This window comes from Saccostrea cucullata, unplaced genomic scaffold (genome assembly GCF_032062105.1).
Source record: "Saccostrea cucullata isolate Sc308-1 unplaced genomic scaffold, CSIRO_AGI_Scuc_v1 ctg304, whole genome shotgun sequence".
NCBI classification, from domain to species: Eukaryota; Metazoa; Mollusca; class Bivalvia; order Ostreida; family Ostreidae; genus Saccostrea; species Saccostrea cuccullata.
In genome coordinates, this window is record NW_026935438.1 from 605,027 (window position 1) to 666,744 (window position 61,718).

The window sequence follows — 61,718 nt, forward strand, 5'->3', positions numbered from 1 at the left end:
AAAGGACCACCCAAGTTGTTATAATGGCTATCCATATCACTGTACCAATCATAGACCGTATCACATCTAAAAACATTAGTATACATCCAATACATTGACAAACTATTCACAGGAGGACTTTATTTAAGGGTAACAATTTTATCTATTATAAAATGATCATGATTCTATGTTGTTGTTTGTTTGTTGCTTGATGTTCAAGAAGAGGATTTTTTACTACCAAAAGCAAATTTTATTTTCCTAATTTTGATTTGAATAACCTTGAAGTCTGCATGAAAACTTGACTTAGTTCTCTTGTCTGACACACTGGTCCTATCAGGTTTATTATACTCACATGTTTTGATTTGTTTTTGTTCTTGGTATTCAGGTTTTAGGAAGGCCTCCCTGAAGAACCACACTGAGTTGATAAACCACAGAAAGGGCAGAAAGGCAAAGCCACCTGGTCATATTAAATGAAACAAATTATTATATCACATTAATTTACATTGGGAAAAAGAAGGATGAAGTTAACGTAAGAGCAAAAACAATGTTTGGATTTGAATATCCAAATAAGCAAGTTGTAAAAGAATTTTGATACTGATAATGATCATCATCTCAGTTTTCTTTTTCTCTTTTTTTTAACATACCAATGTAGTACTTTTTGCACAAGTCTAATTTGTCTTCATTTTTCACTTTTGCCAAATCCATTGTAAATCACTGTAAATAAATAAAACTGTTCATGAAAAGATGCAAATATTGCAATGTAATAAATGAAATTGTTTCCCTTCTGCCATTTTAGTAATATAAAATCTTTAAGTTTTGAAATGTTCATGAGGGTACACGTATAAACTTAGATCAATCATTATTCTAGTTGTGTATCAGTCCTGATAAATGTTTGCACTAGTTAAGGCAGTTGGTGCAGCATCGCTTATGATTTGGGGATCTTTGGCTCTCTATGATGATATTTCTTTAACTAGCCCTGCACATGTACCCGACAAGCCTGGTCTTCTATTCTTTACAAAATTTGAAAATTTCATGTAAATTACAGCATTTAGTTCGGTAAAATTACCATATATGCATTCTATTTATATATGTGTAAACATTGATTTTTGGGGTCTAAAAATGAACAATAGTGCATGGATATATCTTTTAAATTAAATGTGCTAAATTTACAGAGTTTATTTACTTCGTTATATTTCAAACTCAATATTATTTATTAGCTTTTTACCAACAGAAAGATGGGGCAGAAAAGATTAGAACATTTAAAGATTTTTGCCCCTTTCTACAAGCTCATAAAATTAGTCATATAAGATCTTCACAGAGATGTCAATATTATTTCAAGTAATCTATCAGTCTTTGGAAAGTCAAAGACTTATTACAATAATCTAAAACAGACCGTAGGAGAAATCTTTTACTCACAGGACAGTCCATTTAGTCAAAGACTGTTTTAGGCCTACTTATTCAGGTCCAGTACAAGCTCTTGATTTAGCTATATAGCTTTAAATAGCTATATACTTTTCAGTATAGCTTAATTTGGCTATTTTACTACACTTTTTTCTTAAAGTTGTAATTTTCTCAGTATGTACAAAAAAGCGCACCTTGGTGCAGTGATGATATTGAACTCTTCTTAAAATAATGCATGTAAAAGTCACTCATCAAATTACGGTCTCCTTGAGAGACTTTGTATTTAAAGTTATACTAGTTTTGGGGCTATATAAAGCAATTGATACAGTTACTTCTGCAATGATATTATAATGGAGACCAATTTTGTTCAACAAGATAATTGATTGGTAACAGTTCAGCACAATGAGAAGCAATTATACTTTTCCTTGCCTCAAGGCACCCAAGATAGTGGACAGTTAGTCTAACAATAGAAATTCTGTTTTTGCTTAAAAGTATTCAAAAGCTACAAAGTTAGAACTATCTTTGATTTTGGTTGTTGTTTTAATAGTCCATAGTACAAGTATGAAGAGTCAAATACATGCGACTTTTTGTTTATTTTCAGCAGAAAACATTTTTGTGAAAAACTGTATATAAATAGCTAAATAAAGCTGAATAGCTTTGCTATATAGCTATTTAAAGCTATATAGCTAAATCAAGAGATTGTACTGGACCTGTTATTAAAATCAAAATGTAATGTAACACTAACAGTGTACAAAAATTGAGATGTAAAAACAATCTTACTGACGAATTTGGTAAAAAATATAGACATTATATATCCTTATTTTGATAGTACATTAAACAAAAGATAAAATTAATGTTTTAATCAATACACAAACCAATGAAACACTGTACTTTTCTTTAAAATGAATTTCTCGAATCGTTCCACTTCTTCCTCTTCATACACTGAATGAGTAATACGTCACAGAAACTGTGCACTTGTGTTCACGTCATAGCTTCCGCGTTAGGCGAAAACATGGCGGAGTACCTTGCCTCGATTTTTGGCACAGAAAAGGACAAGTAATTTTAATTTCCAGCTTCTTATTGAGAATTTTAACGCTTGTTTTTAGTCAGTGTATAACTGGTTTTCTTTTTAACAACCAAATTTACAGACGTTTCAGGAAAGTCTGAAATATGAATTAGATTAACAAAAGCCAAATTTTAGCATAAAAAAAATATTCCAGATTCTCCGTATTTTGTTCAATTAAGTACACAAATAGCCTGCTTGAAATTATCTGTTCTATAGTTTGCTAGAAAAACAGAGTTTAGAAATAATGTTGCTATCAACCAATAGTACAAATTTACATAAATTTCTCTTAGAAAATGGCTTGGTATGTTCTGTTTTATGCCATGTCCAGAGAAAGAGATTTAGAAATCATTAATATGTTTTACGGTGTGACCGTTGGGGCGAGCGCAGTTGTATCTTCAAAAATACAAATGAAACTTTGATCCAACACTTCAAACGTCAAGTCGCATGAGACATCTAGACTGTGACGTCAAACGAGAGCTCGTCAGGGTTTACGGAAACGGCTGAGCGTCTAGTTGAAAGTAAAGACACAGTGCAATTTTTGTCAAAAAACATTGCAGAGTTATTTTTTGTTTCTTTTAAAGATTTCTACAAACAGAAAGTATTTTATGCTTTTAATACCATTTTAACTACTTATTTATCCGTGCTGCTCACTGCGCTTGCTATTAATGTTTGCTCAGTTTTCGGATGGTTATGTTCCGATTTTGCGTTCAACCTGTATGGTCAGGACGGGAGAGGTTGTGACCTGCTTTAAATAAGTACCTGAATACTGGGTTACACACTGTGTGTTAAACAAAAATAGATAGTAAGTAGATGATATACCCAATACTGTATGGCTTCAGAGATGTACGTGTCAATAGGTGGTTGTTAACGCATGTTTAAAGGCAAATTTCAGTCAATATTTATAACAATTTTATCTACTATTGTGGAGCCAAGATGTAAATAAATTTGATTCAAGTAATGATTTTATTATTTGAACAGTTTTCCGTAAAAAAGTTATCAAATAATACTTCTTTAAACTAAGTTTCTTCAAATTTAAATTGCAAATGATAAATGAATATAATATTTAACACTATTTAAATGATTGAGATATACATGGTTAGTATACAAAAATTTTATGATATAAAATATCAATTATAATTAATGTAAAACTTTTGATTGCATTAATTAATTTCTTGGGAATGAAACCACTTGCAGTCAAACAAGTAATTGGAAGGTAACTACCTGCAGTCAACAACCAAACTTGCCACAAAGTAGTCTTGAGAAAAGGAATTCAAGTTTTATTTCATTGAAGAGTGTGCATGCTCTCTTCCAAGTACAATAAGGTTATTAAGAATACGTGAAAATCTAATGATATGATCATATCTTTGAAAAATCTCCTTAAGAGCATGGTCCAGAAAATATTAAGCTTTTGAGTTAAATGGAAGCCTACTCAGGTTGTATAGATTCAAATTTGTAAAAATTTTGACCCAAGGGAACGGGGTACTTCATTGGAAATTTTCTTCTTACTGATATATTCATTTCAAGCATGCTATTTTTTTTATGGGGACTGCCAAAGTGTATGATTACATTTTCTTTGAAAGTATATACATTATTTGAAAATATTTTTAGGGTAAACTGTTCATTTTACTTCAAAATTGGAGCTTGTCGTCATGGGGAACGCTGTTCACGTCTTCACAACAAACCCACTTTCAGTCAGGTTGGTACAACTACTCTTAAGATTTTGTGTGTCATATTGATTTCCTTTTTTATTCAAGTGAATTAAGACAGTATATTATATATCAATGTTTTATTTTCTTTATAGACAGTACTTATTGAGAATTTGTACATGAACCCACAGAACACAGCACTAACTGCTGATGGATCTCACAGTAAGTTTTACAAATAGTGCATTTCACTTGTCGATACATTCCATAATCAATCATCTAGTGTCCAACTTTGATTTTAATTTTTCTAAGATGTGATAATGTTTGAATGAAAACTAAAATTTTTAATGTCAGAAATAGTTCAATATTTTTAATGTCCAATTTATCATTTCTTCACTTCATTATTGTTAAATTTACATGCATATGTTTTATTTGAGCAAAAAGCAAAGAAAAATAAGTCTAGGTACTGCTTAAAAGACTTAAAGTCCTCAAAGTGTGCTTTAGGCAGGAATCAAACACAGGAAACAAGGAATGAATCTGACCTTCTAACAAGTGTATTTTATACCCAAAAAATTCAATGAATCAAATTATCATTATTGATACTTGTACTAAAATTTAAGAATATAAGACTTGAGGTAGGAATATGAAAGCATTTATGGGGTATAACGGTATATATAAAAATCCTAACTATCATTAGCATGAGAGAAAATTAAAAGAAATATATACAAAATGAAATATTTTCATTTATACACCTATAATCCTGCCAAAAGCATGCCTAAAGCTCATGAATTCTATGCACACATGCAACTCAAGTATATGTAAATTTAGTGTATTCATGGATGATGTTAACAAGATGGAGTCAGTGTCTGTGCATTGATTTTCAGTTCCTGTGGATGATGTACAAGGCCAGCAAAATTATGATGATTTTTTCGAGGAAGTATTTACTGAGTTAGAGGATAAGGTAACGTAACAGTGTTGCATCCTCTTCATTCAGCACAATCAGCTGGGTCTCGCCTCGATGTCAACCTTATTTTTTTTTAATTGATGGTTAGCTCCCCTTCCTGAGTGGAGGCTTGTGACTGCAAACTTTGTGCAATGATTTTTATTTTGTCTGATTCAGACAATTTTCCTCAAGATTATGAGTGTTTGTTAATTTAATTAGAAAAAAATAAATCCATAAAAGAAGTAATATTTTCTCATTACTTTTTGGCAGATTATATTTTTATAAGACAAACATTGTACAAAGTTTGATGGGATGTTGACCGATGGCCCTGTCCTTAAAAAGTGAAAGGTCGGTCACGTGTGTTGTCCCTTTTGTTTTGTAGAAATCAGTGGTGCTGCCAGAGAAGATCATTCATGACATTTTTATTTGTGGCAAACACACTGCATTACTTAGAGCTTCTTTCTCTGGGGGGGATTTATTTCCTGTAGAATAATTGCATTTCTTTTAACATGACCTCTGTGCTTCTGCTTGTCTCAAAGACTAAGAAAGGTAAGTTGAAACAAATAAAAATGTCATGTTTCACAAACCAAGGCCTGGTTTAATGCAGAGAATACTGATGTTTTTTCTTGTAGATCGTAACATAGAGATAAGACCTAATCTGTCCATACCTCTGGCAGCTCTAGCTCTTTTCTGTTTTCTATTCATTGTAGTCCAGATGGACGATACAGAATTACAACAATTTTATGATGATTTCTTCGAAGAAGTTTATGTAGAATTGGAAAAGGTAGGACCTGAAGCCCCCTTATAATGGGTTACGTACAGAAGAAAACATTTTAAGTCCGTTGAAATTACACAAATATACAAAGTTAGATTCCTAATTGAGTACATTCAGTCATATATATGGTGTTTGGCACAGGTAAATTTTGTCACTAGATGGTTCACATTGATTTTTATCCACCTGTGAAGGGGACACACATAGAAGCAATACAGTTAGTACACGTGTAATTACTATGTTTTCTGATGTGTTGAAAGGCACAAAGAAGTAAAGAATTTGACAACAGTTTTGTTTAAAATATTTATTCTGCTATGAAGTAATATTCAGTAACTAAATGGAATTGTTAAAGCTTTACTGGTATATAGAATTGGGAATTTCTAATTTTTGTAAATTATTTAACTGAAACAGAAGCAGTAGACAGGAATGAGATTGGTGGATTTTGTTTTTCAGTATGGAGAGATAGAAGAGATGAATGTTTGTGACAACCTGGGTGACCATTTAGTGGGAAATGTTTATGTTAAGGTGAGAAGGACAACACTTTGAAAATTTATAGTGATATATAGAGGGGGAGCAAATTCAGAGGTTTATTAACATGGATTTCATTCCCCAGTTTCTTTTCCAAATACAAAATGCCTGTCCTGTTGTATAAATATCTTGCATAAAAACTCAAAAGATTCGTTAAATGGCATTGATTTGTGCAGAATTATGGTATTGCATCAATATTTTTACAGCTAATCCAAAAAAAAAATTCCACTTATACATTTGTCTTAGTAATGTGGGAATGGTTCTTCAATATAATTGCTTTGGTTTCAGTTTCGATATGAGGAAGACGCAGAAAAAGCTGTGAATGAATTAAACAACCGCTGGTTCAATGGGCGACCAGTTCATGCAGAATTGTCCCCAGTCACAGACTTCCGAGAAGCCTGTTGTCGACAGTATGAAATGGGGTAAGGCAACCGTCTCAAAAGGGATTAATTCTCCTGCCTCCTTTAAGTTAATTACTATGAATTTATTATGAAAATATTGTCCATGGATCATACAATGTCATGATTATACTAACACTGTTTATTTCTGTTCAAAGAGAGTGTACCCGTGGTGGTTTCTGCAACTTCATGCACTTAAAGCCAATTTCCAGAGAACTGAGACGCGAACTCTATGGTAGAAGTCGTCGGAAGGTTAGAAGGTAAGAAAACTTTGGGAGATTGTTGTTTGTATTTGTTAAACCAAAATTTCCTAATTATTAGCTCAACTAAGCTAAAGGCTCAAGTGAGCTTTTCTGATCAAAATTTGTGCGTTGTCTGTCGTCGTCGTCGTTGTAAACTTTTCACATTTTCATCTTCTTCTCAAGAACCACTAGGCCAATTTCAACTAAACTTGCCATAAAGTATCCTTGAGTGAAGGGGATTCAAGTTTGTTCAAATGAAGGGCCACGGTATCTTCCAAGGGGAGATAATGATTAATTAGTGAAAAATTCATGGCATCTTTTAAAAATCTTCTTCTTCCTTATGTTAGGAATACATAGGAAAATATTTCAAAATCTTCATCTCCAGAACCACTGGGCTAGGAAAGATGAAACTCGTGCTGAAGCATCCTTTAGTAGGGAAGATTCATGTTTGTTCAAATCATGACCCCCTGGGTTTAGGGTGGGGCCACAATGGGGTATCAAAGTTTAACATAGGAATACATAAGACAATCTTTAAAAAATCTTCATCTCCAGAACCACTGGGCTAGGAAAGATGAAACTCGTGTAGAAGCATCCTTTGGTAGCGAAGATTCAAGTTTGTTCAAATCTGTGGGTAGGGTGGGATCAATCTCTCACCAGAGGGCGCGCTCCGCTTACACCTCTGTTGTCGTCTAAAAAGTAGCGCAGATTGTCAAATAATTATTTGTCGACAAAAATTGTATAAACATTGATTGTTTTGTATGATTTCTCAATGATGTTACGTGTTTTAAGCTCTCTGGTAATAAAATATTTCCTGACTTGTCTCCTTGGTTTCAAAATGAAAATATGTGTTAAAATTCAGAACAAAATAGTGCCGTATATATTGAAGCTATTTTAATATATATCCAAATTTTGAAAGAAAAAAAGAAGTGCTAAAGATTGATATTTCTAATTTCATTTAAAACAAGATGTGTTTGTGAAACACTATGCGCCCGGCGGCAACAAAGTTAAAAAAATCTATTTTTAGCATATTGGTCACAGTCAAGGTCATAAGGTCATTGACCGTGGTGTCATTTGAAAGAACTTAATCAGTGGAATATGCATCCAAACATGAAGTCCCTATCTCCTATGGTTCAAAAGTTATGGCCAAAAGTGTAAAAAGCTATTTTTAGCATATAGGTCACAGTCAAGGTCACAAGGTCATTGACCATGGTGTCATTTGAAAGAACTTAATCAGTGGAGTATGCATCCCAAATATGAAGTTCCTATCTCCTATGGTTCAAAAGTTATGGCAAAAAGTGTAAAAAGCTATTTTTAGCATATAGGTCACAGTCAAGGTCACAAGATCATTGACCTTGTGGTCAACTGAAAGGACTTTATTAGTGGAGTATGCATACCAAATATGAAGTCCCTATCTCCTATGGTTAAAAAGTTATGACAAACAGTGGAAAAAGCTATTTTTAGCATATAGGTCACAGTCAAGGTCACAAGGTCATTGACCTTGATGTCATTTGAAAGGACTTTATTAGTGGAGTATGCATACCAAATATGAAGTCTCTATCTCTTATTGTTCAAAAGTTATGGCCAAGGTTAAAGTTGACAACAGACAAACAGACAGGACAAAAACAATATACGCCCTGGATCTATCGATCCGGGCGCATAAAAATTACCAAGTCGGTGGAAATCTATAATTTATTTTCGTTTTACAAGATTCTTGTAATTTAGACGATAACAGAGGTGTTGGAGCGGAGCGTAAAACGCCCTCTGGTGAGAGATTGAGGGTGGGATATCAAAGTTTAACATAGGAATACATAGGAAAAATCTTTTAAAAAATTTCTTCTCAAGAACCACTGGGCCAGGAAAAATGAAACTCTTGTAATATATTCAATCTTTTCAATACTGAACTGATTTTTGCTTTTGCCTAGCCAGTTGCTCAGGTGAGCGATGGGGCCCCTGGACCTCTTGTATTTTATAAATATTCTTATTTTTTACCGCTAATATATTAAAATTTATGTACAGATCACGTTCACGGTCACCACCTACCAGACGTAGCAGGAGCCGCAGTAGAGAGCGTCGGCGGTCAAGGTCACGAGAACGAAGGTCAAGGTCACGTAGTAGAGAGAGGAGGAGGTCCAGAGAAAGGGATGGAAGACATGGCAGATACTGAGTGTCTATTGTGTCTTCATCTTCTGATGTATTTTTTGATGAACTTTTTATAAACATCTTATAAACCGAACAGTTTATCATTTAATTCATTTTGTGTATAGCATTATTGAACTGATTCATTCAAACGCAAGAGTTTTTTGTGTAATTTTAGCTTACCTATAAGTTCTTGGCAAAAGCTTCTGCAAAATGCTGTATTTGTAGAATCATTGCAACAGGTTGAATATGTATGTGTTCAATTTGTAAGAAATAATAAATCCTTCCAGATCTTATGATTTGTAATTTGTTTGAAGCATGAATACTACTTAGCATGTCTAAGTACTATGTGGAATCACTCAACATATTCTAAATACGAGGGGCATTTCAAAAGTTCTGGCGACTGTTTAATAAAAAATTAACCTTTTTTCGGAAAATATTGAGTTTGATATCATTGGAAAGATCAGAAAAATATACACATATTACGACGTCACTTTATAATTTTTATGACGTAATAACTCGCAAAATGACGTCAAAATATAGACTGTTTAGCATACTGATCATAAAAATGACGTTATAAAAGACACAATTTGATCAAATTAAAATTTTCAAGACAAATTTTGCTCATTACTCGGACGCAAGCTAACGGAAGCAAATGTAAGTTGGTGGAATGTTTATATAGACTACAATCTATCATATGTTTTTCTATTTCAGAGATCTTTTTGTTCTGAATGGTTTTAGTGAGTGTCAAACTTAGCATGTTTTTGTCGAATCTCGCTCAAACTATTGCGTACAAAAGACCTAACTGTGAGAAAAAGACAAAGTTGACAATCAAAGAAAAATAGACGATCGTGTTACAAAATTTGATGGCATAAATTCGTCAGGTGTTTTAACCAGATTTGTGGGATCGATGAAGGCTCAAGAGAAGTTAAGTTTCGTGTGCTTTATATTTTCTCGTAAAATCCAAAATGGCGGCAGCGCAGTTGTAGCCCCACTGTACCTCCACACATTCTCAAATTTTAATGCATGGAAAATAAATAAGATTTAACATGTCTGTGTAACTTATATTCATTTTTTGGATTCAAAAATCAAAAGCAGCAGTGAGTTTTGGGGCACCAAAGTTGAATTGATATGAAAAAATACGCACAGAATCAAGTCGGGGGCAAGATTTAGTACATTTTATATGTAAACGGAAAGAGTCCTATTACTCAAAATATATTGGATGAAAACTGCATTAATATTCTTCAGTTTAATACTGTACATGTTTTATTTCAAACAATGGAGAGCTACATAAAAGATAGAAAATCTAGCCGTATCATGTAAATAAAAATCTTAAATGAATGTCGATGACAGCATAACTGGACATATACCGTGCTCGTAAATAAACCATACAATGAATAATGGAATTGCTAAAAAACAGTATCATAGACATACTCTACTTCTTTTCATATTTAAATTTTCTTTGAAATATTTTTTCAAATAAGCCCTTGGCAGCACTTTTACGATCGTCTCATACAGATAGAAAACGCAACTTTTCAGTATCCTAAACATTCTATATTCTGACGTCACTTTCAGAGTTATTCATCATTAAAAATTATAAAGTGACATCAAAATATGTGTATATTTTTCTGATCTTTCCAATGATATCAAACTCATTAATTTCCATACAACGGTTAATTTTTTATCAAACAGTTGCCAGAACTTTTGAAATGTCCCTCGTATGTTCACATCGCTAAAAATTGCTATTGGCATACCTTGTTAAAGATGTAGGTATCAATCTCATCAACTCTGTAAAAAAATTCCAATGGTGAACACAGCGAAAACATGGACCCCTGGAAACCAGGGTCATATTTTACAAGAGAACTTAATGACTAAGACTGAATTTCAATTTCGGGGATAACTTTTATTTGCGTAATTTGAAAATTTGTTAGAATTTTTTAAAAATAGAAATATATTTTTGTGCAAACAATATTTACCTGAAACATCAATTTTGCAAAATTTTACAATCGGCTTGAATTTGTGGTTTTCATAAGTTCTTTTGTAAAATGTGCCCAGTTGGTTGAGGTCCCTATAGGAATAGTAAGCACACCCTGTCCATGTGTCACTCTGAGCCTTATGAACAGAGAGATGGAGTAATCCGTAGTCAAGTGTAGAAACAATGACCTATCTGTTGGCATGAAAGGGGCAAATTGCAACCCAAACAATAGGATATACACCAGTATATGCTAACAAGCTCATTAAAATGACATAGAATTGAAAGTGATTATAACACAACTTATGATAAGTAAAAGTCGTGATCACCTGTGGGTATCAAACAATGAGTTGGATTTTGGAACCACTTCATTTTGCACAATCTAACATTGAAGAAATAACAAAAAGATCATGTGACATGTCATTTATTATCTTTTACTCGTAGTATGTACATGCTATAGTCCAGTCAATTTACCATTCAGCTTCAAAGTAATTACAACGGAATATTTTTGTCAAGCAAAAACTCTTTTGAATGCAGAAGTACATATGTTGAAAATCTAACAAATGGGAAAGCTTTATTTTCTGACTACATAAATTAGATTTCTTTAGGAAAATCATAAGTGTTAAAGCAAACATATATGTGGGAACAGAGGGATGATAAACCTTAGTAACTCAAAAGGCAAAATGTTGATGTTACTGTTCCTGATATGCAAGCAAACTTCTAACTCTGCAGAGCAAACCAAGATTAAACATTGTATCCAAAATTTCTTCTCGATCTTTTCTAACCAAAAAGTTGTAAGGCTTTGAGTAATGAATGTTACTTCTCTTCTCTTCCGCCTTTGTACCCTTTAACAAGCATTTATAATGCCCTTTGGCCCATTCCAAACGTGTGAAAATGATCTGCAATATAGATATAACCATATTATATTTCTTTTATAGTGGTAATGTAAAAAAATATTTTAAATGGACTGAATTCTATATGTTTCATACACTGGCAGCATAAGCACTGTTTATTTGCTGGTTAAAAATTATTTTTAGATACAATTTCAATTACAATAGTGAAAAACTGTAAAAATTTTTTACATTTCCAACAGTGAAATATGGTAATTTATATAAATAAAAGTGATGTTTTCACAGTTATTTTCACAGTGTGAAAATAACAAATGTGATCTACAAAGTGTGAGGATAAAAATTCACAGGAAAAACATCTCTCTATTTTCCTTCCTTTCACAAAAAGTGCTAAAGTACTAACCATGGTCTTAATACAAATTATTCCTAAATTTGTAGACCTTAAAACAGACTTCATAGATTCCACTAAAAGCTCTCCCCCATGCTGTCCTAATAACCTCTCTACAGATTGCCCTGAAAACTTCAAGTTTCTGATATTAAAATCAGTGGTAGTTTTTTCATCATCTGCAAGCGACCATGTCTTCAACTGAAATTATATTTTTAGTGTGCTTACTTTCAAAATATTGATGACAACATAGCTCTACTGATTTGTACTAAAAAGTAAGGAAAATTAAGAGGCCCATGGGTTTTATAGCTCACCTGAGTATCACATAACTTTCAACTGAATAAAAAACTTAATTATTTTAAGGAAGAAAATACATTTACTTCTCAGAAACCTTGAATTACTCTATGGTCATGAAATACAAGGGTCACTTGAAATTTTCATTTAATAATTCTGTACAATTATCATGTCATCAATGATATCATGAATAGAATTTCAGATTTCTTCACATAATCAGCCCATGTGTCTTTATGTACTTGGTGCAATTTAATTATGCATACTTTTAAATATAATCTCTGATATGAGCAGTTATAAACTGCAAATTGATTCTTGAAGAAGATTTTTTAAAAGAATTTTTCCTTTATATTTCTATGTAAAACTCTGATCGCCCATTGTGGCCCCAACTTACCCCCAAGGGTCCATCTTCCCAAGTCAAGAGTTTCTGATCCGCTCCGCGGATGCCAGGGATCATGATTTGAACAAATTTGAATCTACATTACATAATTAAGCTTTCACATAAGTTTCAACACTTCTGGTCCAGTGGTTTCTTAGAAGAAAATTTTTTTCCCTATATATTCCTATGTACAAATCTGATCGCCCATTGTGGCCCCATCCTACCCCTGGGGGTCATGATTTGAACAAAACATGAATCTACATTAGGTAATTATGAAGCTTTCACTTAAGATTCCATTCTTCTGGTCCAGTTATTCTTGAGAAGAAAATTTTATAGATTTTTTCCAATATATTCCTATGTAAAATTTGACTGCCCATTGTGGCCCAACCCTACCCCCGGGGGTCATGATTTGAACAAATATGAATCTACATTAGGTGATGATATAAATAATTCAAATAAGTTTCAACTCTTCTGGTCCAATGGTTCTGGAGAAGATTTTTAAAGATTTTATCCTATATAATCCTATGTAAAACTTTGAGCACCCACTGTGGCCTCACCCTACCCCCAGGGGTCAAGATTTGAACAAAATTGAATCTACATTTGGTAATAAAGCATTCAAATAAGTTTCAACTCTACTGGTGCAGTGGTTCTTGAGAAGAAGATTTTTAAAGATTTTTTTCCTCTCTACCTTTAGGAGCTTTAGCTTTAACGAAGCTTACTGAAAAACCTTAGGGGCAATAACTGTCATAAGGGCTCGATAAAATCCTTTCGCAGTGAATAGATTGGAAAATCACTTTAGTGAATAGAAGACATTAGTTAAAGTTATGTGTCGCTGCGACTCACCGTTTTGGAGGAGTATAGTGATAACAAGGTTTATCGTGCAAGGGGCAATAACTTACATATCTAAAATGCTGTCAAATTTAAAGTCTCTAAATTTGTGGTTCAAAAGTTATTGAAAAGGTTGAATTTTATAACAGAATGAGAGAAGGTCAAACAGGACAAAAACAATATGCCCCTGATGTTCCATCTCCAGGCATAAAAACAGACTTGAAAAGTTCTTGAAATTGTTGCATTTTTAATACAAATTGAACATTTCTGAATGTGCTACAGTATATAGATTTATACATTAAAGTTGCTTAGCTATGAGCTTGATTTAGTATATGTGTTCTTCTGTAGAATGCGCTAAATAGAATACACAGCTAAAAGTAATACATGTACGCTTACAGTATACATATTCAAAATTTTAATCATTAACAGATACCACTTTGAACTTTCATACCAACCTCTCTAGTATCTACTGTCACAAGAGATACTGTTTTTTCTGATTCATCAAAAAAATCTCCCTGCAAGATGTATCTTAGATCTGGAACACTAGTAGTTTCTTTTCCACAAAGCCTCATTTGCACTTTTTGCAAAGCATCTCCTGTCCTGCAAAAATTGACTAAACTCACTTACTTCATTACAAAAAAGAGGCAGTAAATCTTTAATATGAATTTTTGAAAAAACAAGAGGCCCATCAGGCCATGGGCCACATCGCTCAACTGAGCACTGTGGCTAGGAAAAAGAAGAAATTGATTTATTATTGAAAAGTTTAAATGCAGAGGTAGTCCCATGACCAATCATGGCTTTGCTATTCTTGAAAAGAAGATTTTTAAAGAATTTTCCTATATATATTTCTATGTAAAACTTTGATCAGCCATTTTTGCCCAGCCCTTCCCCCGGGGGTCATGATTTGAACAAACATGAATCTACACAACCTGAGGATGCTTCCATATAAATATGACCAATTATGGCTTTGCAATTTTTGGGAAAAAGATTTTTTAAAAAAATTCCTATGTAAAACTTTGGTTGGCCATTTTGGCCCAGCCCTACCCACAGGGGTCATGATTTGTACAAATTTGAATCTACACTACCTGAGGATGCTTCCAAATAAATATGACCAGTTATGGCTTTGCTATTCTTGAGAAGAAGATTTTTAAAGAATTTTCCTCTATATTTCTATGTAAAACTTTGGTCGGCCATTATTTGTGGCCCCGCCCTATCCCTGGGGGTCATGATTTGAACAAACTTTAATCTACACTACCTGAGGATACTTCCATATAAATATAATCAATCATGGCTTTGCTATTCTTGAGAAGAAGATTTTTAAAGAATTGTCCTATATATTCTACGTAAAATATATATATGATTTGAACAAACTTTCATCTACACTACCTGAGGATGCTTCCATATATATATGATCAATTATTGCTTTGCTATTCTTGAGAAGAAGATTTTTAAAGAATTTTCCTATATATTTCCATGTAAAACTTTTGGTCGGCCATTGTGGCCCCGCCCTACCCATGGGGGGTCATGACTTGAACAAACTTTATTCTACACTACCTGAGGATGCTTCCATATAAATATGATCAATTATGGCTTTGCTATTCTTGAGAAGAAGATTTTTAAAAGAATTTTCCTATATATTTCTATGTAAAACTTTGGCCGGTCATTGTGGCCCTGCCCTACCCCCAGGGGTCATGATTTGTACAAACTTGAATCTACACTACCTGGGGATACTTCCATATAAATATGATCAATTATGGATTTGCTATTCTTGAGAAGAAGATTTTTAAAGAATTTTCCTACATATTTCTATGTAAAACTTTGGTTAACAATTGTGGCCTCGCCCTACCCCTGGGGTTTATGATTTGCACAAACTTGAATCTACACTACCTGAGGATGCTTCCATACAAATATGAACAATTAGGGCTTTGCTATTCTTGAGAAGAAGATTTTTAAAGAATTTTCCTATATATTTCTATGTAAAACTTTGGTCGGCCATTGTGGCCCCGCCCTACCCCCGGGGGTCATGATTTGAACAAACTTGAATCTACAATACCTGAGGATGTTTCCCCATAAGTTTCATCTTTCCTGGCGCAGTGGTTCTTGAGAAGAAGATTTTTAAAACATACCACCAAATTTTCATTAATTCCCAATTATCTCCCCTTGAATGAGAGCATGGCCCTTCATTTGAACAAAAATGAATCCCCTTCACCCAAGGATGCTTTGTGGCAAGTTTGATTGAAATTGGCCCAGCGGTTCTTGAGAAGAAGTCGAAAATGTGAAGAGTTTACAGACGGACGACGGACAAAATGTGATCAGAAAAGCTCACTTGAGCTTTCAGCTCAGGTGAGCTAAAAAACTTGATATTAATGGGCTTGAAAATAATGGTATAACATTTCATAACTAGAGGCCCATGGGCCACATCGCTCACCTGAGTAACTTTTGTGATGCAGTTCTTTACCAGATTTCCCCTCTTCTTATATCTATTGTGGCCCCGTAACCCCCTCCCCACTACCCCCGTCTTGATTTTAATAATTTAGAATCTACACTACCCAAGGATGCCTCCACCTAAGTTTCAGCTTTCCTGGCCCAATGGTTCTTGAGAAGAAAATTTTTCCTGTATATTTCTATATAAAAATTGGATTTCCTATTGTGGCCCTGCCCTACCCCCAGGGGTCATGATTTTAACAATTTAGAATCTACACTACCCCAGGATGATTTCACGTATGTTTCAGTTATCTTCGCCCACTGGTTCTTGATTTTTAAAGATTATTCCTATGTATTTCTATGTAAAATTTGGATTTCCTTTTGTGGCCCTGCCTTACCCCCGAGGGTCATGATTTTTACAATTTAGATTCTTCACTTCCCCAGGATGCTTCCACATTAATTTCAGCTTTTCTGGCCCAGTGGTTCTTGAGAAGAAGATTTTTAAAGATTTTTCCTATATATTTCTATGTAAAACTTGAATTTCTTATTGTGGCCCCGCCCTACCCCCGGGGGTCATGATTTTTATAATTTAGATTCTTCACTACCCCAGAATGCTTCCACATTAATATCAGCTTTTCTCACCCACTGGTAATTGAGAAGAAGATTTTTAAACATTTTTTTCTATACATTTCTATGTAAAACTTGGATTTCCTACTGTGGCCCCTCCCTACCCCCGGGGGTCATGATTTTAACAATTTAGAATGTACACTATCCCTGGATGCTTCTTCATAAGTTTCAGCTTTTCTGGCCCAGTGGTTCTTGAGAAGAAGATTTTTAAACATTTTTCCTATATATTTCTATGTAAAACTTGGATTTCCTATTGTGGCCCCGCCCTACCCCCGGGGGTCACGATTTTTATTATTTAGAATCTACACTACCTCAGGATGCTTTCACATAAGTTTCAGCTTTTCTGGCCCAGTGGTTCTTGAGAAGAAGATTTTTTAATGATCCCACCCTATTTTTGTCTTTTCTTGATTATCTCCCCTTGGAAGGGGACCTGGCACTTTATTTTAACAATTTAAACTCCCCATCCCCCAAGGATGCTTTGTACCAAGTTTGGTTAAAATTGGCCCTGTGGTTCTTGAGAAGAAGTTGAAAATGTGAAAAGTTTACAGACGGACGGACGGACAGACGGACAGACTACGGACAAAATGTGATCAGAAAAGCTCACTTGAGCCTTCGGCTCAGGTGAGCTAAAAACCATAAATAGTGAATATATTTATCAAGATGTAGAAAGAATTATACTCACCGTCAATAGAAACGCAATTTGAGGAAATATAGGCATCACATCCGGTAAAGAAAGAAGGATTTTTTCCCGGCCCTTTTGTACAATAATTATGATTAACAGTTTCAAAACCTTGGAAACCCCAAATATTGTTAAAATTTCATTAAAAATGGAAAATTTTGAATTCTGTGAAGAGGGCTAAAAAGCAACTTCCGGTTATGGAAAGAAATCCATTCAACTGTTAAATAACTGATTTGGCAAAGTAAAAGATATCCTAACTGTTTTGGTACATAGTTATGACCTGTATATAATTTTCATCCTAAAATTAGGGTGTTGCGTTTCTATTGACGGTGAGTATAGTTGTGGTAATTGATTTATTTGTGAAATGTTTGATGGAAATTTCCAGATTATCACAGCACTGAACTTGAAGTACAATAAAAAATGTATTGAAAATAAAGTTGCTTACATGTATAGAAAAAAAATTGAATAACGAATATGTTATTGTTCAAGTAAAGCAGCAGAACACATGCATACATTCCAAGTTAATTTTCACATTTACTAAAGCTGTTCAAATTGGTGCTCTGATCGATAAAATTTTGGGTTTTTTTTACCAATACACTGTAGTACTAGTATGTATAACACAAAAGTGAAATAAAATGGAAGGTGTGAAAAACAAATTTATACAAAACAAACAAACAAAGCAAAACACCCCCCCCAAAAAAAGAAAACAAAAACCAAATGGGGAATATATCTACTTCTGTTCCTACAGTCACTGAAGGATATGAACGAGGACAGTTTATTTTATTTCTTCTTGCTATATGTATACATTGTAAGACTTTCATGAACTCTCATGCAGTACAAATTACTACGATATATTGGAATTGCTCTGTCACCAATGGCAAAAACTCAATTATCTGCACTTGTTTGGGATTTCAACTATTTGAATAAATAACTATTGTGCAAACCTGTACTCAGATAACAGGTAATTACAGATAAATTATTTGCACTGGTTGAGGCCAAGCTTAAAAAATTCTTTGTTTTGCAGTTGCCGACCTATAATTTTTTGAGTGGGTAGGTAGGTAGGCAGGCATTCTTTTTTTTTTGATTAAGTTTTTTTGGATATTTGTTAGATAACACATAATAGAGCTTTCATAGACCTACTTAACAAGAAAAATCTTCACTCTTGTATAAACCACAGATTGATAAAAACTAAAATTAGTTTTAATATAATGAAAATTTTAAAAAAATGTATTAAAAATTGGCCAAAAAAAGTTTCGTTCGGATGCATTTTCAATGGGTCGGTAGGCAACTGCAAACAAATAAATTTATATTTTAGACCTGAGAAAGATTTTTTGTTCAGGGCAAAACTACAGGTAAAAATTCAGGTAAAAATATAGGTCATAAGTAAATTCACTCATCACCACTTTCAGAGGACTCTGACTGATCTAAAGCTGCTTTATAATGTTTTTTGGTATGAAAATATTCAAAACAATCTAACACACACAGTGCTACATCACATCGTTAACAAAAGAAAGATGTCTGGATAAAATGTGATCAGAAAAGCTCACTTGAACTTTGAGCTCAGGTGAGCTGAAAAGTAACAAGAGACCCATGGGTCATATCGCTCACCTGAGAAGCTTTGACCATTCCGTTCTTTACCAGATTTCCCCCTTGTAATACATATTAAGACCCCACCCTACTCAACTGATCATAATTTAGACAACTTGAAATCTACACTACCATAGGATGCTTTGATTCCCCATTGTGGCCCCGCCCTATCCCCGGGGGTCATGATTTTAACAATTTAGAATCTACACTACCCCAGGATGCTTCCACATAAGTTTCAGCTTTTCTGGCCCAGTGGTTCTTGAGAAGAAGATTTTTTACTGACCCCACCCTATTTTTGTCTTTTCTTGATTATCTCCCCTTGCTAGGAGACTTGGCTCTTTATCTTAACAACTTAAATTCCCCTTTACCCAAGGATGCTTTGTACCAAGTTTGGTCAAAATTGGCCCAGTGGTTCTTGAGAAGTCGAAAATGTGAAAAGTTTACAGACGGACAGACAGACAGCTAGACAGGCGGATGGACGGACAACAGACAAAATGTGATCAGAAAAGCTCACTTGAGCCTTTGGCTCAGGGGTGAGCTAATAAAAACTGACTACTGCGTCTGCTTTTACTTTGGGAATACATAATTATGATTGTTAGTCAGTGAATCTTATTCAAACAATGTAGTGATCCGATCAATAACATTTTTTGAAGAAATCAAGACTATGTATCGTATGAAGAAATCAAGATTAATATGTATCATATGAACTTGCTGAAAGCAGAAGGGCAGGCATAAAATAAACTCACCTAGGGCTCATCAGGAATATCTTGCTGAAGAATGTTAGAAGCTGACGGAATTCCCCTTCCACTCCATTTCTTCTTGAAGAATTTAATTCTTTTATTAGGTCAGAATAATACTGAATATATTCTGAAATCCCAGTAAACCAAATGCTATAAAGGTCCCTATAAAATTAAAAATTATTTAACATGGTTACATAAATACAGTTTAAAATGCAAGATTCAATTTCCTTGTGTTAAAAAGAAATTGAAGATATATATTAGTTTTCTACTTGTCTATATTTCTCAGGCCTGTCCTCATCTATTCAAATAGTGCCGCATGTCTAATTTTATTGCCTTTTTAATAAAATTTTTTTTTTAATGCAGCATTATTTTATTAAGGAAAAAAAATTAGTTGGGCTTCTCATTTTAGAATTTTTAATGTTTAGTCTTTGAAACATTTGTAAGGAAGATCAATACAATGTCAATCATTTGTAGTACCTAGATATAAATTACAAGTGGTCAAGATGGCGGGAAATGTTTCTGAGCTGGTTGTCTGTATAAGTATACAGACGTGTTCTGAAGTTGTTCTTTCCTGAAATTTCAGAGGAAGGTTTTCAGATGGGTATATCATATCGGAACTTGACTCGCGTATATGTTTGCCATATTTTACTGAGTATTTAAAGTAATTTGTTAAAAAATAAAGCCTCCCACATCATTTTTATTTACAGTAAAAAAGGAAAATAAAGTGCACCACCATGTTGTATAAGCCCAATCAAATATTGTTCAATTTAAAAAAAAAACAAACAAACAAATTAGAGTGCAAGGAAGAAAATCGTGTCATCCTTTGTACTAGGGATGGGTATCGCAAAAATTTCGTATCGCGATATATCACAATTTTTTCCCACAATATCACAATAATATCATGATATTTTTAAAAGCAGTTTTTACAATGATTTTATATTTTTCTAAAAAATATGCTAGAAAAACAAAATTTTACTTTCTCGAAATATTTATGTACATAGAATCAATTATGTTTGGACGGTAAGATGCCGTTCTTTTCACTTTTCACAACATTTTTTTATACTTTCTGTAATTGTAATTTGAAAGATTGAACAAATAAATGAATGATTTCTGGACTTTATAACATGTACCTAAAGACCGGTATTTAGGTCTCTGTATCACGATACGTATCACACAACACGATAAAATCGCACATCCCTACTTTGTACAGTGATTTTTACATTCCTAATGTTTGATATGTATTTCATATCATGTAGTAATTAATTAGAACAAATAATACTTTATATATATCTCATTGGTAAAAATTTTCATGTTTATTCATAACTGAAATGTTGCTCTGATGCAACCCCATACGGGTTGTTGTTAAATGTTTGAGAAGCCGATTCGGAATATCTAATTTTAATTAGATTGACCATTGGTCTATTTGAAACTTCATTCCCCATGACTTATTTACTTAAAAACATGCTGACAATAAACAAATAAGGGAGTTATAATTCACATGCCATTGACAAATCCTGCAGCACTTCATATGAATGATAGGGAAGGTAAATTTTTCTTTATAAATCTAAGGCCAACATTTTTTTATATGCTGTTTTACGGGACCGCCGACCCTAATTTGGGCTAAAATGAAATACAAGAGGCCCATGGGCCACATCGCTCACCTGAGAATCCTTGACCATTCTGTTTTTTACCAGACTTCCCCCTTGTAATACATAATGCATCCCCACTCTACCCAACTGATCATAATTAAGATATTTTGAAATCTACACTACCAAAGGATCCTTTCATGTGCACATAAGTTTCAGCTTTTCGGAGGAGTCACGTGACAATTGACCATGGCGGTCATGCTTTGCTAGTGGGAAGAAAAAATAGATCAAAATCGGAGTTAAAAGTGTCAAAGTGCCGAAAAAAGGGTTATAACAGGCCGGTTAGTTAGATTTGAGAACAAAGACCGTTTACTAAAACAGCAGAGAAAAAAGAAAGATGAAGGGGTTATTCTACCTTTCTATATCACACCCCAGTCACCAGTTCAAGTTAAGGTTTCGTCAAAGGTCAACATGTCTAAAAAATCATTTTGACAATAGCTCCAAAACTATGCGTGGTATATAGTCAAAACGTTTACAGTTTTTAAATATATAACTGATTAATAGATAGAAAGTATTACTGGATAACAAATACTTTTTAAAAGATTTTTTGAGAAAAATTGTATCAGAAAAAATGTGCATATTTAAAAAAAAATGCACCTGCTTAATTCTGTCCTTTTTGTGAAAACCAACATTGTAGAAATAATATATGTTCATCACTGAAGGGCAAGTTGAGCGTGAATGGTCTCTGAAAGCCTGTTATTGAAAGCATGACGTGTATAAAGACAAGACCCCTATAGAATCCGCCATTTGCAGTGTACTTTCACTTTCAAGTCTTAACATTTGGACAAAATAAACAGGGAAAACAACTTTCCACAGGCTATCCAAGTCCAACTTGCTTTTCATTGATAAACATATTTTGTTTCTGCAATGATGGTTTTCACTAAAAGCACGGAATTAATCAGGTGTATTTTTTTGAAAATATATGCATTTTTGAGAAGACTTTTTCTCAATTAATATTATTCCAAGTATTTTTTTTATCAATTGACACTTTCTATCTGTTAATCAATAAAAAATTTATAAACTGTAAAAGTTTTAACTTTATACCTTACATAGTTTTGGGGCTATTGTAAAATCAAATTTTTGGACATGTTGACCTTTGACGAAACCTTAATGAAACTCGCAGAAAACTGGTTGAACTCAACAGCAAATATTGGAGCGAAAATATCAAAACGAGAGTTGTGGGGGACAAATTGGTTTTCCCGAATGGGTCTGTTTACAGAGATAAAGTGAAGACACCAAACGCCGAGGAAATTCTACAACTTGACCAGAAAGAACAACAGAAACTAGAGGAAATTGAAGTTAAACGCTCTAACACTCACACAGAATCAGGAAACCAAATTAGCGCTGCTGCAGTTGAGGTAGAGACTTATGCAAAAGTTCGGAACTTTTATAAGAAAATTTCCATGGATCCAGTTTATGGGCGTGCAAATCACAATATACTGGTTTACCGTTTTAAAGACAATTCTGGGACTATACATGACGGATACTGTGACGACGGCGAATTTGGAGCTGGAAGGAAAATGCTAAAAATTCTGCAAAATGAAAACTTTACAAATGTATCCGTTGTGATATCGCGCATGATGGGAAAACATCTTGGTCCGAAACGCTTCGACATAATGGAGAAAGCGTTGTTTGACGCCCTCAAAGAACTTCGATAGGCTAAAAGTGTCGTGCAACATTTTTCTTTTCTTGAACATTTTGTGGTATAACTAGTTTTTTTTTGCTTTTTTCTTTTTCCCGGATTGAATAGCTCTGTTCTGAACAGGTTTCTTTTTTTATAGTGTATATTCCGGAAAAAAGAAAATTATGTTTGTTTTTGATTTTTCAATTACCGACCAAAGAAGTATGTCCGGTATTACATCGGCACAGAATTTGAGGTAAACAAAATAAAAATGAACACTCCGACTATTGATCTATTAAACTCTTTCAACTATGCATTTGTAATTTATGCAAAGAGTTTGTTTCGTACATGTATATACCTTTTTCTTTTGTTTATATATTCTTTTTTCAGTTTTGTTTACATTTTTGAGTGAGTGTGAAAGTGTGTCTGTGAGAGAATACAACAGTCATGTAGTCAAAAATCTCGTAAATGGATGTATGGATGGGTGTGTGAGTGCTAAATATCCATTGTAATTTTGCTGTTATTTTAATTTGATTCTGTTTGTAATACAATGGATAATAAAAAAAAAATTAAAAAAAAAAGTTTCAGCTTTTCTGGCCAAGTGGCTCTTGAGAAGAAGATTTTCAAAGATTTTCCCTATATATTTCGATGTAAAACTTTGATTCCCAATTGTGGCCCCACCCTTCCCCCGGGGGTCATGCATGATTTGATTAATTTAGAATCTACACTACCCCAGCATGCTTCCACATAAGTTTCAGCTTTTCTGGCCCAGTGGCTCTTGAGAAGAAGATTTTTCCTATATATTTCTATGTAAAACTTTGATTCCCCATTGTGGCCCCGCCCTTCCCCCGGGGGTCATGATTTTAACAATTTAGAATCTACACTATACCAGGATGCTTCCACATAAGTTTCAGCTTTTCTGGCCCAGTAGTTCTTGAGAAGAAGATTTTTTAATGACCCCACCCTATTTTTGTCTTTTCTTGATTATCTCCCCTTGTGAGAGGACTTGGCCCTTTATTTTAACAATTTATATTCCCCTTTACCCAAGGATGCTTTGTACCAAGTTTGGTCAAAATTGGTCCAGTGGTTCTTGAGAAGAAGTCGAAAATGTGAAAAGTTTAAAGACGGACAGACAGACAGACGGACAGACAGACAGCTAGACGGACAGACGGACGGCGGACAAAATGTGATCAGAAAAGCTCACTTGAGCCTTCGGCTCAGGTGAGCTAAAAAATAAAAGTCTCTTCTTCAAGTTTTACTTTTGTTTCTCCCACCGATAGCTTATTTATAGTCACTGAAAAAATAAAAGAAACGTCAACAAAATTTTTACAAGCCTTTCAAAACGTGAACTGTCATTGGCTAAGGTAAATATATCCATCCAATCACAGTTGACAAAACTAATGAGCATGAATGTGAAGCGTAACAGTTAGCGGCAAAATGTCAGAATCGTATTGTTTAATATATTTTTAAAAAGTGTTTTGTCATTTATCAGAAAAAAGTATTAATTTCAGATTTACTTTTAATGAAAGATAGAATAAATTAGACGAAAAATTAATCTTGATCAAATGTTATGCGGAGGGCCACGTGGAAATTGAGGTTCTGTCAACCCCTTGTTTTGAGAGGTTTTAAGCAGTCTTCACAACAATTTTTTTTCAGCACATGCCCTTTGGGCATGTATACCTATCATTTTAACCCAGCCCATTCAAATTTGTACATGCCCAACTCTAAATTCTTTGAAATACCAGTTATAATTGTGCAACAAACAAAAATTAAGGTTTTTATGTTATAAACTTTAAAGACATGTTTCTGATTTTTAAATTCTCTCATTCTCAAGCTCTCTCTCAATCTCTCAATCTTAAGTTCAAATTGTTTTCAGAGTCGTAAATCAACCATGGCCTGCCTTTCTGCCATTTTCTACGCGATTTTGTTCACAACTTTTGACTCGCATGCTGGTCGTTTTTGGACTGGTTTATTTCAGAAATGGGATATCTTGACTGCAGCCCACTGCACGTGATATCAATAAACATATCATAATTTAGCAAGAAACATCGAGAAAACAAATCGGTTATATCAAACACTTTAATGATTACGACTGACAATCATTTGACAGGTTGTACCGATAATGTAAATTAAGACGAATGTAGACTGGCAATTCATATTAAGACATTACATAGCAAGTTTACGCGAGTAACTGGGGTATGACAGAAGAAATAGCAAGTAAACATCGCGAATCGAAAGAAAATTAACACCTGCCCTTCGGGCATGTAATTTGAGAATTTTCACATGCCCGCTGGTAAATTTACCAGGTCCGGGGCATCGGGCACCCAGGTTATTTCGAAGACTGTTTAAGTATGTATTATCTTTGACAATTGTTCCAAAGCATTAAAATACAGCTTGAAGATTGTTCTGAAACTTATTTTTATGACAATAATGTTTTCATTTACATGTAACGACTGAACAGAACAGTGTAGAAAGTGGCGTGACTGAGGAAATTCGAGTCACAACTTTCACTCGTTAATATCATTTAATCACACATATTACGATTCAAAATGGAATTTTGCTTGTTATGTAACAAATTAATATACATCAGCGTGGTGATAACAGCTTTCTTTGTTAAAAAAAAAAATACCAATAGGGAAAAACAAAGCTGCAGATGATACGTCCATATAAATATTGAACCTGTTTTTTTTTATTCAAAAGTTGTGGATTAGAACATGTAGAACAAGTTTTAACAAATATTCGAATTCTGCAGTAAACAGAGTAATTGTCATTGCCTATTTTACATGTATATACTTATGGTAAATCAGGGGTTCAAAATTTTTTTTGTCATGGTCAAGTCCAGGACTTAAAGAGTAAATTTTAGGCAAGTCCGAGGAAGAAATTTGAAAGTCCATATTAACCTATACATCATTAAATTTATGTTACTTATAATTTATTTTCATTTGTTGCATTGAATGAATAAAGACTATATGTATTAATATATGTTTTATTTTTCCTCCATAAACTGTCATATAGTCATACATGAGTATTTCAAAAGTACCAGACTGATAGATTATTGGTACATTAAAATAACTTTTACAAATACTCACTACTGAAAAACTAATAGACTAATTGCCGTTTGTCATATAGGAGGAAACATGAGGAATTGCGTAAAAGCAAGAATCTAACCGCAACGGAAAATAAAAAGACGGATTGTATTTTCGAAACGTTCGTAATGTTTTATGGGTATTTTAACGACCACAAACCCACATTTTTACGTAATACATTTGAGAATTTGCTTTATTTTTAGCTTTACGATCATTTTTTTAACTTAAAAAAAAAGATAAACAAAAAACATAGCCAAGTCCCAGGACTTTGGCGAATTCTAAATGCCGAGTCCGGATCCGGAATTTGTTAGTCCGGGACGTCGGGCTTAAGGAATTTTGAACCCCTGGTAAATACATGTATTTTCTACAATCATGTACGTTGAAAGTTGTAGCATTGAGGCAATTTGAATATGTTTTCAAGAGAAAGATATGTTTTATCCACCTATATATTAATCTGAATTGCATTGAAAAAGATACACAGATTTTATTTTGATTAGTCTCACTTGTGAAATAATTTAACTGATCAATTAAAAGCCTCACTGTATTCTTGCCATATGATCATGATGATAGCTACTCATAAATCCTCAAATCTTATTATTTATTGAATACCAAAAAATATATATATATGATAAAATTGTTTTGCATGCATTAATTTTTCCAAATAACACCCTTTTCTGACAAATTAAGATAATAAAACAATTCCATTCTTAATTTAAAAAATAAAAAAATTGTTACATTTTTTTGTTTTATTTTTATCTCTCTGACCGACTGCTTGAATTTGAAGGTTTTATTTTTAATTTTATTTCGACCCCCCGACTCAATTTTTTTAAGAAAATTCCCGTAAAACAGTAAATAAAAAAATGTTGGCCTAATTAATCTTAACATGCTATTTAAGGTAAAGATCCATACCATCCTATAGATATAACGGAGCTACAGATTTTGTTGAAACTTTTCAGAATCTTAACTGAGTATTTGTCCTTTCCAGATCAGTGTAAATTTTGGGGTCAACAGGGCCTCCTTTTGAAATGATTGTTACTAAAAATAGACATTGTCTCGTGAAATGACGGAAATGCAGTTATTAAAATATTTATTCTAGCTTTCTAAAATTAAAAGCAAAAGAATTTTTTTAAACATATGAATTATAGAGAAAATATGCTTGTTCAAATGTTTAATTATTTTTTTAATCTGCTGATCCACCTAATATTACTTTCTAGGGCGAATTAAACATATTTAGCTCAAAATTATAAAGTTCATTACTAGTAAAAATAAATTGCTGCTTGATATTCTGACTACAGATTTCTTTTTAAAATTAACACGTTATTTTCCAATGTTCTCTCCCTTATATGGCATAAAAATTAAGTGGGGCAGCGGGCATCAAACAAGAAAATTTCACATTTTAAAACCAAATTTGCTGAAAAATGATAATTTGAAAATTTTTTTTAACATCTATACTTTTAGGATTTGGGTGTAAAAATCGCTTTAAATATTTGAAACTATCGATAATAGAACAGTAATAAGTATGGTTTAAATCATAAGTTGAATATTTAATGCATAGACGGCCAAAAATTCGTTTTCACGATTCACAAGCATAATAGTAATCGGGTTCAATCTTCGGAATATTCTATAAACCGTTAATGCGCATGTGTGACGTTGTGACGGAAGTGAAAGAAGAAAATACTTTCAGTTTCAACATGGGTAGTTTGGATGCGATTTAGTTGATTAAAAATTTAGAGAAGTGGCACGTTTTACTACTTTTTGTGTCTATGTAATACATTCTCGCTATTCATAGATACAAATAAGTGGTTTGTTTGCCACATCTTTTTAACGTCTGGTTTCTGATCTCAGGAAATGCTCGGACCTGTCCAAGTAAGGTTCAACGTTGTTTATCATGTTTTTATTCATATACCATATAAAATAGATCAAATTAATGTACGCGGAGATGAATATGTTCAGTGTTTCCACTTTGTAATATTTGTTTGTTTAAAACACCGTGCTTACAGGCGATCATATCCTTGGAAGGCAGAGATCCCCTTCTTAAGCAGGTCCAGTCCAAAGACTATTTCTACCTACGTAGGTATTAATAGCTACCTAGGTATTTAAAGCTACCAAAAGTAGCTATTTTTACCTACTTTATATAATTTCTGCATTTTGCGACCAAAAGACCAAACGGCGCAACATGGTGAATACCATATTTTTTTGATACGGTCACACTAATGATGAATACGACAAAATTTTGGCCAAAAATGATTACTTCCTAATCGGCAATTTTACATTAGTTTCTATGCAAAATTGATAATATACGAAGTTTTCATTTTTTGGCCAAATTTTTGTCATATTCATCATCAGTGTGACTGTATGAAATTTTGTGCTCACCATGTAAAACATTTGACCACAAAATGCAAGTAAAGCAGAAAGTAGGTAAAAATAGCTACTTTGGGTAGCTTTAAATACCTAGGTAGCTATTAGTACCTACGTAGGTAGAAATAGTCTTTGGACTGGACCTGTTAAGCTAGGGACACTCTAGCACTGAATGATCGAGGTTTTCCGTACATTACTCAAATTAATTCGTTTAATAAATTCAAGCTCCATAGTTGATGACTAGAATTGCATTGAGAGCATCATTACTAAACCTATGTCATTTAATTGGTAAAATGTGAAGTAATTTATGTATTTTTAAAATCAATTAGGTTTTATAAATATATGAAAGAGTTCATAATTAAAAGGGTTAAGTAAGTCAAACAATAAAAAAATAGTTGTTTTATGTACTCTGACCGAGCTGTCAAAATCACCCTAACACAATAATTTTTGTCAGCACTTATATTTTTTTTCTCGTTTCCATAGTATAATTTCTATAGGATGCTTTTTGATTGAAATTTTCATGGCGGATCTAGTGGTGAGTGTGTGTGTTCCCATGGACATTGCAGAATTATTAAATGTACATACTTAACCTAGCAGTACAATTATTCTCTGCCATCCTTGGACTTTTAGTAAGACGTAGTATTCTCGGCACTAGTGTCTTTCAAATGGCAAATAAATTTTCATTGGTTAAAAAATTAATAACATCAGGTACTTTTAATCATTGTTGACAATCATTAGACAACTTACCAGTAATCTTACTTTCTTATATGTCCTGAATTTCTATCCCGGCCACATATATTTCAACGATGAATGAAAGCTGTGTAAATTTTAGAGGCTAAATACATAACATCAAGAATATCCTGCCTTACTGAAAGTCCTAAGATAACAGTGAATTTTACTAAAAGTGACCTTGGATGGCAGGACCCCTCCTTGGCAAAACTGATCTATGCAAAATTGGTATGAAAAGTCATTGGTATGATGCTTTAAAAGTCAACAACTCCCTGAGTAAATAGAATGTTCTATGTTAAAGTGATATTTTGATATGGATCCAGTGAGCATTTGTTCCATGAGTTTTGACACAGATTCTCGAACCTGAAATTGTCTGAGCTGATGAACATCATTACAGGTACTGAATATTTAATTTGTATGTATACTTGTATATTAAAAGTACCTGAGGAATAATACATGCATTATGAACTTGGTCTAGTTTAAAAAAAAAACTCTTTTCTGTTGCTCTGTGCCTAAAATAAAAACATTTAATCAAGACATCCAAGATGGTTCAATTTGACTTGTATTGGAGTTTAGGCAGTTCAATTATACTTCTTTAAAATTGTATTCTAATAATGAAATAAAAAAAAAAGATTTTTTTCTTCTCCAGCTTTTTATCATGCTACATGACACAGCACAAAGTCCTAACTCATAAGTTTGGGAAGTACTCTTCATTCATTTGGGGGAAAATGGTTTGATACAAGTTTTGCATGCTGGTCCAATACATTATCTGGCTTTTTGGAACTGTGTTGCTTAGTGCATATTGATGTTAAAATAGATAAATGTGTAGGTGTATAATATTATTAAGCTCAATATGATATCAAAAACTATTTATGTAGGAAAAGAAAGAACTGAATAATCACTGGGAAAGTTATGCTATTTTTTTTTAAACAAGTATCTTGATAAACCAAGTTTAACATCAACAAAAAAAAAAACTTATATAATTGTCTCCCCTTTCACTGAAAGTGGGGATACTAAATTTAGGTCTGTGCATCTGTCCGTGTGTCTTTCTGTCTGTCTGTAACACTTTCAAGAAGCCTTTGCATTGAAATTTTACACAGCAACTCTCTGTGGTTCGAGGGAGACCCTTATTGATTTTGTGATCAAAGGGTCAAGGTAATTATGCAATAAATTCTGTATGTTGGAAAATTGATTTGTTTTTGAAAAAAAAAACACTGTCATAACTTTTATGAGACAGTATTAATAATTTTTCATTCAAATAAAAAGCTAAAATCTTGACATAAATCCATAAAATCTAAACTGAAACTGGTTATCTTTGTTTTTAATGATTAATGCATGATTAAACCACGCACGAACAACCTAATTGTATATTTATAACATTGTAAGCACTCGGCTTAACTAACAGAGTTGATTTTGTGAATTGTCTGATTGAAATTTTATCCTTTTCCTTATTCCTTTTTATATCACCCTCTATGATCTCATAGGCATTCCTATTTATCATCTTATACATGTATTCCCTTCTTTGTTACTGTCATATTGTTATTTGTGGGTTTAAATCTAACTATCATTACAGTAATCATGGTAATGCATAAAATTGCACATTATCTTATTAGCGACTGATATCTATTGCTATACTATTCACAGGTGCTTGAAGACAGAAATATCCCCTCCCCATGGGATATAGACCCCTTGGTCTGGTCGACGTATGTTTTTCTCATTTATTATACATATTGTATATACCGTAGATGAGAAATATGTAATTTTATCATCAATTTGGAAATTGGCTCTAGCAAACATATAACAAGAGGCCCAAAAGGTTATGTACTATGTACAAGTTTATAAGCAAACGATAATGACTTTCGACAAAAGAGAACCATTTATTTGTTACTCTGTATTTTTTCAACTTCCAGAGAATCGAACCCAGGACACCTGTCAGTATAATGACATGTGCAGCAATACACTACATTGTATACCCAAAGCACTACAAATGATAGCTAAAGATTATTGTCACTAGCTTTAAAACATTTTTCCAAATTTTCAGCATATATCACATATTATGTGTATTAAGGAATTTTTTTGTCAATGTATCCCCCCCTTTCCTACTTAAGGTGGAATATTTTTCTGAAGAGAGAAATGATAAGAGAGATAACTTTCTTCAGACATTTTGTCATGAATTCAGTAAATTTTCATGTCAGAGTTTACAAGTTTCATTCATGGGAACCATTATTATAGTCAACTCAATCAAACTTATTTTGGTACAAATGTTGATTTATAGTTTCTATTGCTAGTATGTACATTAATTATTTATAATAATTTACTTAAAACATTTATACTCAGTTCCTTTAAACAGTGTAAATTGTGAAATCTCTATCTCTTAAAGTATAATTCTTTTAATTGTACAGAAATTTCAGATGCAGTATTGTTTATAAACATTTAATTAATATTTTGTTTTATTAAAAAATATTTTCAAGGGCGATAATGGAACGATAACTCTTGTTTGTGGATGGGTGTTATTTTACATGCACAGAAAACAATTTGTAATTGTGATTTAAAAAGCAGCGCTTCAGTATGTTTTCTAATGGGAATTAGATAGGTATGAGAGTAAATATTATTTTTATATATACCTCATATTTTTAATTTAATTGTGAGATAGAAAAAAATAAATCTTTCTATTTACCATATCAAATTTTCTTCGCATCATGATTTGACATATTATTCATTTCTGAAAAAGTAAGCAACGCTTCATACTTCAAACTATTTTCCATTTGAATTTAATGCTACAGTTGTTGCTGAAAATCAATGTCTGGATTTTTAAAAAATAAGTCGGGAAATTTGGAGCAGAGGGATATTGCCCCTTAAATGAAATATTCTGGGTTTTTTTTTTATCAATAATTATTTTATGTTTCAGTGCAAGGATATACCAAATAACAGAGCATTAATATTTGTGCAGTAACTGTTTTATGTATGATATATACATTGAAAAAAAAAAGTTTTCCATAATTTTTTTTCAAAATCCTGAGTCAATCCCCAGGGGACGATATTTTAATTCAAACAATCGAGAAGAGAAAAACGACATATAAAAATCGGAATATTGAAGCAAAGTAGTTAGGTACCTGAATACTTTCAGAGCCGTACGTGGTTCGAAAATGGTTATGTACTAAGCCTCTGTACAAACATGTAAGCAAACGATAATGACTTTCGACAAGAGAACCATTTATTTGTTACTCTGTATTTCTTCAACTTACAGAGACAAAAAACGACCTGATTGTCGAAGTCTTTTAGTTATCTTGTACTCGAGACAATGAATCTTCCATGCCATCTTAATCTTTGTTGTACTTTCGGTTTGACGAATCATCTAAATTTAAACTCTCCTTCGATCATGCATCCCGGAAAATAACTGAACATCGTATATTTATGCCTTTTATTTGGAAATTAATTTACCTTTTTTTACGGTAAGTGAAATCGACGTCAGGCATTTTTGATAGAATAAGCGTCGGGCGCGTTTGACGTAATAACGTCACAAACGAGAATAACGTCACATAACGTTATTTTACGTGGTATGGATCTTTACCTTAAACGTAACAAAATCAAATTCAAAAGTACAAAATTATTTACTGATTATACTTATGGGTGAATTTTTTGTTCTTGTTCAATCTTATTTTACATTTACATTTTATGGTAATAGCTAGGGTAGAAAATTTGGTCTTTTTTTCTCTCTTTTTTTTTTTGGATCAGGATAGTCCGATTCAACAAGAGATATATCTATTCAAATCTTAATTTGGCACACTGGTTATTCTCCAGAAAAAATTTTTTTAAAGATTTTTTTTCTCATTAATCCCATAACAAATTTTGACCCCATATGGTCAGGTCCAGTCCAAAGACTATTCCTACCTACGTAGCTATTAATAGCTACGTAGGTATTTAAACCTACCCAAAGTAGCTATTTTTACCTACTTTTTGTATTATCTGCATTTTGTGGCCAAAAGACCAAACGGTGCAACGTGCTGAATACCACATATTTTGATACAGTCACACTGATGATGAATACAACAAAATTTTGGTCAAAAAATGATTACTTCCTGAATCGGCAATTTTACATTAGTTTCTATGCAAAATTGATAATATATGAAGTAATCATTTTTTGGCCAAATTTCTGTCATATCCATCACCAGTGTGAAGGTATCAAGAAATTTGGAGCTCACCGTGTTGCACCGTTCCTGTGTTTGGCCACAAAATGCATGCAAGTATAAAGCAGAAAGTAGGTAAAAATAGCTACTTTGGATAGGTTTAAATACCTACGTAGCTATTAATAGCTACATAGGCAGAAATAGTCTTTGGATTGGACCTGATTGTGGCCAAACCTTAGCTCCAAGAACAGGCATTCTAAATTTTACAAATTAAATCAAATGGGTTATTTCTTTGTTTATGTCAAGTCATAAATCAGTGAAGTCATCTCAACAAGTTATAAGAAGTCATGACTAAAATCAATCTTATCAACTCAAGGGACCAATATGTTCCAAACTGGTAAATGAAAACATACCGGGATAGATTATCCAATGATCCAATTTTCAATGACATTTCCTCTCTAACTTTTGCTATTGCTTGCCCACATTTTTGGGATTCTTCTTTAACATCCGCCCAATCCAAGTCTTCCATGTCAAATTCTTCATCAACATCTAAGATATGCAAGCATTTCTTCGTTGATTCAATCAGAATTTCCTTTATCTTAACAAGTTTAGTCCAAAACGTGGCATTGTTTACTGCTGACGAACACATCTTTTCCTGGGCTGATTTATATAACTCAGACAATTCTGTTGCTTTTACATCATAAAAGATTCCAAACGATTCTAACTGAAGAGTATTCCAGTTTGAAACTTGATCTCCATCATAACTCCCAAGTTTCAGTAGGGAAGTGGACATGGTGGAGCTGGAGCTAGTCGAGCTAGAACTGGAACTTTCGTCGCTTTCATTACTTAGAGGGCTTTTGCTTGATGCTTTTCTTTTTCGCGTTTGTGGTACAGATGAGAGTGAGAATGGTGGTGGTAAACTGGAGCCAGAAGCTTTAGATGACGCTTCCATTGTTCATGTTGTTATCTCAGTTACAATTCAAGATTTCTACTTTCGACTTCTATACATCACCGGTGAGGGCGCTGCGAATTTTCCCGCCAAAGCATGCAACTAACAGGGTGTCACTTTGCTTGATCAACCGTAGTAAAAATTATCATATCATTCATCGATTGGATTTTTGATTTGAATGAAATCAATACTACTTTGCATATAAAAAAACAGAATCCAACAATACCCCGATAACACTGTCTAATCGTATTGAATGATTGTATTCCAGCGCGGCATTTGTAGTCACCGGTAACACGTGGTCAGTCAAAGCCCGTTTACTGTCCCCCAAAAATCACGTGTCATATTTGGTGTGATTTGACCGAATTGAGTTAAAGCTGACATGAACTCTTAAAAAGGCATCAGTTTTCATCTTTGTACGACTTACTACATTCCTGCACACCCTTGTCCGCCATATTTCTTCAATTCCGCCATATTTATCGAAGATTTTTGGCCACCTGTACCTGCTATATATAGCCTTGTAGAATTGTTTCACTTGAGTGATTATCTAGCCTGGCTGTCGACATCCCATGTACACATCTCCGATAGCATAGTTTTTAGAAGTCCATAAACTGACCAAATACATGTTTGAAAAGTAAGACTTCAACCAAACAATAGAACTCTACCGAGAATTAAATTATTTTTGAATGCATTTGCTGCAATATAGAAAACACACTAACACGGAATACATTCATGTACAGCAAAAATCCATGCAGTGCAGGTCGAGAAAACGCGTCAAACGCAGTGATAAAACATTTACCTGAATATACTGTTATCGTTACAGGGATGTGCACATGTCGAAAGAATTATCCTATTTTACTTTTATTGAAAAATGCATCTCAGTAATCCATTGCTAACTCAACAGTAAAAGATGCTTGGACACACGTGGCCCATGCCGATCATTTTATTTGCTCAGGGAAAATATCAAAGGTTGAAAGCCCAGTGGGGTTGATTGAAAAAAGATGCAAGTGATTTTTTCAAAACTAAACATTACTCTTGTCTGTAAATGTTGCAAATAGAATTTATGATTACCTGGTTTAACTTCATTAAATTAAATCTATAATAAAGCATGCATTATTACGAATCATTCACCTTTTGAAGATATTTTCCTGTGATAGGAGGGGGGGGGGGTGTAATAAAACATGCATATTAACACTTTCATAAAAATAATTTAAGGAAACGTCTGAAACAGATTGATTTCTTTATGATTAATTATTATCAAATAAATACTGTGTATTGGCTTTATTAGACCTAATATAATTTGATTTAAAGTTATTTATGATTTTATGCACAATGAATGAAAACATACCCCACCCTCCCCCAAAAGTCGAAGTGCTGAAATTCCCAGAAAAAAAAAGGAATCGTAATTTTCTTGTTATATGCACATCTATGCACATTGTGTCCTAAATATCTGCAAAGTTGACGAAATTGTGTGCAGCGGTTTATGAGGAATTGCGCTGACAAACTGCTCATCTTTATTTTCAAGATATGGCCAAAATCTAAATGTAAAAGTGCGGAAATTCCCGAAAAAATAAAGAATTCGGAATTTCCTGGTGATGTGCAAATCTAGACATACATTGACTCCTATAAATATCTCGAAAGTTCGACAAAACTCTGTTCAGTGGTTTATAAGAAGTTGCGCTGACCAGAATTTAATGTGAATTAAATTTCTAGACATGAATAAATAATGATTACTAGAAAAAGCAGATAGAAAGAGAGAGCAACCCCCCCCCCCCCCCCCCGTGAGAATTCCACATTCTACCTACAATTAGCTTTTTAAAAATTCTCTTGTCTGTTGTCCAGGTTCAGGTTCTGAACAAATATCTCACTTGTATCTCTTTTGTATATATATCTCAATGTACTACATGTATTTTAATTGCATGACATATAGTTATATTTAAGGAGAGGAACTCGTAAGTTGAAAGAACTTGTTTCCAATCCTTTTGTTTATACAATAAAATATGTTCAAAACAAAACCAGGTTCAGGTTCGACTCGTACGTTTGAGCATAGGTGTCGGAACAGGGGGATGGTTTTTTTTTTTTTTTTTTTTTTACAAATATATACTTAGTATAGACATTGAACATTGCTGCGTAGATTTAGCCTCCCCCCCCAACTTTCCACAGACAAGTCGCAGTATAGGTTAAAAAAGAGCAAATTGTTGTTGTTTAGAGAAAATTTTTTTACTGAAGTTCGAACCTACCTCCCCCCCCCCCCCTTTCCCCCACACGAAATATGATATTCGTGTTTTGGAAAAGGACATTTCCCCTTTTTTTAAGCTTCTCAGATTTTTTGAATGTATAAAAAAATTCTTTGCACTTAGCCCCCCCCCTTCCAATTTGCTTCCGACGCCAACGCGTTTGAGAGGGTATTTGAGAAAGTTCCCAATGTACCCATTCCTGTAATGTATATTTCACGTTTATTATATCCCCCGCTTGAAAAGTGGGAGGGTATATAGTAATAGTTATGTCCGTCCGTCGGTCTGTTACGCTTTGGGGTACCCATCTCTTATCCGCAAATCCTCTTATACCACTTAGTGAAATTTACTAAAACTTTCACAGAATCTTAGGTTTATTACATATTACCATTGTGCATCTCCTTTTTTACTTTTTGATCCGACACGTATTTTGGGTTTAGCGACAACAGCAAAATATGGACTTTGCCATTATAACCATATAGGAGGCGGGGGTATCATTTAGTGAGCTCATTGCTCACAATACCTCTAGTTTCTCTTTCAATTTGGCCGTTTGGGTTAACTTCTTGTCCAAATTTAAATTATTATTCAATTTATGAAGTTTCGACATCCCGCCTGGAAAAAAATCCTTGATCTGTCTTAAGGCTTAATAAATGGTACAGCAGAAAGTGCGTAAGATCTTTATACCTATTATTGCCCTAAGGGATGGTTACAGAGTGAGAGAGGGAGGGAGAGAGAGAGAGAGTTAGTTCAATATACAAAAGAGTAAATAAAAATTATCCGTATTCAACCAGTGTCAAGAATCCCTACCCTAGCTTTTATAATTATCTCCCAAATACTCCTACAGAAATTATTTATATATAAAAAAAAAATAGCGAGACTATCAGGCAGGGATACTGAAATTTCGATAGACTCTCTATAACAACATAATTATAAAACATTTATACATTCCTCAAAATGCACATACTTTGTGGTCGGAGTGACACATTTAAAAAAAAATTCAAAATTGAATTCGGCAGAGATGTCTGTCTTCCAAGAATATTTAGATAACGGTCATGTCAACTATTTTTGCACGCTCCCCCCCCCCCGCCTAAAAATCAAATGCCTAGATGTCAATCTGAACAGGGGATGGCATTTCTTCGTATGTTTGTGTGTTAAAGAACGTATAGATCTATGTACACATAAAAAAAATTGTATTCTGATTAATTGCTTTGAAGATTTGAAGTAAATAATTACCGTACATCAAATTACTTGGTTTAGATTTGAGATTAGTACTAAAATAATCAGTTATAATTGACAAATGAATTTTGCGACGCAAACCAACTGCAGACTATATACATGACTTTGTATAGAATGTATATTAGAACTACATGTAGATAGACAATTCACAATTATAGCTTATGAACAGCAGTTATAATACCCCCCCCCCCCCTTCAGCCGCGCAAATACCAAATGACTTCTCTTTCCACTTGTGATATTTTCCCTGACCAAAATCTGATCAGCACGGACTAAGTGTATCGGCCTGCTAGTCTTACCGGAGTAATGACAGTGTGTTTACTTTTGAGCTTTTACGGAGTTTATTTCTTTTTTGTGATGCATATTTCAATAAATGGAATTCAGGGTGTATATCACTTGACTTGTGCACATCTTCGAACCGATGCAGTAACCTTATTACCAGGTATGGATGGGTACGTTTACAGCGTTCGAGGCGTTTTCTCGATATGCACCAATTGCATAGGGGCTGCAAATCAAAGACGTTGGTTGTTTTGTTCCATTCAAATGATATAATTTCAAAATGTGTTTGCAGATTTTACTGCTTTTTATTTCAAGTTTATTCTGCATAACTTGGCGCACTGTAATAATACGTACGCGTGACGTGCATCTAAATTTCTCACCAAATTTACATTTTTTTCTTTTGATTCAAATCAATAATTAGTCAGAAACATGATTATTATGTTGTTTATTGTGGTTTTGAAATGTCTTGATCTCCTCATGTGTTCTCATATGCTTTACCATCGGAGATGTGCACAAGTCGATACCCAAACCAAAAAATCATTCAACTGTAACGAGCGCTTTGGGGTATATATCGTTACAATGAGACAAGGTATCTGAAAGAAATATGGCGGAATACGGCTATAGTTGGTATGAAACAAGTCGTACATAGATGAAAATGTTGCGTTTTTAAGAATTCATGTCAGCTTTAATTTGATACGTATAAGAATATTTAAAAAGCATGAAATAAGTAAGGCTATACGTTGAAACTGTTATAATATATATTATATTGTATATAGCAATCAATTCCATCATTATAAGGATAAAAACTTGCTTTGCCTGTCCACATGTGATTATCGTTTACTGCATTTTCGTGAACAATCATTCAATACGATTGGTCAGTATTGTAAGTGGTATTGCTGGGTTTTGTATTTCATATCAAAGCAGTACAGTGGCGGATTCAGGGGGGGGGGGGAAACCCCTGCTCATTGAATTTTTTTTTACAAGTGTCATTTCATCATTTTCTTGCATTGATAAGACTCTAATAAACATGAACCCTTTGTTTTTACAACTGTGAAATATACAACTACTTAACAGGAAATCACTTTCCGCTTGAACGCACACAATACACAGGTAATCAACAAAGAGAGTGCCTCAGAGATCGGGTAGTCCGTGCATCTAGTGAAGTCGCAAGGTCACAGTACAATGTAGTCAGGTACCAACACCAGAAAACTGCATAGTTACGGTGCTGCTCAGTAATATTCTTTTGCTGATAAAATGCATGTTTTTTAAACTATGAATAAACTATAATTTAGTTTTTTTTACCGTTTTAAAAATTAAAATTAATATATATTTTTTCTAACAAAACCAGGTTGGCTTAGCAAACCCCTCTAGTTCTGACAGATTCTCCAGTTTATGTAATTTTTTCTTCAGTTTGAAATTTCATTAATTGAACACGTGTGTTTATATTCCAAATCATATTAACAGTATATACTCAAGTAAGTTGAAAAGCACTAGTTAGGGATTCTGAAAATAATTCAATTTTTATTTTTTTTAATGTTTAAAAATTTTGCACATAGTTGTATCTTGGAAGTCAGCTTGACATAGGACTAAATTGATTGTAGGTGCATTTAAAGTAAAGACAACTTGAAGTCAACTGCTTGCATTCCTAAAATTGGCAGATTTAACAATTTTTTTAAGCAAAGTCTAAAGTCTTGTGCTAAAGTTAAATTAAATTGAAAACATTTTATTAAAAAATTGTGATGATCAGTATTTAAAAAAGCTACAAAAACTACTCCCAAAATGCTGGAAAATGCACCATTTAGAACCATTTAAAACAAAATTTTCTCGGGGGAGGTCCCCCGAACCCCCACCTATGGGAGGGGGACACCCCCTCCCATGCCCCCCTTCAGTCCTTTGGGCCTCAACCCACCCCCCACATGAACTTCTGGATCAGCCACTGTAGTATTGCTTTCATTGAAATCATACATCCAATCGATGAGTAATATTTAAGGAATAACTGTCTTATTTTTCGAATTCATGAAGTGATCAATGGATTGGCTCGTGTGATAATTTGCATAAACGCCGAAGGCGTTTATGCATAAAATTATCACACAAGCCAATCCATTGATCATCTTCATGAATTCGAAAAATCTGACAGTTATTCCTTATATTTACATGCTTTGATTCCGCCAATCCACGGGCTCCAAGCCTGCTTCTCTCTAGGTGTTGTCCCGCCCTGCACGTGGTTTTTTTTGGAACCGCGCCAAAACATTCATGAGGAAATCAATTACATTTACAATTGGTAATTTTATCTCGGACAAAGACATTGGAAATGTAAATATATGGTAATCAACATGTAAAACTTTTCCACGCTCGATCAAGCAAAGTTATACGCTGTTATTGGAATGATAGTAGTGTGATTTTGTAATCATGGTATCATTCATCGTCGCAAACCACGGTCAAAATGTACGATCCTCTCCCATTCTGGAGAGAGCTAAATGCGGACTCCAGACCGTGGCTTGAGACGATGTGAGCTATATGCGAACTCCGGACCGTGGCTTGAGACGATGGGAGTCATTTTGAATGCGTTTTCAAATAAAAATATCAGTGTCCAATTAATCGCACCTTGAATTTTAATTTGAAATCTACGAGACGAGAATGTTTTATTAACTACAATTTCACCAAATTATGTGAATCAGTTCTCTTAATTCTTAAAAAAAAACTACAGTCATGCATGCGCGGATCTAGAGGGGGGGGGGGGGGGGTCCGGACCCCCCAGGAATTTGCAAGGTTATTAAATTCAAATACTAAATCAAGTAAAAAGGGTCCTTGGACCCCCACTGGAAAACGCAGACGTCGACCCCTTGGAAACACAAGCACTTGTTTCGGAAATAATTTTTAAACCCATAGTATAATCATGACACAGGTACTTATTATTATATTATGGGTTAAAAAATTAGTTCCGAAACAAGTGCCGGTGCCTGAAAAACGCGGATTTGTGTTAAATTGGTATGAAAAATCGAAGGTTTGAAGCATTAGAAGTCAACGACTTTGAAAGAACAAGGACGCCTTGCTGTGTTTTTGACTGTAGCATAAAGGTGTGTAAACTGTTTTTTTAGTGAAAGGAAAAATGTATGAAGTTTGATAAAAAGAATCTGGAAAAGTTATATTCATAATGAGGTCAAGGTCATGGGAAGGCTGAGACAAAAATATGTAAAATTCCACACTCTTCAAATATACAAAAACTTAATTGTCATGAGTTTTTGTCATTTAATCATTGAATCATATAATATAAAACAATCATTGTTGGGGTGTTTTCGGTCAATACGATGATTAAGCCACCCTCGAAGCATAATATTCACCTCGTCCTTCAAGCACGGTGAATTTTGTATTTCTCAGGTGTGAAATTTCAAAAACCAGCAATATAATTGCATAATATTTTGTTGTAACGCATATACATACATGTACTAGTTAGTGAACTCCTTGCGCAACGTCATGCTTGAAACATCTCTGCGAGCAACTTAAGTCAAAACAGAAAATCTGTTTTGTGTGGCCTTTAAAAAAAGAACCAAAAACTTTTTTTTTTGATGGATAGTATTTCTGGTACGTTTTTGACCAAAGAGTATCTATGCATTAATTATGGCTTATATATACATGTATGCAAACCGCGGTAATGTTTGAATTTTACGTCTTTTGTATTGATTTTTCTCACGGGAAGTGGCCATCCTGTCAAACAAGAGGAAAGGAATAAGACAGGAAAAAACATACCAAAAACAATCGAGAACGCTCTTTGAAAACTTTAAACGGAATGAAAGCGACAGTTAGATAGATTACGAAAGTGTCAATACATTTTTCGTTTACTATGCCACCACTCTGCCAAATTCAATTTAAGTCCGATAAAAAGAGAGATTAAACACGATATTCATTGATAAACGTTTCTATTTGATGAATCGAACTATTCAGAAGGGAATCTGTTATTTCTTAAAGATAAAGATTGAACAATATCGTCACTCTCCCGAGTAACTCGACCATTCTTCTTATAAATGACCAATAAATCTGTTCCATGGTTTGTATAATGCCTAACCTCTCCACAGAATACCCCAATGTTTACTTATCAAAACGAGAAAGTCCTTATCTTCTATCCGTAATTACGCCTCAAATCAAAGAAATATATGTATCAGAAAGCTTGTTTTTCTGTGGAGTTCTAGTCTGTTTATGCTAGAAGCAAAAATTTCTTCATATTATGGATAACTCGATAGAAGAGGATCGTCTGCTGACGTCCACTCCGATTCAGAGTCTGGATGTACCACATCTTCTGGATCCGGGTGAGAATCTTTCGGATAGCAAAAGCGATGATCGGGACACCCCGGATTTTGTCGTCAGACTTGGTACTTCCTTGGCCAGGTCAGAAGCAGAGTCACAGTACAAACTTCTGCTAAAAGAATTCTCACTTAGACCTTTGGAATCACAAAAGATTCCCAAACAACAATCATCCATTAACTCAGGTACAACCAGTATCCGGAGCTCCGGCCGTGTTTCACCGGTTCGACGTCGGAGCTCCGTAATTTCCATCGGTAACGACCTTCGCCGGAGTTCTGTGACGTCAGTGACTGGGGAGCAGCATCTCCGGATGTTGAGTCGAGGACTTGGTCGTCTGCAGAGGAGGAGGAGAATGTCTACCAAAGGTCTACTGTTCCCTCCCCTGCCCTCACCCCAGGAGGACCTCTCTCCGCGGGAACCGGTTAGTTCTCATGCTCTTATGTCTTATCTTTGTTGTAAGATAAAGATAAAAAGCAAAATTTTATTTTTCCTGAAAACTAAATATTCTAAAAGATTTTATATCAGATTTCTTTATTTGCAGAACTACGTACCGGAGAAGGTTAAAATTTTATACATACACCTCTAGTGCAACTGCCTCGATTGCACAATACATGTATTTTCATTTGCACTTTTTAATTTTTTTTTCTTTCTACGTATATTTTATATTCTATTTACCCTGCACTTTGTTGTATCATTTCAATATTTCTCACAACATATGGGTAACTGGTGTTCATAATTTTATGATGATACACATTGTAGGCCATTGTCAAGTTCAGAAGAATCGCCAGGAGTGTTCTAATTGTATCCGGGATTTGGATTTGGTTAAAGAGGTGAGTACTAACTCCACCCCATCCACCTTTTATTCATAATGTAAATTTTGAACAACTGCTATTCTCGATATGTCATTGTCAAATCTGTCACGACTTTTACTTTGTATGACTGAGAAAACATCAATTTAATGGTCGCAGAGGTATATTTCTGTATGCTGTATAGAATAATGAAACTTGTTTAAAGGGGCTGGGGTTGTGGCCATTTTTCAGACTATTTTGACCTCCTTTAAAAGAAGAGCTCCATGTAAAGATTATACAAAAATGATCAAATTTAAAAAATAGAATGTATGAAATTTTTCTTTGCCAAATGATAGTTGACAGCTTAAGATATCATATCTAAAAAATTAAGTTAAATCTGGTGGTTAATTTGTTGACCCCCAGCCTCCTTAACAGCAATAAAAAAAATCTTGTAAAAATACTTTTGCAGATACACTCTAAAACCCAACACCAGTGAATGGTCATTCATGGAGATGTACATACATTTACGGGATGATATGAACCAAGTCCTAGCCTTCAATCCCAACACGTACGGCAAATTTGAACCAGTGGGTGACATAATATACTGTAATTTATAACAGTTTTACATAAAAGTTAAACGACTAATTGAATTAAACACTTTAAAAGTCATCTACAGGTTTAAATAGATTAGATATTAAGAGCCATTCTCTGTAATGATTTGAAATTTTATATAGGAGCTGTGGCACGCATAGTCTCAGAATTTCTCCAAACTTTCTATGATAGCAGTCATTGATACCCTAAACTGAAATCAGGCAAAAATTGGTTGCTATGTTTTATAGTTACCATGGCAACATGTCTTAATAGTTCGAAAAATGGCATTTTCTAACATGTTTAGAGCCCCATAGTTAACATTTGCTGCAAAGCAAACAATTGGCAATGACTGTTTCCAAAAGTTGAAGGTCAGATGTCTCAAATGCATGATAAAAATGTTTGGTAAATCAACTATTACATACGTTACTATGGTAACAAAGTATTCAAAAGTAAAAAAATATTCATTGAATTTTATAAAGTCATGCATGTAAAATAAAAAAAACCAATTATAGGATGAAATGTGACCAAATAATAGAAAAAAGAGCCTTGAAACATATACCAAGAACAAAATATGATTTTTCATTTTGGTTGGCAATGGTTGCCAAGGTTTTTATACCACAGAGAGCCTTCAAAGTAACACTCTGTATGTTTAAACCTGATCCTATCTTTTAAAAAAAGCACATTTCCTCATAACTAATGATAAATTTTATAAGATGTTGGTGTGGTCCAAGTTATCCCATTTGAAAAAATTCAGATTAGATTCTTTAAATAGAGCGTTGCTATGGAAATAAGCAGAAAATATATGCTTAAAAACCTGAAAAATATTTTCTTTCCTTGGATACATACCCTTAAATGTAGATTCCCAAAACTTTTATGATTGATATTTATTAACAGGTAACTTGACTTTTAATTTTGACTATCATCCAATCTTTAAGTGGATGCAAGAAGTTGGCACACAGGGTTTAATATTGATAAAAAGTTCACAACATCGAACATTGTCCCTTCTTGGTAACCATAGCAACAGTGTTGTTTTATTCATCAAATTTTATCAATATATGATTTTCAACTCAGTTCTTACAGATAAGTACTATTCAAGCTGAGTCCTTTCATTTGTTTCTTGATTAAATGGCAATTTAATTCTTAATGCAGCGAAAAATAATTCACTCTTAAGCACTGGTACTTTGTTTCCATGGTAACACTGCAAAGTAGCAATTATACCCAATTTTTCTAATGGTTTTGGTGTTGCAAGGTCCTAAGGATGCATATTTGCCAGTCTTGAATTTTCGTGTTTTTTCTCAAGACAGTAGCATTAACCCAATCTTAGTTACTGATTTTGCATGGTTACACTGTGTTACCATGGCAACCATAAAAGTTATTTATAGAATAATATTGCATATACGTATATACTTAAGGTCAAACATTTTCACTGTTTTTCTTAAGTCGTTGATTGAGTTTGAGCATGCAACACCTACCATTAGTGAATACGGAGTGTTTTTCAGCATATTTCAGCATTTTAAATGTATTCTAAATGTACCCTTGGTTACCACTTACTTAGAGATATATTCTAAACAGTTTCTTTACAGTATAAGTGACATCAAGGTGTCATGTTTTTGTGAGAATGATTTGTTTGCTTTTTCTAGTTTTTATTAAGCCACAGTCAAGATTTAAAGTGGCTTAAAAGATTTTTCAAACTTTTCCGGCTGTTGCCATAGCAACCCAGACACATAGCAACGAAATTTTGTTTGATATTTGTTTCTGGTGTCAAGTACTAAGCATGGGTGAAGTTTCATCAAAATCGTTGACCATGCGTGGCAACGAAGTTTAAGTGGTAACAGAGAATGGCTATTAAACAACTAAATGTAATTAAACACCAGTGCAAAGAGCTATCGAAACTGTCACTACCTTCTCTAGAAACGCTACTGCGTGAAAATAGAAGACATCTAGTTAAAACAAATTGTGAACATTACCTTTAATAACCTTCTAAAGTACAATGTAACTAATCACTAAATATAGATACTTCAGGTCTGTAAGTACAAGTACTAGTATAAAAAGCTACAAGCCCAACACCTGCTATAAGGACAATTTATTTAAAAATCATTGCAAAGACTGACTCGAAAATAAAAGCCTAACATTTTTTCATCCTATAAATTGTAGCTAAGAGACAAGTTGAAAGAACTACTCTCCATACCCAAAGAACGAAGAACTCTGCAGAACATTCAAGTGGTGAGCCCAGACTTTAAAGAAATGACTCATTATAATCGGCCCATTACCTAAGACGGCGCCTTTAATCAGTGGTAATGTTTTTTTTTTCTATTTGACAGATAATGGCTCTGATGAGGGACAACGCCTCCTTTCAGGACTACCCCGTACACACACAGATACAACTAGCCCGCTGTATGCAGTACCAAAGGTGGGAAAATTTTTACATAAGAATAAAGAAATCTGCTAATAAAGAACAAAAGGGCCATTAGTTACTCAGGTGAGAGTTTTGGCCCATGGGCCTCGTGGATTGCTGTAAATTGACGTCAAGACGTGCTCTGGTTGCTGAACTTGCATACATTTTTATGACGAGTGACCAGGATGAGGTTTTTGGAACAGGATCAATCTACATTAACTTAAAGTCTTATGTTGACCAAAATTGCAAGGGCAGAACATCTAGAAGATTGCTTCGAATGCTGGATCTGACATTCATCCATATTTTGTTTAACCTTCCTTCGAAAATTTTCACTCAAAATTGAAAAGCCACTTCTTGGCGGAAGAGGTGAAACACATGGAGATAACGAACAGTATTCAAAAGTCCATAAACCAATACAAAACAGGAGCAGAGCAAACACAGACCTCCAAAACATCGGAGGTGGGATCAGGTCTATCAAGATGCTGTATTAGACTTACATGTACGTTTTCTGGATGATTGGCCAGGATTAAGTTTGGAGCAAACAGAAACTATTAGATGTACCTGAACCATAAATCGCCGTAAGGACAGTGCCAATTTAACTGAGAAAGGTCATTGTGATAGATTAAATATTGCAACTAAAACTCACTGTGAAAAACTTCATAACTGTTTTCTTTATTAGACAACAATACAGTATGTCTTTTTTATTTTACATGGAATCAGAAATAAACACATAACTGTAATTCATATGATTTCCTTAAATAATAAATTTGCAGTTACGAGGCACGCCGAGTGATTTTGAAGCAGGGCCACCCTCCGTCCATGTTTTACATCATGTTGACAGGCACAGCCATAGTGAACATCCTTGACGAAGACCCGCGAACGGGAAACAAATTCGTCCGAACAGTTCACGAACTTAACGGTGGGGACACGTTTGGGGTAAATATTCTCAATAAAAATATATTTGTTTGTTTGTTTCTTTGTCTGTTGTTCAACGTTTCTCTCGAGAATTTTTCACTTATATGGAGACGCCTCCATTTTTCGATGGAGAGCTGCAAATTTTGTGTTATACTCGGTACTCGTGGCCATTGAGCAAGAAGGGATCTTTTTCGTGCCAACACCCACTGCGAAACAAGATCTTGGTTTAAACGGTCTCATCCGGGGAACCAGCTAGTCTCCACGTCCCACAGTGGGATTCGAACCCGCGACGTAAGGATCAAATCCTTACTTCGCCTTTTTGAGAGTTGACGCTTCAACCACTTCGCTATGCGGGTAATGACCAGTAAAAATATGTAAAAGTCGTTGACTAAAAATCGTTTATCTGCGAATTCTGAAGGAAGTATAGGATGTGATTTTATTTAATCACTGGTACATGTATAACTTTTTATGCTCTGTTCATTTGTATATTTCAGGAGATTTCTTTGATACACGGGGGACTCCGCACAGCCTCCATCATTTGTAAAACAACGTGTGAGTTTCTAGTCGTTTTGAAAGAGGTATAAAAGACACCAATTCTTTAACTGAATATTATGTTGTATTCATTTTATATACATCTGAAACCAAACTGTTGTTTACTCGAATCAAATGTGTATTTTAAAGGATTTCGATGTCATAATCAAGGAGCCACTGCGAAAACAAAAAGAACAAAACGTAGAATTCTGCAAGTACGAATTTTGAAAATTTTATCAAAAGTTTGAGAATATTTGTTGCCTTTGAATACATGTTAAAATTCAAAATCCATTTAGATCACTGATGTTGTTCAAAGATTTCCCTTGCGAAAAAGCTTTCCAGCACAACACAACCCAGTTTTTCTACCAATATTTCAAGTTAGTCAGGGTTTTGTTATTAAACAATCTATTTATGAGAAGTAATAATACCAAATTTAAAAATGTTTAAAAAATAATATTGAATTGCCAGGTAATAAAAAAAAGTATGGATATTTTCAGACCTGATGATGTCATTGTCAGAGACAGTCTGGAAAGTAAATACATCATTGTCATTAAAGCGGTAAGAGACAACATACCGTCAATGACTGCTTTTTATTGTAGAAAAAAAAAACCAAAAAAAAAACCACAAATAAAGGATGAAACTTATTATTTTTGAAAATCCTTTCTTTTTGGAATCAAGGGTAAATGTAAAATTGTGAGCGAATTCCAAAGTCGAAAATCAGAGACACGGCCAGACAGGATCAGAAAGATGTTTGATCCCGAGGTGGAAGAGGCCTTTCCCTTGTATACAACTATGAAGAAGATACAAGCAATGGACTCTTGTTCAAGTAAGAGTATAAGAGGCATATTGTATAAAGGGAAATAAAAACATTGTAAGGTAAGGACAACTGGAAAACTAGAATACTACATTAGTTACTTTTGTAGGAACAGATAACAAACCCAGTTCCAGAGACAAATTTCGGATTGGGTTATTGACGGGTACGATAGATAGAGACAAGCTGGTGAGCAGCGTATCAACCCGCGTGTCGGTACGTATAGGACTGAAAAAGATTGGTCTAATACGATAGATATAGACAAGTTGGTAAGCAGCGTATCACCCAGGGTGTCAGTACGTGTAGGAGTGAATATAACGGTCTGTTACGATAGGTACTAGAAAAAGAGAAGATGGTGAGTAGCGTATCAGCCCGGGTGTCGGTAGGTACAGGAGGGAATAAGATTGGTCTAGTAATATAGATAGAGACTAGCTGGTAAGCAGCGTATCACCCAGGGTGTCGTTACGTACGTATAGGACTGAATAAGATTGGTCTAGTACGATAGATATAGACAAGTTGGTAAGCAGCGTATCACCCAGGGTGTCAGTACGTGTCGGACTGAATATAACGGTCTGTTACAATAGGTACTAGAAAAAGAGAAGATGGTGAGCAGCGTATCAGCCCGGGTGTCGGTAGGTACAGGAGGGAATAAGATTGGTCTAGTAATATTGATAGAGACTAGCTGGTAAGCAGCGTATCACCCAGGGTGTCGTTACGTACGTATAGGACTGAATAAGATTGGTCTAGTACGATAGATAGAGACAAGCTGGTGAGCAGAGGATTATCCAGGGTGTCAGTTACGTATAGGACTTAATAGAACAGTATGATACGATAGATACAGTTGTAGAGACAAACTTGTGAACAGTGTATCTACCCGATCGTCGCTGCATATTGAACTGATACGATAGGTAGAGACAAACTGGTAATCTGCGCATCATCCATCATCCAAGTTTTCGGTACCCATAGGACTGAAAAGAAAGGTCCAATAAGAAATACTGATTTGATCGATACGGTACGATGAATAGAGAAGCTGGTGAGCAGAGTAACAACCTGCGTGTCGGTAAGTATAGCACTGAATAGATCGGTCTGAAATGATAAATAAAGACAAGCTGGAAGTTGGTGAGCAGTGTATCAGCCCGGGTGTCGGTACGTATTGGACTGAATATAATGGCCTGGTAAGGTAGATAGAGACAAGATAATGAGCAGCGTATCAACACGGGTGTCGATATGCGCACTGCTGGTAAAGTGCGAATCGAGAAAATCTTGGTTTCGGTCACTCGCTACTATTGGTTTACATCAATGAGGCAACACAGATCAATTTGACGTTCCGGCATGGCAGTTTATTTGATTAAGAGGTAATTATTAATGTTTGAAATGTTTTTTTACTGTATTATTGCTTGTTCCATGAATATATACGCGAAAAACACCAGTAACTGCTTTAATTACACCTTATAAATGTTTGTTACTTGACTTTTCCATATAAGCAGTTTTCTTGTTTTACACAAATTATATTGCATTAATTATGTTAAAACTGATTTTTGTAAATGATATTCTAATCGTAAGTGATTTTTTTCTTTCTTTCATGTTTCACAAGACTCACATTTTGATACAATATTAAATTTTCTGATAACGATGCGAATATTATTGCTGTATATGCGACTTTCGGCACCTGTAAATGCTACTTCTGGCTTGTGTTTTTTTTCATCTGGTGCGACGTTTTACTGCTGTATATATACAGTACAAGAGCTATAGTACATACGATACAATTGTTTTACAGATGACAGAATTTGGTTGTTTTCGCTGTCAATTCACAGGATCATCGTTTGAAAACACAGTTCATCACTCCATCCATCATCACACAAAAGATCAATTAATCATCAAGAAAAGAACTCTTCCAAACAGAACATTCCAAAATATAAATTTTAAAGTAACACCCGAAATAGAATTTAAAGCTGGTAGAAGTATTATTCCAAATGAAAAGAAAAGAAACATTAAATTAGTCAACATAGAAGATTCTTTGGACCTCCCTCCAATAAAAAAACAAAAGGTTTTAGAAACTGAGAATGAAGAAAAGAATGAAGCAAATGGAAATCCTAAGATCCAAGATAAATCAGACAACGGAAAAGAAGATGAAGCAAATGTTATCATCGATTGTGGACAATTAACCGACAAAGCAAAGCATTTTATCAAAGATGTGTCTAGTTATCTACCCAAAGTGGCTGAATACATAGTTGAAAATGAAGAAGTAGAGGAATGGACAAATCTTATCAGAATTATGGCAAACAGAACCCTTCCTCTAAACAACATTTCCTATAAACTGTTCATGAACGTCGTTACATGGTTTGCAACACACAATTCCTGTGGAATGCGATACGATTCCAATGTGAAACGCTTCTGGAGAACAGGAAAGCAATTGTTCAAAGATAAATTTTTGAGATTTATGTCAGGACTAAAGCACAAAGGTCAAACGTTTGAAGAAGGTGTTCAGCTAGGCCAGTTTGAAACAAAGGATTCAAAGATTAACTTTATTGTTCCAAGCAAACAAATGCTAGAAACAGAGAACGACACAATTAAAGAAAGTTGTCAATCACCTGGCATTATGATTCCAGTTATAGAACATATTGCATCGAAGAGTGAATCCAAATTAACTGCTTTTAAACTGAGTATGGACTTAAAAAAACTAAATCCAGGGGGCAAATTTGGGGATGTGAACTGCTTAGGATTTGAGAAAAAGCCCACATTTATTGAGAGAAATGAAAGATTACATGAAGAACTAGATGTACTTACCAATGCAAGAACTCTACACGAACAGTTAGAAATTGATAAAGAAGACAACCAAATTAAAAAAACAACAATTCACCGCAATGCTTGCTCAATTTGTGAAAATACTAAGTAGAAGACAAAGAGATCTCCAAGAGCTGAAGACTAAAAAAGAATACACAGTCGAAAAGCTAAAATCTGAAGCTGGTCCAAACTGGAAGGAGTCAAAAGTGGCGTATGTTCTAAGTAAAATTCAGATTTCACTTTGTGACATAAGAATTGCTATGTCAGATATTAACAAGACAACAAGCGATATATTGCGTATTGGCTCAGTTTTGAATGGAATTCCATATCCAATATCAAACAAGGTAGATTTGGATTATCAGCCTAATTACAAGTGCTTAGTTGCCATGGATAAAGACTTCGTACAGCGCTGCAACATTCCACTACATATTTCATGCAAATATGTCAAACAGCGATCCCCTGAATGGTTTGATATCCGCAGCAATGCTTCCATAACTGGAAGTACAGCATATGCAGCAATAGGTCTTGAATCATTAAAACGGGAACAGGAACATTTTGATCAGAAATTCCGCAACAAAGAAAAGGATCCTGTAAATGAGGAAACAAGGAAAAGAATGGCGCACGGAGAACAGAATGAAGTCAATGGAATGGCAACTTTGATAGCTTCAGTTCTTCCAACCTTTTACCCAGATTTGCATTTCCAAGAAGAAGGCGCTCACATTATTGAAAGAAATGGTAAACCATTTTGTGTTGTCAGTCCTGATGGCAGTCTTCGACGAAATGACAAGGCAGAGAAAGCTATCGAAATAAAATGTCCTTATTCATCTGCAGCTGGGCCTTACTACAGAATTCCTACCAGATATGTATTGCAATTGATGCTGGAAATGCAGGCTATGAAAGTGAAATCAGCATTGCTGGTTTGCTGGCTACCAAACGTAACAACTGTTATTGAGGCAACTTTCTCAGAACACCTTTGGCAGAAGATGTGGGATATTATAGTGGATATTTATGGAGATGCTTGTCCTAAAAGACCAACTAAGCTTCATCCAAAGTTAAAAGAGCTGAAGTCGGATATTGCTGAATACATTGAAACGAAAAGCAATTTCATTTGTGAAGTAGGATCATTAACAGCAAATTCTTGTTCACACACTTCTGTTCATATCAATAACGTGCAAGATCTTTACTTATCTCACGGAAGAAACGAAGATAACGATGTTTTTTGTGGCAACATGGAGATGGTATGGACAGAGGAAATAGAAACAAGCTTTCGGAAGTACCAAAATTGTATATTGGCTGCAAATTCACTGACAAGAGATATTGCAAAACAAGTGCTAGTAATCATGCTGTCTGACTTTGACCGTTATTATAAACCAGAGATTCCACACTCATGTCCAGTAGCATATTGTCTCACTGGCTACAGTTTTACTTGTCAGCAAGCTTCAGATATACTCACGGAAGTAAGAAAATCTTGTAAAGAAAGGGGACTCAACATTGTTGCACAATGTTTTGATGGTGCGTTTGCTCGATTAGCATTGCGTGGAGAGAGAAATGAACCTCTTACCTTATTACAGCTTTCAAAAGATGTCTGGACAGAAGCGTGTACTATGCCAAAACACCAAATTGTGAAAAACATCATTGATTCATTTAAGATTGATAGTATCCAAAGTTATGAAGATTTGAAGAGTAGATTCGATGTTCAGTGTAAAGACGTCCGTATAAAAAATGGCATAGTTCATCAATTCTGTATTGGCTATCTTGGGGAGGAGAAAAATACACCCAGAACTCCATTAAACTGGAGGGATCTTCTCAATTCAGAAAGAGAGACAATATCAATAAATCCTAAAGAAAACGGAGAAATTGCTGAAGACAAAGAAAGAGCACAAAATGTCAAAGAAACCGTAAATCTTCTGGATGATTATGACAAGCATGCAATGTGGATGGGTTTCTGCGAAGATGGAAAACGGAGACATTGTTCAAAAGAAGAATTTCTCGACATTATATCCACAGCTGCTTCATTGAACAAACTGACTAAGCAAGAAATAATTTCATTTTGTAGACCAATAAACGAGAAGCTAAAGAAGAATGGCATGCAATCGTTGTCAAGTATGAGGAAATGTGAAATTGTAAACAGATTTTTGGAAAAGTTTGGTGATGGATCCACTGTTGACATTAAAAGGAGGATATTTCAACCGCAATCGTTACGCTCTATGGTGAAAACTTTTGTGCAGAAAAAATTGCCCAAACGCTTTTTGAATGCAGTACAAGCCGCTTGTATTTACCCTCGTGAATTACAGAAGTGGCGGAATGAAGCAACATTTCAGGATGGTTGCACGATCAGTGGTTCACAGAAACCACATTTTTGGTATTGCCAGCCAAAATATATACCTTCTGAATCACAACACTTGCTTGAGTTCCTAGATCCTGAACATCTTTTGACAAACATGAGAACAAAGATATGCAGTACAGGCATGCCAAAAGCAAATATTTCAAGAAAAGCATGGATAGAAACTGCAAAAAATGGAAAATTGAATGGGTCAAACTTAAATCTTGCACTAGTAGAGGACTTGGTTGATAAGCAAAATGTTGGATTTGCCATCAAAACGTTTAGCTTAGAAGTTGAAAATGCCATGCCGGAAATCGGATTTGAAAACGAGGCAAACTTTTGTTCTTTAATGAGGAATTGGTACAAGGCACAAGATGAACGGGGCCTTTCAAGTCTTGTCCGACATGAATACGAACAAAATTTACGAAAATGGTTACTAAACAATGTGAGATTTGATGTTTTTCCACCACCTGGAAAACACGTTAAAGACATACCAGTAGTACTATTTGAAGGCCTTTTAGTGCATATTGACCGTCGTTCACAGCTTTACGCTTTTACTGGAGGATCCTACAATGCTAGAAGCCTTGGAACTCTTGACAACGAAAACTTGTTTGGTGCTTTCCAAGACTGGGATGCAAAAGGAAGTGGTGTCTTAAGGGCTGATGAAGTGAAGCATGCGCTATATACCGCTTGCGATTTATACGCCACAAGACTAAATACTGATAGGTGATTATGTGAAATTATGAGGATAGACGTCTAATATGTACTCTGTAAGGACACGACTTGAACGCCGTCCTTCTTCAGATAATTAGGTACAATAAGAATTAATTTGATTTTTTTTCAGGGGATTTTATATGCACACTTCTTCATCAAGAGTGTATCCAGTCCGTTCCTTGGGAAAATGTGAAAACCTCATCAATACGACTGTTAAAATCCCAAAAATAGACCACCTTCGAAGCCTGAAGATAATTGAGATGAAGTAATTATGAAATTTAATTTTTTTACACTTCATTTTGTATTTCATATTTAACATGTTTAAAGTAAATATGCTATGCCACGATTACATACACAATTACTGAGTAATTTCTGTTTTAGTGACCATATCTTTGATTTACAAGGGGAGAAAAAAATGAAACCTAAAAGAAAGAAAGGGACAATTAGCTCTATGGATGAACCTGCGAGAGGAACAAGGGGGATCAGAGCTGAAAGATACAGAATTGACGAGACAAAAATATTTCCACATACGAGGGCAGGAATTGAACTTCCTGATATAATATAAATTGTTCAAATAAAATAATAATAATGACCATGTTTAATTTTACTTTTTATTAATGTAGAAGAATGTAATTTCGTGAATAACAACAATAGAAATGTGCTTGATCACGAGTGTTTCTTTATATGCCTGTAGTAACTTGCTGCCCATTTGTAGCATTTCCCACAAACCTCGCATACATGTGTGTTTTCGCTATGTTTTCCCTGCATGTGGTTTCTAAGCGTTGGCTGGCTCCCAAAAGACATGTTGCAAATGTGGCATTGGTAGGCATCATTCGTCCCACAGGTTTTAATGTGGTCATTGTACGATGATCTATATATGAAGGCCTTTTTGCATTTTGGACACTTGTGGGGCTTATAATTTCTATGAGTGTTCATATGGCAGTCAAAGTGGGTTTTATTATAAAACGTTTTTTCACATATGTCACATTTAAATTTATAATTTCCCAATACTCTCATATTGTGCTGATTTAAACCTTGTCTAGAATAAAACCTTTTTGAACAATGACTACATACGAGCCCTTCTTCATGTTTTAGCCTTTTGTGTTCTCGCAAATCACTATTAGTTTGATACTTGCTGCTGCAAATATTGCAAGCAAATATATTACCATTGTGGGTCCTTTTATGCCTCAAAAAGCTTGATCGCCATTTTGACGAAAAACAACAGTTATCACATTTATAGATTCGCATTGGTGCATTTTGTTGTTGTGCGGGTTCTTCGTTTGACTCCAATATTCCGTCTATCTCCATCTAAAAGTAAGAAAACCATTAAAAATACTGAGAAGATAGAGAAAGAAAGAGAGAGAGAGAGAAGAAAATAGGTATACTGATTAAAAATTACTATATACCACAAAATCTATGTTCATTCATCATGCAGGTATTCAAAATTTCATATTTTTCACATTTTAGTTACATAAACCAAGAGTCTCATAGACGTAAACCAGTTGTTGCATTTACACAAGTAAATAGTCGCCTGTGTTAAAGTGTTACAGAAACCAATAGTAACGTCTTCAAAATAATTTTGCTACTTATCAGCAGATTTGTAAAATATTTTTATCAAAAAAACATTGTTAAATGTTGAATAACGTATAATCAATAAAAATCAATGTACTAACCTGTCCATTTGATCTTCTTCTGCTTTATTTTTAAATCGAACACGAATACGTGAAAAACACGAGGTAAACAGCTATTTTTATGCAATGTTTCGATATGGAGCGCCTTTTGGGTATCAAACCAATTCAGTCGCTTAAATATTTAATCAAGTTGCATTGAGAAAGTTGATTTTTATTTTGTAATTTTGAAAAAAATTGCCTAAACCAGATATTTCACAGGTGCCAATAGTAGCTAGTGTCCGAAACCAAGATTTTCTCGATTCGCACTTTACCAGCAGTGATGCGTAGGAATGAATTAATAGATCCGTCCGATACGATAAGCTGATGAGCAGTGTATCAATCCATCTGTCGGTATGTACAGTATAAGACTGAAAGATCATTCTGTTATACTTGATGAAGACAAACTTATGGGCAGCATATCATCCCGGGTGTCGGTACGCATAGGACTAAATAGATCGATCCGTTACGATAGATAGAGACAAGCTGGTGGGCAGCGTATCGTCCTGGGTGTCGGTACGCATAGGACTAAATAGATCCATCCATTACGATAGATAGAGACTAGCTGGTGGGCAGCGTATCGTCCTGGGTGTCGTTGTGTATAGGACTGAAAAGATCGGTCCGTTACGACTGAATAATTTAGAAAGAAGAAGGAAGTAAGTGAGCATGATAATAGCCCGAGTATGGGTTCATTTACGGATTGAATTAATGCTGGGTGCAATAGAAAGAAAGAAGCTTATGAGCAGTATTGGCATGTAAATGGATTGGGTTGTTGATGAGTAGGTGAGCAGTGTGCCATTCCGGGTGTTGGTACCTAAACGGATCGGGTTGTTATATTGGTACAATAGAAAGAGATGCTGGTGAAAAACGTGTCATTATTGAATTCTTGTAAGATAAACCTTGAGTAAATATGCACTAGCAAAGGATGAATTTCTGTTACTGTTTTTGTCAGTTTAGCACTCTTATGCATGACTATTGCTATCTGTCATTTCCGGCCCTGGTGCTCGACTACTAGTTCCAATCATCGTCAGATGGTCTCAAACCTTCACCGGAGGTTTCGACTCTAAACAATGACACCCTCCAGCCGGTGGTTAAGCAGCAGTGGCCAATCCACGATGGATCCTGACTTCCAGCACTGATCATCTCGGCGGTTTCACATCCAGCAGGATGACCTCTCTGTTGCTTCAGTCTTCTTTTTGCGTCTTGCGTGCTCTTCCTGGTACTCCTAATCAGCTTCCACGCCAGTGGTGCTTGGAACTCTGCAACGGACCTCTATTGGTAAACCAAAATGTTCCATCCCCTATTCTTTCAGTCTGTCATGAGGTGTGCATACTAGTATTTACTATTTAAGGCTCTTTCTCTATTGTGCCTTTAACAATTTTCTTCCCTTTACATGGTCAGATATATTTCGATCAACGTTTTCGACTGCTGGGACATGTATTCTGCGTCTGGTCGCTGATTGGCTTTCACGATCTTATGGAAAACTAACTTTCTGTCTAGATCCACTCCAAGCTCCCACTCTCTCTATCCAGCATTAATGTCCACCATGTTGCTCTTGTGTCAGTCGTTGTTTTCCACTCTCTCACAAATTGTAAATGTCTTTGTTTCAAGTCTGGTGGTTTTTCCTTCTCCCAACCTCCATAACATTAACCAACTCACACAGGATTTTGTATGTTTTGTCCTATCACCATCTACACTTCCCTAAGTCAGCGCTTCTTGGCATCCTGATAGATTACTAGTATGTGCTTCAATCCCTCTCATACCACACAGCTTTGTGTCAACGCACTCTGAAAAAATTACATACTTTGAATAATTTTTCAAAGCGCGTTGTAACACAGCTTGCAGTCTGGGTCTTCCCTAAGTCCCCGTTGTTGCAAGTTTACAAGAGACGGGCTGGGAGTGTGTTAAACACTGACCTCAACAGGAACGAGATTCTAAACTGGACCATTCTTTAACAATCCTGACCTTGTCTGGATTCCTGCTCCAGCGACCTAGTCATCTTAATTCTGAGTCCCATTACGTCATAACCAAGCAGCGACATTTTGCTACCTTGAATTCTTCGACCACAGAAGAAACTGGTCTCTGTAATCTAGTTGAGTTGCTGTAGAGTCCAATCGATGTAAATTGTGGTGGAAATTATAGCCATCAATCTAGATACTAACTTATCTTCATTTCCGACAGTAGTAGTTGCGATTTTAAACATGAAGAACAGCCACATGTGTCTTGGTAGGATACCATGCTGGTAGATCCATGCCTTTTATTTCCCAGGCAATCCGCGTCCATCAACCATTTCTAGCCGAGAAAGAAGCTTCTTGATGCTATCTTTATCTGTGGGAGATTCATTTAACTACTTTCCCAAACATTTAAATGGGTCTCCTACTATTGACAGGGATATCCTCTCCTTGAATTTGCGTCATGACTTTGCCTGTTGATACGCCCCTTCCTCGTTATGGGACATCTAAATTTCTACGGCTTGAACTTCTTACGTACTCAGGAAACACTATCTTCCAATGCTGAGAGGACCCATCTTGCCTGTATATGAGTCGTTGTTGTCGCTGTGAGGTCATCCATAAAGTCTCTGATATGTAGCTGATAAATACCTTATCCAAAGTCCATTCTTTGCCCTCGTTTCTTTTTCTGTAGTCCAGGTCACTATTCATGTACCCGTTACAGGACTTTTGCGAGGAGCGCTGACTTTTACATTCGATGTCTTACTTTTACAACAGGACAATGTACGGAAGCTATTTTACGCTATAAATATTTAGCTTAACGAACATAACGAGTTATTTCAAAGCACAAATAAGTTACCCTTGAAGAAATCGTCAACCACCATACCCTCAACTTTCGGCCTTCACATGTTAGTGCCCCTTACACCATACTTATGACCACTAGAAAGGTTTTCTGATCTATTATCAATTCTGTACCTCCGTACATGATACAGGTTTAAATGTCAAGTAAACCGTCAACTGTAAAAGTCAGTGCTTCTCGCAAAAGTCCTTAAACAGGATAGTAGACAGCCTGTGACCATCCCTTTCTCTACTCTTTGCCAGGATGTGGTCGAGTCATCAACAGTGAACTACATCTTGATTCCTCCGAAGTATCTGTTGACAATTCCCTGAACATTCTCTGGTATATGGTACAGCTCCATCGCCACTTCAGTCAACTTATGGGGCAGAGATCCATAAGCGTTGGCTATACTTCAGCTGTGTTTTTCCTTTTCTACCAGTCCTTCGCTATTCTAAACTGTTTATTCAGCTCTCGTAGTTCTTGTCGAAATTCTCTATCTTTCGCTTCCGCCTATTCAGGGTCTGATCTTTGTGCTCATTTCTTGACAATTCTTTCTCTGTCCCAAACCGCTCTTTCCCAATGTTATTCACCATGGTAAATATCTCTATCTTCTTCTCTTCATTCCCTTGCGTTGTTAACTCAAGGATTGTGCTGACCTTTTTGATCGAAGCTACTCCACAATACTTCATCATTTCCTTTTGGCCATGTAATTGTTAGCCTCTTTTCCTTAACATTCCTTTGTGTTTGCTGGTCCATACTTATTTGAATACCAAGCTCCTACATCAAGACATCAAGAGGTTCCTGGTTTTGTGGGTTGTGTCCAAGCTAGGATCTTGCTGATCTCACCAGTTGGTTCTTTGCGCAGTGTTTGGGTTGTCGCATTGGTATATCCTCAGACCTCGGACTTAACCGTAAGCACATCTATCAGCCTTTCCTTTATCTGATATTAGATGCGTCATTCTCCTGACTTTGATTGTTCATTGTCGTTACCTTTAGATCTGACTTTTCTAGTCTCTCATCCTCCACCCCTCTCGGAAGTCTTCGAAGGGAGTTCTTCAATTTTCTTTCGGTCTTTCACAGTCGATTGTTATCCAATCTTTCAGATACAGGTTTCCCAGATTAACAGTACTAGTATGCATTTGCAGGAAATGACTTTCTGCTATCTGTCAGTTCGTCACTCTTATGCATGCCTTTCGCTATCTGTCAAGTCCGCCGTAGGTGCTCCCTGTCGGTTCCGATAGTCATTAGATGGTCTCCATTCTTTACTGGATGTGTCAACCCTAAACCATGATATCCTCCAGTTGGTGGGTCAGCAGTGGTGGCCAATCAACTATTCGATGGATCCGGACTTCCAGCACAGATCTCGGCTGTGCCAATTCCAGCAAGAAGACCTTTCTGCTGCTTCTCCCCGTCTTCTGTCTTGCGTGCTCTTCCTGGTACTCTTATCGTGCAAGCAGCTTCCACACTGATTGCACTGTATTAGAAACTTTTACTTGGAAAATTATCTCTCTTATCAGAGGGTTGGTCTTCTTTAATTCGACTGAAAAAAGAAGGGGTATAAAACTATTTCATGTCTTTGTTTTGTCAGTTGGATTAAAGCGAACTAACAGCCTGTGGATAGGACAAACCTATCGTCTGAAGTTCTGGAAACTGGTCAGAGAATTATTAATCATGTACGTATAGAATATAACATTCAGTTTTCTTTGTAGAATTCAGAAAGTACCACAGAGAAACTGGCAACCACAGTTGATGATGAGATAAGTCAAATGACACTCAGAAGACATTCTGCTGGTAATAAACACATTTGGCCACTTTGAATTTTTTCTTTTCTTATTTTCAATATTTGGATTAAGTCTGCAATGAGTAGTGAAAAAAATGAACGATTTTCAGATCCACATAGAAAATCCCAAAAGTCGGATCGTAGAACGATGTCCTCCAAACCACGGCTCATGGAAGAAATCCTGGATTGCGAGGAGGTACTGACTTGTTTGTGTGCTTCTCCTAAACACGTACATACTAGTACATAGCCTCAGAAACAGAATCATCCTAACACACACCATCAAACACACATACATATAAATATATTTGTTTTCTACTTTTCTCGTTTCTAGGACTATGTGCCACGCAGTAGATGTTCCGAGCCCTTCATCACGGCCTACGCCCAGATTTCAGAATTAAAGACGGGACAAGTATTTGTATGTAATTATGATATTAGAATGAAGGTTATGGAGATAACGAACAGCATTCAATATCAAAGTCCATAAAACAATACAAAATAGGGGCAGAGCAAACGCGGACCTCCAAAACATCAGAGACGGGATCAGGTGCCATGGAGGAGAATTAAATACAGCATTTTGTTTCGATAAGTACCGGTAAATCTCCAATGAAAAAAAAAATGCAAACAAGTGTCAAAGAAATGAATCGTTATTATATCTACGAAGTTTTGATTAAGACTTAAAAGAAACAGTTGGATATCAATCATTTTAACTTTCAGAAATTTCCCTATTTTGAAATTTATTTTTGCAAAATCTAAAACACCCGTATGCTTATCATTAAAAAGAGCCCCGACATGGTACGAAAGAAAAATCATGTTTCCTATTGGTAAATGTATTTTTTCTGTCGTCATAATTTTCTACATTACATCTAATAGGGTTTGGAGTCTCTGATCTCTACCCCGTCTACACAACTGAGTCTGGTCAGCGAGGGGGCGGAGTGTATCCTCATTTCTAAGCGGCTCTTTCTGAGGGAGGCTAATGTTAAAGTCCTAAGGATTGTCACAGACTTGGTAAGTGAGCATTTTAATAGATGTAATACATACAGTGTATTGTTGTTTTTAAAATAAAAATAGCCACAAACTCTAAAGTTTACTTTCCTTTTCCCTTGGCTGTGTAATGGATAGATGCTGTGCCCGATTTCGGACTACGGTTCTTGCGAGGAAACTTGACCGAACATTACATGTATATTTCTTTTCCAGGTTCAAAATTAC

General features: G+C 34.9%; 3 protein-coding genes across 4 annotated transcripts; 2 read left to right on the plus strand and 1 right to left on the minus strand.

The window, feature by feature from the left end:
• Nucleotides 1-2,329: 2,329 nt before the first annotated feature.
• On the plus strand, nucleotides 2,330-9,404 carry LOC134242836 (splicing factor U2AF 26 kDa subunit-like). 2 transcript variants are annotated; one of them, XM_062724970.1, is made up of 8 exons: nucleotides 2,330-2,436; nucleotides 4,055-4,142; nucleotides 4,248-4,314; nucleotides 4,974-5,050; nucleotides 6,258-6,329; nucleotides 6,621-6,754; nucleotides 6,889-6,990; nucleotides 8,989-9,404. In XM_062724970.1, the coding sequence occupies exons 1-8, from the start codon at nucleotides 2,393-2,395 to the stop codon at nucleotides 9,134-9,136; spliced, it is 732 nt and encodes a 243-aa protein (XP_062580954.1). In that variant the 5' UTR covers nucleotides 2,330-2,392; the 3' UTR covers nucleotides 9,137-9,404. The 2 variants fall into 2 exon arrangements, with proteins under 2 accessions (XP_062580954.1, XP_062580955.1); XM_062724971.1 differs by lacking the exon at nucleotides 4,974-5,050 and adding an exon at nucleotides 5,743-5,816.
• A 2,084-nt stretch (nucleotides 9,405-11,488) lies between these two features.
• LOC134242837 (uncharacterized) lies at nucleotides 11,489-34,466 on the minus strand. The gene is made up of 5 exons (XM_062724972.1): nucleotides 33,849-34,466; nucleotides 19,875-20,030; nucleotides 14,267-14,411; nucleotides 12,332-12,514; nucleotides 11,489-11,979 (listed from the first exon to the last, which is right to left on the minus strand). Exons 1-5 carry the CDS (start codon nucleotides 34,385-34,387, stop codon nucleotides 11,773-11,775), a joined length of 1,230 nt encoding a protein of 409 aa, XP_062580956.1. The 5' UTR covers nucleotides 34,388-34,466; the 3' UTR covers nucleotides 11,489-11,772.
• Nucleotides 34,467-41,716: 7,250 nt separating this feature from the next.
• LOC134242848 (uncharacterized) lies at nucleotides 41,717-61,517 on the plus strand (the record flags this gene model as incomplete). Its single annotated transcript, XM_062724993.1, has 16 exons — nucleotides 41,717-42,847; nucleotides 43,186-43,256; nucleotides 43,684-43,801; nucleotides 45,960-46,028; nucleotides 46,127-46,215; nucleotides 46,974-47,136; nucleotides 47,610-47,693; nucleotides 47,797-47,861; nucleotides 47,943-48,023; nucleotides 48,144-48,204; nucleotides 48,325-48,472; nucleotides 48,570-48,673; nucleotides 60,442-60,523; nucleotides 60,623-60,708; nucleotides 60,844-60,927; nucleotides 61,383-61,517. Coding segments are annotated over exons 1-16 (1,938 nt in total), but the record flags the coding sequence as incomplete, so codon positions are not given.
• Nucleotides 61,518-61,718: the final 201 nt, after the last annotated feature.

What these genes read in the sequence shown, in the direction of transcription:
- LOC134242836 (XM_062724970.1), top strand. Translation starts at nt 2,393, where the DNA reads ATGGCGGAGTACCTTGCCTCGATTTTTGGCACAGAAAAGGACAA. An exon ending in ACAAACCCACTTTCAGTCAG is followed by an intron (nt 4,143 to 4,247) that starts GTTGGTACAACT and finishes TTTTCTTTATAG; the next exon opens with ACAGTACTTATTGAGAATTT. An exon ending in AACTGCTGATGGATCTCACA is followed by an intron (nt 4,315 to 4,973) that starts GTAAGTTTTACA and finishes ATTGATTTTCAG; the next exon opens with TTCCTGTGGATGATGTACAA.
- LOC134242837 (XM_062724972.1), bottom strand. Translation starts at nt 34,387, where the DNA reads ATGGAAGCGTCATCTAAAGCTTCTGGCTCCAGTTTACCACCACCATTC. An exon ending in TCATTGGATAATCTATCCCG is followed by an intron (nt 20,031 to 33,848) that starts GTATGTTTTCAT and finishes TTAATTTTATAG; the next exon opens with GGACCTTTATAGCATTTGGT. An exon ending in TAATTTGTATTAAGACCATG is followed by an intron (nt 11,980 to 12,331) that starts GTTAGTACTTTA and finishes TCTATATTGCAG; the next exon opens with ATCATTTTCACACGTTTGGA.